Below are 72,089 nucleotides of genomic sequence, written 5' to 3'. Positions count from 1 at the left end.
CTCTCCAGAGATGCTGCCTGCCCTGCTGAGTTACTCCAGCATTTTGTGTGTGTGTGTGTGTCTACCTTCGATTTAAACCATCTTCTGCAATTCTTTCCTACACATAAACAGCTTGGCGATGGACAAAGTTTACTGTCCTGTTCAAGGCGGGGACTCTTTGCTGAAGTGTTACAATGCTGGTCAGAGACTAAAATGATTGATTAAAAAATACAGCATGCAAACAGACCCTTCGGCCCACCGAGTCCACGCGGGTGCCGATGACCTATTCCCACTAGTTGATGTTCATAAACTCTAGGTGCAGAATAAGGCCATTTGGCCCATCAAGTCTACTCGTCCATTCGATCATTTATCTTTTTCTCTCTCAACCCAATTCTATGTTACCCCATTTTCTCGTCCACTCCCTGCACTCCTGGCCAAATTTTACAGAAGCCAATTCACCTACAAACCTTGCACGTCTTTGGGATGTTTGAGGAAACCCACGCAGTGACAGGGAGTACGTGGGTGGCGGCACGGTGGAGCAGTGGTAGTGTTGCTGCCTTACAGCGCCAGAGACCCGGGTTCCATCCTGCCTACGGGGCTGTCTGTACCAGTTTCTACATTCACCCTCTGACTGCATTGGTTTCCGCCCACACTCCAAAGACGTACAGGTTTGTAGGGTAATTGGCTTTGTTAAGGGATTGGACAGGCTAGATGCAGGAAAAATATTCCCCATGTCGGGGGAATCCAGAACCTGGGGTCACAGTTTAATAATAAGAGGTAGGCCATTTAGGACTGAGATGAGGAAAATCGTTTTCACCCAGAAGAAACATAGAAACATAGGAAATAGGTGCAGGAGGAGGCCATGCGGCCCTTCGAGCCTGCACCGCCATTCATTGTGATCATGGCTGATCATCCCCAATCAATAACCCATGCCTGCCTTCTTCCCATATCCCTTGATTCCACTAGCCCCTAGAGCTCCATCTAACTCTCTCTTAAATTCATCCAGTGATTTGGCCTCCACTGCCCTCTGTGGCAGGGAATTCCACAAATTCACAACTCTCTGGGTGAAAAAGTTTGTTCTCACCTCAGTCTTAAATGGCCTCCTCTTTATTCTAAGACGGTGGCCCCTGGTTTCTGGACTCGCCCAACATTGGGAGCATTTTTCCTGCATCTAGCTTGTCGAATCCTTTTATAATTTGTAAGAGTTGTGAATCTGTGGAATTCTCTGTCACAGAAGGCAGTGGAGGCCAATTCACTGGATGTATTCAAGGGAGAGTTAAATATTGCTCTTAGGGCTAACAGAATCGAGGGATATGGGGAGAAAGCAGGAACGGGGTACCAATTTAGGATGATCAGCTATGATCATATTGAATGGTGCTGGCTCGAATGGCCTACCTATTTTCTATGTTTCCAAGATGCCGACCACGAAACGTTGCCCATCCATGTCCTTCAGTGACGCTCGCACAAGGAACTACACATAATGACACAGAGTGCTGGTTTAGTGTAGGTCAGCTGAGGCCTGACCTGCTGACTTAGTCCAGCATTTTGTGGTTCAGCATCTGCTGTTCCTTGTGTCTCTCTGAAATCAAAGCTGCGTTTCAAGGACATGTTTCTTGTTCTTGCATGGAACTCTGGAATTTAAACCGAAAAATAAAAAAAATCCTGCTGTTACAGCACCACGAGGATGCGTTGAGTTATTTTGTTTTAAACTATATTCACATCTTTGATTTTACCCTTGATGCCCCCGAGGAGAACACAGAGTCCTAATGCAGGTTCCCCTCTAAGCTTTACAGCATGAGGACTTGGAACTGTCTCACCAGCCCTTCATCACTGTTTTTGTTGTTGTGTGCTAACCAGTGCATGATTACAATCGATCCATTTACAGTGTATAGATACTTGATAAGGGAAGAACGTTCAGTGCAAGGTAAAGCCAGCAAAGCCCAATCAAGGATAGTCCGAGGGTCATCAATGGGGTAGATAGTAGTTCAGCACTGCTCTCTGGTTATAATAGGATGATTCAGTTGCCTGATAACAGCTGGGATGAAACTGTGCCCAGATCTCATCCCTGTATCTACCCAAATGTCTGTTAAATGTTTTGACAATACCTGCCTCAACTACCTCCTATTCTATTTGTAAAGAACCTTGCTCTGTCTTCCTTCCAGGAAAACCATCGATCCCAATGGGAAAGAATCATGGATGAGCAATGGAACTTATTGGGAGTTGAGGAAAGACCCTGGATTCTCAAAACTGGACAACCCGGTGCTGTGGTGAGGCCCCAGTTACACGTTGGGCCACACGTGGAAAGTTTCCCCCCCCCCTCCCCCTTCAATCCCCCCCTCCTCATCCCTCCCCTGAATCTGCTTCTCAGGTATACCTCATGGTAGGTGCCTTAACTTTTCTACAAGAGAGCACACTGTTTCAGCAAGCTTCCATCCGAAGCAAGGTGTACATGCTGCTAATGGATCATTCTCTCTCACTCCCGCACACGGGGTGTGGGTCTCTGATTAACTCAAAAGTGCATTATTTAGAACTACACTATTACTAAACCTTTCCATGTCACCCGAATTAAATATAACGCACGGCACACCTTTTCTCCACGGACACCTTGACGTTTAAAAAAAAAAAATCACACATCATGGGAAAGAAAACGTCATCAAGCAGCTTGTTTCATGAAGTATTTTAGTTTATAAAAAAAAAAAATCTAAGCTTGTTTATTTTGAAAAAAAAGCAGATGAGTTATTTTCAGATGTGTATTATCTTGTCTTTTGATTTACTTCACTGCAGTTGAAGGTCTGACTGCTGATGCAATAGTTTGTTGCAATATAATTTATAGTTGGTACCCACATGTCTTTGGGTACGACCAAAGATCTTATAGCGGAGCTATAGGATCTTTGGGTACGACCTCCTTTGCTGCAGAGGGTGGTGCTGTCTGAGGCACATATTTCACCATCTGCGGGGTGTTGGGTCGTGGGAAGAAAGTCCCTGAAGCGAATTTTCTCTGTCTCTGCGATTTCTTGCACTTGATCGCCCAGCTGAATGTTTGGGATGTTGTAATTCAGCTAACCCCTTCTGCAGTAGAGGAATTATGCAGGCAGGATTGAAGCAAATAGTTAGCAAATGTTAAAAAAAAAGAAAAAAAGAAAAAGAAGCATCTCAATGAGACGTGTTTTGGCACTGGACCTGCCGGCGATCGTTTTTTCACATCAGAAGAATTGTTCTTTTGCACAGATAGACACAAAAAGCTGGAGTAGCTCAGCGGGACGGGCAGCATCTCTGGAGAGATGGAACGGGAGACCCTTCTTCAGGCTGGTTAGGGTAAAAGCCCTGTCCCACGGTACGAGTTCATTCCAAGAGTTCTCCCGAGTTTGCCGCGACTCGAACTCGGAGATTTTCGGTAATGGCCACTGGTCGGTACACTGGGCTCTCGTGGACATTTTTCATCATGTTGAAAAATCTTCACGAGTCTTCCCGTGCTTACCTGCCGTTGTTAGCGAGTCTTCCCGAGTACCTGCCCTTAGCGCTAAGAGACGTCCCCGAGCTCCACCACCCTCTGATGCAGAGAATTCCACAGTCTCCCAACTCTCTGTGTGAAAAGGTGTTTCCTCATCTCTGTTCTAAATGGCTTACCCCTTATTCTTAAACTGTGGCCCTTGGATCTGGACGCCCCCAACATCGGGAACATGTTTCCTGCCTCTAGCGTGTCCGAACCCTTAATAATCTTATATGTTTCAATAAGATACCCTCTCATCCTTCTAAACTCCAGAGTATACAAGCCCAGCCGCTCCATTCTCTCAGCATATGACAGTCCCGCCATCCCGGGAATTAACCTTGTAAACCTGTGCTGCACTCCCACAATAGCAAGAATGTCCTTCCTCAAATTAGGGGACCAAAACTGCACACAATACTCCAGGCCGCTCGAATTGTGGTCACCATTTTATTAGAGACAACATGCAGGGCAAATATCGTGCAATGACAGGCTGTAGATTCTCTTCTTGGTAAAACTACCCTCCTGATGGTGGGTGATGCAGCCTCCTGTGTAACAAACACAGTTCATTAACCCTTTCAATGCTTAGTGTCTTGAACCCTCTGTGCATAAGCACCAGAAAGTCTACACGGAGCTTGCTGATGGTGATGCTGACAAACCTCTTTCACCTTCAATTCACGAATTGCAGTGAATGAAGATAACTTTCTCCCAATTTGAAAAAAGGGCCCTGGAACGTGATCAGTAGGTGATTGTGGGTCAAACCAGCGTGTTGTAAAGATGAATCGAGAGAATAGATATAACTGCACATTTGCAGCACTTTTCAAGAGCAGCTGAATCTGGGCTACTCCTAGGCTGAGGTACTGAGCTGGTGATTGTGTGTCTGAGCTGGTGATCGTGTGTGTCTCCAAGCTGATGATCCAAGATGGCATAAAGGTACAGAGGAAGAAAAATGAAGGGAAAAATGAAATAAACATTGGGTGTGGGCTTGGGGCTTCCATCTGATTCTGGTGAAGCCCCCCTTTCCCTTGCACTGATTCAGGTACTACTTTTAACACCTTGGCCATTTGGAACTGCTACTGTGGATGCCAATGTAATTTGGTGGCTTCAATGCTACCTGATCTGCAGCCATTCATATTCTCTTCGCCACCCCATCTCATAGAAACATAGAAAATTTGTGCAAGGAGTAGGCCATTTGGCCCTTCGAGCCAGCACTGCCATTCAATATGATCATGGCTGATTATTCAAAATCAGTACCCTGTTCCTGCTTTCTCCCCATATCCCTTGATTCCGTTAGCCCGAAGAGCTAAATCTCAAGCCCCGTGGATGTGTAAAGCTGGTATTTATACCCCCATGAAGTGTTCTCTGCAGGCAGACAACAGACAGTGTCCGAATTCTGTGACCTTGAGCTCCTGTGTGCTATATCAAGGTACAGACCATTGACCCTTCTATCGCTGTTTATTGTTTGTTTCTGTGATATTTTGAGACACTGGCCATTTGACCTAGAGTAGGATTTATTTTGGGACCGTCAAAATCAAAACTGTGCTGAGTGGATCCTGAGAGATGACCAGATTGGAAAACGAAGTCTCCACGTTTGAGGTCGATTTAGAGAATTTTAGTGAAATACAGAATGTTCTGTTTTTAATGCAGTCTCTGGTTTTAGGACAGAATCCTCTGTGCTCGTTCTAATCTGAGAATATATACTAAACCAGATCTTTCAGATATAGATTTGTATCAATAAAATCCACTTGATTTCATCCTCCTTGGAGTACCAAGTTATTCTTGTATGTGTAGGGGTGTTGCCTTACAGCGCCAGAGACCCGGGTTCAATCCTGACTGTGGGTGCTGTCTGTACGGAGTTTGTATGTTCTCTCTGTGACTGTGTGGGTTTTCTCCGGGATCTCCGGTTTCGTCCGACACTCCAAAGACGTACAGTGTTCGTGGGACGACAGATGGCACAATGGGCTAAGTGTTCGGCTGGCAACCGGAAGGTAGCCGGTTCGAATCCCGCTTGGAGTGCATACTGTCGTTGTGTCCTTGGGCAAGACACTTCACCCACCTTTGCCTGTGTGTTAATGTGTGTGAATGTGTGTGAGTGATTGGTGGTGGTCGGAGGGGCCGTAGGCGCAGGTTGGCAGCCACGCTTCCGTCAGTCTGCCCCAGGGCAGCTGTGGCTACAGAAGTAGCTTACCACCACCGAGTGTGACTGAGGAGTGAATGAATAATGCGATGTAAAGCGCCTTGAGTATTAGAAAGGCGCTATATAAATCCCATCCATTAGTGTTCAAGAAGGAACTGCAGATGCTGGAAAATCGAAGGTAGACAAAATTGCTGGAGAAACTCAGCGGGTGCGGCAGCATCTATGGAGCGAAGGAAATAGGCAACGTTCGGGCCGAAACGTTGCCTATTTCCTTCGCTCCATAGATGCTGCCGCACCCGCTGAGTTTTCCAGCAATTTTGTCTACCAAAGACACGTACAGGTTTGGAGATTAATTAGTTTTGGTAAAATTGTGAAATTGCCCGGAGCGTGTGCAGGAGAGTGCTAGTGTCCAGGGATCGCTGGTCGGTGCAGACTCAGTGGGCCGAAGGGCCTGTATCCGTGCTGTATCTCTAAACTAAAGGTACGTCTGAGCTCCCCCCTTTCTAATGGTCTCAATCCAATCGTGAAAGCATCACTACCCATTGATTAAAAGTTAAGTTGTTCCTGGGAATTTTTAAGCGTTGACTTGGGCTAGTTTTCCTTTTCCCAATAAGTATCATTGACTGGGGATTCAATTGGGAAATAATGGAAAGTTTTTTTGTTTCAAGTCGACTTTTTTTTTTCTTTCTTTTCCATTGAGCCGATTTACAATCTCTATAGTTCTGTAATCTTGTCAACTGGCCTTGCCTTCCTTGGAGATAAAGATTACATTTGCTGCAATCTCCAAGTGACTATGACGATCTTGAGATATCCGAGTTTAATCTGTATCCCATCCATTGCACAGTTAATTGACTAGGGGGCGGTTCAAAGTGAAGGATGATGTTGCTACCATTTACTCTTGACTTCTTTTAAAATCACAGTCAAAAGAAAGTTTTGTTTTTCAACAAATTGGAGCTTTTAATTGGAGATTTCTGTTTTGACAAATCCTTCATGATTTTACCTGATATCCAGGTGAGTGATGTATCAGTGCCCACAACCACCATGTATCCTCTCTGAGTAAATCTTGTGTGTTGGTTAACAAGGGAATGGACATTGGGTTTGCAGTTCACATTTATTGTCACATGAACCAGTTGGTACAGTGATATTTGAGTTACCACACAGCTATACGAATAAAAAGAACACAATACCCGATAGAGTTTAACATAAACATCCACCCCACAACGGAATCAACGTTACTGTGATGGGAGGCAATACATTTCAGTCATCTTCCTCTTTAGAATGTAAAATTCCACATGGAGCAGATTTTACTTTGGAGGTTATTCGATGCTACTCTCTGAGGGAAGGCGAGAGGATTTGACCAGTGAAGGGGCGTTAGTCAACGACCATTGTTTCCGTGCCTTGCTCAATCCAGTTGCTCCAGTGTTGGTAATTTCTTCACTGTTAAACGTGGGGAGTGTGGAAGTTAATTTGCTGGTTGCTTCCCCCCCCCCCCCCTCCAGTAATCTGCGGAGTTGACACTGTCCCAAGATCACTCTGCCACTTCAGGAGAATAAGGACTAAGTAATTAGACGCCTCCATGGAATTCCATTAGGACTTCCTCATCCTACTCCCACCCCTCTAGGAGAGAAACGTCAAATCCTGCAATGTCTCTTGCAGCTTAAAACCTTCAGCACATTTTTACTATTAAAACTATTCACTATTCCAGCAGGACTGGAGTCTCAAGTGTATCATTGCATTCTTTCTGCAGTACGTGCAGTAAAACAGTCATTGTCCCATTGGGTTGGGAGTGAGGGAGTTGGTGGATATAAAGCAGCTTCTATCCAGGGCGGCACGGTAGAGTTGCTGCTTCACAGCGTCAGAGACCCGGGTCCGATCATGACCACGGGTGCTGTCTGTACCTTCCTACACACTCCATATCAATAGGTTCCCCACATCACTGTGTCAATGTGAGTTTACCGTTCGGGCACCCTATTCACACTGCAACACAGGTTGCCTGCATCTCCGTCCAAGTGACAATCCACTGCCCACTTTAGATGTGTGTGTGTGGTACCTGCGTTTTGTTTTGTTCAGGGATACAGCACGGAAGCAGGCCCTACGGCCCACCGAATCCGCACCGACCAGTGATCCCCGCACACTAACACTATCCTACACACGCGAGGGACAATTTACACTCATACCAAGCCAATTAACCTACAAACCTGTACGTCTTTCGAGTGTGGGAGGATACCCACGCGGTCACGGGGAGAACGTACAAACTCCGCACAGACAGCGCCCGTAGTTGGGTTCGAACCTGTCACTCTGGCGCTGCAAGCGCTGTAAGGCAGCAACTCTACCGTTGAGCCACTGTGCCGCCCGTAACCTTGGGTCTGGCACTGGTTCCTAATGTGTTGAGTTTGGACAAAACTGAATTGACTCCGGTACAAGCAACTCGTGGACATCACCTCCAATATTGCGGCAAGTCTGGAGCTGATGGTTTAAAAACATGTCAACCTGTCTCAATGACGAATTTTAGAAAGGTTTTGGTATTGTTTTAGGAACATGACTGTAGATCTTGTGTCATCAGGACCGCTCTGTCATGTCAACATCAAATCAAACCTCCATTCAAGCACTGAATGATAAGATGTTTAAAGATTTGTTCTTAAAGAATGTTTATTATTTTATTAAATATATAATTGTGTCAAACATCCGAGCCCTTGGAGTCTTCGTTTTTTCACTTCACCTTCTAGGTGAGAGGAGCTAGCTGTGTGTATGTAAATCTCTGATTTGGTGAATCTCTGGAACTCTCTGCCACAGAGGGTAGTCGAGGCCAGTTCATTGGCTATATTTAAGAGGGAGTTAGATGTGGCCCTTGTGGCTAAGGGGATCAGAGGGTATGGAGAGAAGGCAGGTACGGGATACTGAGTTGGATGATCAGCCATGATCATATTGAATGGCGGTGCAGGCTCGAAGGGCCGAATGGCCTACTCCTGCACCTAATTTCTATGTTTCTATGTTTCTATGTACAGAGAGTTTGAAACATGGAAAATAGGTGCAAGAGCTGGCTATTCGGCCCTTCGAGCCAGCACCGCCATTCAATATGATCATGGCTGATCATCCAGAATCAGTACCCCATTCCTGCTTTCCCCCCATATCCCTTGATTCCGTTAGCCCTTAGAGCAAGAGTTCCCAACCCGGGGTAAATTTACGCCCAGGGGGTAAACTTCATCTACCCAGGGGGTAAATTTGTTGATTCTGGATTTGTACATATTTGTTCTCATTGACTGACTGTGTTTGGTTCTGGTATATTCATTAGTTGTTCAGAAATAAATGAAAAGAACATTGTTGTGTGCTATTAAAGTTGCCTGGGGGTAAACGGGACGGAAAAGGTTGGGAACCCCCTGCATTAGAGCTAACTTCTCTTCCTCGTTCAATATCTGTATCTCATGAACATCACATCCCTGGAGCTTTGGTCTCTCTGCATTTTATACGCTGTTATGACAGAGGAAGACACCAATAACGTGTAGAAACAGGGAATTGCAGACGCTCCTTTACAACAAAAAAAAAGCACAAAGTGCTGGATGAGGTCGGGATCATCGCTGGAGATCATGGATATAGAAACATAGAAGATAGGTGCAGGAGGAGGCCATTCGGCCCTTCGAGCCAGAACCGCCATTCATTGCGATCATGGCTGATCGTCCCCAATCAATAACCCGTGCCTGCCTTCTCCCCATATCCCTTGATTCCACTAGCCCCTAGAGCTCTATCTAACTCTCTCTTAAATCCATCCAGTGATTTGGCCTCCACTGCCCTCTGTGGCAGAGAATTCCACAAATTCACAACTCTGGGTGGAAAAGTTCTTAAATGGCCTTCCCTTTATTCTAAGAGGGATATGTGACAGTTCCCAACCCGAAACGTCGCCTATCCATGTTTTCCAGAAATGCTGCCTGACCTGCTGAGTTACTCCAGCACTTTCTGTCTTTTTTTCCCTGTAAATCAGCATCTACAGTTCTTAGTGTCGATCAGATGAGGTAGATGGTCTATATGGTGCACCCGCTGAGTTTCCCCAGCTATTTTGTGTACCTTCTGAGGTAGATGGTCTACACTGCATCCTACCACTTTCTGCCTTACTTAGGTTAACCAGTAGATGGCACTGCATGCCAGGGCAGAGCTCATTGAGCCCAAAATTCAAGAGGTGTGACATGCAGAATTTGTGCTTGTGATATATTCTCAGTCAAACATTAACGGCTTGATTCTGTAATCGGCCACATTCCCCACATTATATTTGTTCATTCACACTTCATTAGCTGTAAAGTTTTTCAAGGCAATTTGAACTTGTGAAAGGAAAAATGGAAATGCTGGAGATAAAAGGATGGGCGATGTTTTGGTTCGGGAGCGTTCTTCAGCACTTTGCGTTTACCTTTGGTATAAATCAGCATCTGCAGCTCTTTAATTCTACCCCTTATTCTCAAGCCACACTTCCACGTTCTAGATGTCCCCTTTGAGGTCATGTAATACGAGCAGAATCAGGCCATTCGGCCCATCAGGTCTACTCCGCCATCCAATCATGTCTGATCTATCTCTTCCTCCTAACCCCATTCTCCTACCTTCTCCCCATAACCCCCGTCATCCATACTAATCGAGAATCTATCTATAGGTACACAAAGATGCTGGAGAAACTCAGCGGGTGCAGCAGCATCTATGGAGCGAAGGAGATAGGCAATGTTTCGGGCCGAAACCCTTCTTCAGTCTGAAGAAGGGTTTCAGCCCGAAACATTGCCTATCTCCTTCGCTCCATAGATGCTGCTGCACCCGCTGAGTTTCTCCAGCTTTTTTGTGTACCTTCGATTTTCCAGCATCTGAAGTTCCTTCTTAAACACGAGAATCTATCTATCTCTGCCTTAAAAAAAAAATATCCAGACGGCCTCCACAGCCTTCTGCGGCAAAGATTCGCCACCCTCTGACTAAAGAAATTCCTTCTCATCTCTTTCCTCAAGGAGCGTCCTTTAATTCTGAGGCTATGACCTCTGGTCCTAGACTCTCCCACTAGTGGAAACATTCTCTCCGCATCCACTCTATCCAAGCCTTTCACTTTCACAGCCCCGTGGCCACTGTTATTCCTGTTGGTGTCTGTGGCCTTCGCCCTGCTGCCCCAGCAAACGGCAGCGAAGAAGTTGGCACTGACTACTGATAGGTAGAACATCTGCATGAATTGAATCAATGTTGCGTATAATTTTATGGACTAGCACACATTAACGACCTTTAAAGACTCTACTTTTGTAAATATGGTGTGCACTGAACCACCAGACTGATTCCTGGGATGTCAGGACTTTCATATGAAGAAAGACTGGATAGACTCGGCTTGTACTCGCTAGAATTTAGAAGATTGAGGGGGGATCTTATAGAAACTTACAAAACTCTTAAGGGGTTGGACAGGCTAGATGCAGGAAGATTGTTCCCGATGTTGGGGAAGTCCTGAACAAGGGGTCACACAGTTTAAGGATAAGGGGGAAATCTTTTAGGACCAAAATGTTACCTATTTCCTTCGCTCCATAGATGCTGCCTCACCGGCTGAGTTTCTCCAGCATTTTTGTCTACCTTCGATTTTCCAGCATCTGCAGTTCTTTCTTGAACAATGTGTCAGGGGTTATGTGGAGAAGGCAGGAGAATGGAGTTGAGGGAAAAGATAGATCAGTCATGATTGAATGTCGGAATAGACTTGATGGGCCGAATGGCCTAATTCTGCTCCTATAACACATGAACTTGAATTGTCTACAAAGTACAAGCAAATTAGCCACAGAACTTGACAGTGTTACATTCGTGGCTACATAGAAACTAGGTGCAGGAGGCCATTCAGCCCTTCAAGCCAGCACCGCCATTCATTGTGATCATGGCTGATCGTCTCCTATCAATAACCCGTGCCTGCCTTCTCCCCATATCCCTCGACTCCACTAGCCCCTAGAGCTCTATCTAACTCTCTCTTAAATGCATCCAGTGACTTGGCCTCCACTGCCCTCTGTGGCAGGGAATTCTATAAATTCACAACTCTCTGGGTGATAAAGTTTCTTCTCACCTCAGTCTTAAATGACCTCCCCTTTATTCTAAGACTGTGGCCCCTGGTTCTGGACTCGCCCAACATTGGCAACATTTTTCCTGCATCTAGCTTGCCCAGTCCTTTTATAATTTTATATGTTTCTATAAGATCCCTCCTCATCCTTCTAAACTCCAGTGAATGCAAGCCTAGTCTTTTCAATCTTTCCTCATATGACAGTCCCGCCATCCCAGGGATCAATCTCGTGAACCTACGCTGCACTGCCTAAATCACAAAGGATGTCCTTCCTCAAATTAGGAGACCAAAACTGTACACAATACTCCAGATGTGGTCTCACCAGAGCCCTATACAACTGCATTTCAAAAGTGCTTCATAAATGTGCTTTGAGATGGCCTTAGATTAAGAAAAAGTGGAATATTAATGAGTCTTTTTGATTTAAAAACAACTTCCAGCAAAAGATTTATTTTTTCTTTTTTTTATTAAAAAATGAAATAGCTACAGCCATTGGGCATTTGAGGTACATTTATTCAATATATACTACAGTAACCTGTACAAAACCAGTAATGTACACCAAGGATTTTTGAATAAATTAATTAGTCGAATAAACCTACCAAATAATGGAAGAAAGATCTCATATTTAAACACTGACACAGGAGGAGCAATTTTTTTTTAATATAACTTATTGTGCACCTTAATATTTTTTAAGTCACATTTGTATTCAGTAACAAGGTTGGTAGGTCGCAAAGCCTTTACATTTTCCATCTTCGAAGCCATTTACAACTGGTCCCAAAATAATTACATAAAACATATTTACATGCAACCTCCACATACGATCTTTGTGCAGTTATAGAACAGCTGTCTCCTTCTCCAAATGGGACACAAAAATGCTGGGAATAACTCAGCAGGACAGGCAGCATCTCTGGAGAGAAGGAATGGGTGACGTTTCAGATCGAGACCCTTCTCCCTGTCTCAGTTGCTAATTATACCACTTGGAGCCATGCCGAATATCCTTGCGTTGATAGCTGGTAGCTAACTCATGGTTACAGCTTTAGAATTGCTCAGGGCACCTTCTAACTGGGGGTAGGAGGTCATTAAACATTGAAAGGTATAGTGGGTGTAGAGAGAATGTTTCCACTGGTGGGAGTGTCTAGGACCAGAGGTCACAGCCTCAGAATTAAAGGGTTCTCTTTTGGAAAGGAGGTGAGGAGGTACTTTTTTAGTCAGAGGATAGTTAATCTGTGGAACTCATTGCCACAGAGGGCTGTGGAGGCCAAGCCAGTGGATATTTTTAAGGCAGAGATAGACAAATTCTTGATTAGAACGGGTGGCATGGGAGAGACTGTGGGACTGAGTTTGGTGGACTGGGTCGAAGGGAACAAGGGGACAGAGAAAAAGTCCAGATGGATTTGGGTGGTATCCACTCTTATTCCTTACAGAGTTTAGAAGAATGAGGGGGGATCTCATTGAAACCTACCAAATGGTGGAAGGCCTGGATAGCGTGGATGTGGGAAGGATGTTTCCACCAGTGGGTGAGTCTAGGACTAGAGGGCACAACTCCAGAATCAAAGGACATACCTTTAGAATGGAGATGAGGAGGTTTTTCTTTAACCAGAGGGAGGTGAATCTGAGGAATTCTTTGCCACAGACGGCTGTAGAGGCCAAGTTACTGGGTATTTTCAAAGCAGAGATTGATAGGTTCTTGATATAGTACGGGCATCAAAGGTTATGGGGAGAATGCAGGAGAACGGGGTTGAGAGGGAAAAATAGACCAGCAATGATCGGATGGCAGAGCGGACTCGATGGGCTGAATGGCCTGATTCTCCTATGTCTCGTAGTATTACGGGGTCAGTATGTGGTAGGGATGCAGACTTCCAGCAAAGACAAATATTACCAGCACAGCTGTTTCTTTTTTTTTTCCGGAGTTTTTGATGAGAAATAAAAGAATCTTTTGTTGAAAAAAAAAAATCAAAAAAAATCAAAGCCTGTTCTACTTCCAGCCTCACTGACAACAGCATCACAGCCCCTGTTTTGTGCGTTCCTCTCTCACCAAGAGGGGAGGGGTCCCTGCTATTGTGATGAAGTTGCCAGCAATGGACTTGCCACTTTCCCTGGCAACCTGATAAAAAATAACACTGAATTAGAAAAACACATTCTTAAAGTAAAACGATACATCTTTAAACACAGTAAATATATACGCATATTAAAAGCATACTTCATCTCTGCACTCTGCAACCATCAGACTCCTCAAATGATCTACAAGTGTATCTTATTTCATGATCTTTTTCTCCTCTGTATTCTATTGCAGTTGTAAGATACATTGTCCAGTATCCTACATGACAGGGAGATATACCGGACATGAAGTTTCACCAGTGAATGGTAACATTGTGTCTGAATGTAATGTTTTAATTTCCTTGCAACACCCCTGTATATCACATTAACGAGAGAACCGCCTTCAATATAAACACTTCATGCAGCACAGCCTCAACATTCTGTAGTTAGATCTTTTTGTATCAGAGGGCAGTTTTAAAACCCATTCATTCCACAAAGCTTTCTCTCTCACACACGTTCATGCTCCCTCTCTCCTCTCTCTCTCCCTCTCACGCACTCTCACTCACATGCACTCTTCCCCTGGTCCCTCTCACTCACACACACACACTCTCACACCCACTCTCTCTCTCTCTCTCTCTCATGCACTCTCCCCTTCACTCTTTCTCTCTCACACACACACACTCACTCTCTCTCACACACACTCACTCTCTCACACACACACACACTCACTCTCTCTCACACACACTCACACTCACTCTCTCTCTCACACACACTCACACACACACACTCACTCTCTCTCACACACACACACACACACTCACACTCACACTCACTCTCTCACTCTCTCTCACACACTCACTCTCTCTCTCACACACACACACACACTCACTCTCTCACTCACACTCAATCTCACACACACACTCACCCACACTCATACCCTCTCCTCCCCCCCCCCCTCTCTCAGGACAACTTGAGTGTAAGGTGATGGATATTAAAGGGGCATTGCCCACTGCCTGCGCTGGTGTTGAGGGGCGTGAGACAGTGTTGGCCAGTCTCAGGAGTTGGTAGCAGAGTGAGTTTGCAGCACACACACACATATCACTGGTCAGGGTCTCGCCCGCCGCTGCCCGGGGAGTGACTCAGTTGGCGTAGAAACTGTAGTAGCCGGTATCGCTGCCGTTTTCCTTCTCGCTGCTCTGGTTGGGGGGCGAGTTCTCGGTGCTGGAGGTGTAGGGAGACACCTTCCTCCGTTTACACTCCACCTCGTACAGTCCCGAGTCGGAGGAGTCTGCGGACTTTACAGAGGGGGGCTCGAGCCAGGAGGAGTCCTCCGCTTCCTTGCTTTTGTCCTCCAGGCTGGGCAGCGCTGGCCTGGCATCGCCAACCGGTCTGTACCAGGTCAGAGCTGAACCAGGCTTGCCGTGGTGGTACTGGCCGGCTGTCCCCCTGGCACCCCAGGTGTTACCCGAACTGAATGGATGATCCTGGTAGTAACCAAGGGCATGGGGACTTGCTTGGAGAGGGAACCCCTTCATGCTGTAAGTCATAAACGCGTTCCCCGAGTAGTCGGGATCGTACGTGCTGAAATCTAGCCGGTTGGCGGTGGACTGCTGGACTGGGGACATGAACCAGCGGTGAGGGTTTGTGATGTCCTCCCTGTGCTTGGACGTGTGGGACATAGTCCGTTCTCCATTGTAGTACCTGCCCTGGGGCAGGGCATTCATATACTGGTCGTGAAGGAAAGGCTGGTAGCGAGGGCCAGGCACTAACTGCTGGCAGTTCTGCTGGTCGGGCGGAGAGGGAGTCAGGCGATCTCCTTCCGAAGTGGTGTACATTCTGGAAACAAACACACACCATTGCAGGGAGGGTTAAACTTCTGAGGCAGAAACGTCACTCCTGAGGCAGTCAATAGACAATAGACAAGTAAGTAAGTTTATTGGCCAAGTATTCACATACAAGGAATTTGCCCACAAGTAACAACATGACACACAGTGACAGTTACGAATGACTCAGAAAACACTAAACATTAATAATAATAAAACATTAATGATAAAACACCATTGATCAGGCATGTGTACCAACAAAATACCAGATCAAAGGGAGGCTACAGATTTTTGGCTGTTGAGTAGACAATAGACGATAGGTGCAGCAGTAGGCCATTTGGCCCTTCGAGCCAGCACCGACCGCCATTCAATGTGATCATGGCTGATCATCCCCAATCAGTACCCCGTTCCTGCCTTCTCCCCATATCCCCTGACTCCGCTATTTTTAAGAGCCCTATCTAGCTCTCTCTTGAAAGCATCCAGAGAACCTGCCTCCACCGCCCTCTGAGGCAGAGAATTCCACAGACTGAGCGGGAAGGAACTGCCAAAGATACAGTGGCTTGCAAAAGTATTCATACCCCTTGAACTTTTCCACATTTTGTCACGTTACAACCACAAACGTAAATGTATTTTATTGGGATTTTATGTGATAGACCAACACAAAGTGGCGCATAATTGTGAAGTGGAAGGAAAATGATACATGGTTTTCATTTTTTTTTACAAATAAAAAACTGAAAAGTGTGGCGTGCAAAAGTATTCAGCCCCCTTTACTCCGACACCCCTAAATACAATCCAGTGCAACCAATTGCCTTCAGAAGTCACCTAATTAATAAATAGAGTCCACTTGTGTGTAATCTAATCTCAGTATAAATACAGCTGTTCTGTGAAGGCCTCAGAGGTTTGTTAGAGAACATTAGTGAACAAACAGCATCATGAAGCCCAAGGAACACACCAGACAGGTCAGGGATCAATTTGTGGAGAAGTTTAAAGCAGGGTTAGGTTATAAAAATATATCCCAAGCTTTGAACATCTCACGGAGCACTGTTCAATCCATCATCCGAAAATGGAAAGAGTATGGCACAACTGCAATCCTACCAAGACATGGCCGTCCACCTAAACTGACAGGCCGGGCAAGGAGAGCATTGATCAGAGAAGCAGCCAAGAGGCCCATGGTAACTCTGGAGGAGCTGCAGAGATCCACAGCTCAGGTGGGAGAATCTGTCCACAGGACAACTATTAGTCGTGCACTCCACAAATCGGGCCTTTATGGAAGAGTGGCAAGAAGAAAGCCATTGTTGAAAAAAAGCCATAAGAAGTCCCGTTTGCAGTTTGCCACAAGCCATGTGGGGGACACAGCAAACATGTGGAGGAAGGTGCTCTGGTCAGATGAGACCAAAATTGAAGTTTTTGGCCTAAATGCAAAACGCTATGTGTGGCGGAAAACTAACACTGCACATCACCCTGAACACACCATCCCCACTGTGAAACATGGTGGTGGCAGCATCATGCTGTGGGGATGCTTTTCTTCAGCAGGGACAGGGAAGCTGGTCAGAGTTGATGGGAAGATGAATGGAGCCAAATACAGGGCAATCTTGGAAGAAAATCTGTTAGAGTCTGCAAAAGACTTGAGACTGGGGCGGAGGTTCACCTTCCAGCAGGACAACGACCCTAAACATACAGCCAGAGCTACAATGGAATGGTTTAGATCAAAGCATATTCATGTGTTAGAATGGCCCAGTCAAAGTCCAGACCTAAATGCAATTGAGAAGCTCTGGCAAGACTTGAAAATTGTTGTTCACAGACGCTCTCCATCCAATCTGACTGAGTTTGAGCTATTTTGCAAAGAAGAATGGGCAATAATTTCAGTCTCTAGATGTGCAAAGCTGGTAGAGACATACCCCAAAAGACTTACAGCTGTAATTGCAGCAAAAGGTGGTTCTACAAAGTATTGACTCAGGGGGGCTGAATACTTTTGCACGCCACACTTTTCAGTTTTTTATTTGTAAAAAAATTTGAAAACCATGTATCGTTTTCCTTCCACTTCACAATTATGCGCCACTTTGTGTTGGTCTATCACATAAAATCCCAATAAAATACATTTACGTTTGTGGTTGTAACGTGACAAAATGTGGAAAAGTTCAAGGGGTATGAAAACCTTTGCAAGCCACTGTAGATTGAAAAGTGCTGGAGTAATCTGGCGGGTCAGGCGACATCTCTGGAGGAGAAGGCTGGCTGACATTTCGGATCGAGACCTTTCTCCAGACTGAAAGAAGTGTTCTGACACAAAACGTCACCCATCCTTTTTCTCCAGAGATGTTGCCTGACCCGCTGAGTTACTCCAGCATTTTGTGTCTATCTCATGCTTTACAGTTAATATTCCTTGCTGCAGTTTAGAGATTCAGCATGGAAGCTGGCCCTTCAGCCCACCGAGTCTATGCCAGCCCTCCATTACCCTATATTTTCCCATTTTCACATCCACTTCCTACACACTAGGGACAATTTTACAGAGGCCCAATCAACAACAAACATCTTTGGGATCTTGTAGGAAAACAGAGCACCTGGAGGAAACCCACGCGGTCACAGGGAGAACGTACAAACTCCACAAGTACAGCACCCGTAGTCAGGATCGAACCTGGATCTCTGGCCCACCGAGTCCGCACCGAACACCCCCCGCATATTAACACAAGCCTACCCACACTAGGGACAATTCACACTTATAGCAAGTATAAAAACACAAGCCAATCAACCTAGAAACATAGAAAATAAGTACAGGAGTAGGCCATTTAAGCCAGCACCACTATTCAATATGATCATGGCTGATTATCCAAAATCAGTACCCCGTTCCTGCTTTCTCCCCGTATCCCTCGATTCCATTAGCCCCAAGAGCTAAATCTAAATCTCTCTTGAAAACATCCAGTGAATCTGCCTCCACTGCCTTCTGTGAAGATTTCACTCCTTTTATAATAAACTTTAGGGAGTAAAAGCCGAGTTGATCCAATTCCTCTCACGTATTCCCACTATCCCGGGGATCAGGCTGGGTGTCTGGAACCCCAAGCTGGCCATGTTGGAAGCAGATAAATTGGGGTTAAGAAAAAGTCACAATAACGTGCGTGGAAAATAATTTAAATAATCCACGGCCTGTGTAGGCTTTCTGTCCTGGGCCTCCTCCAGTGTCAGAGTGAGGCCCAGCGCAAATTGGAGGAACAGCACCTCATATTTAGCTTGGGTAGTTTTCACCCCAGCGGTATGAACATTGACTTCTCTAACTTCAAAGAGCCCATGCTTTCTCTCTCCCTCCCGGAGGTTGCAGGTGGTTGCCGGAGGTTGCAGGTAGTGGAAGCAGGTAGGGAGACTGACAAAAATCTCCGGGAACCGCACGGAAACCTTGGGTGGGGCGCAAAGTCTCCAGAGGTTTCCGTTCAGGTTTCCTAAGTGGGACAGGGGCATAACTGTCTCTGACTACATTCTATCTTTGTCCCGTCCCCCTCCCCTGACACCAGTCTGAAAGAGGGTCTGGACCCGAAACGTCGCCCATTCCTTCTCTCCAGAGATGCTGCCTCACCCGCTGAGTTACTCCACCATTTTGTGTCTATCTTGCATCATTAAATATACTTACGAGTCAAAATTGTCTCTGAAGCCCTTTGCAAAAGGGTTGTGGTCTATTTTAAGTTGGGTGATCTGAAAAAGAAAGCATTCCAACATGGTTAACCAGAGGTAGAAATCCCCCCCAAAACTACTCACAAATTGGTATAACATGTAAAAGGAACTGCAGGTGCAGGTTTATACCAAAGATAGACACAAAATGCTGGAGCAACTCTGGATGCTGCAGCATCTCTGGAGAAAATAAATAGGTCAGTCTGAAGAAGACTGGCCCCTGGTTCTGGACTCCCCCAACATCGGGAACAAAGAATTAAAAAAAATCCAGAACCAGGGGCCACAGTCTTAGAATAAAGGGGAGGTCATTTAAGACTGAGGTGAGAAAAAAGCATTTTCACCCAGAGAGTTGTGAATTTATGGAATTCCCTGCCACAGAGGGCTGGGGAGGCCAAGTCACTGGGTGAATTTAAGAGAGTTCTAGGGGCTAGTGGAATCAAGGGATATGGGGAAAAGGCAGGCACGGGTTATTGATAGGGGACGATCAGCCATGATCACAATGAATGGCGGTGCTGGCTCGAAGGGCCGAATGGCCTCCTCCTGTACCTATTTTCTCTGTTTCTATGTTTCTAAGGGTCCAGACCTGGAACGTCACCTATCCAATTTTTCTCCAGAGATGCTGCCTGACCCGCTGAGTTACTCCAGTTATGCTTAAATGGCCTACTCCTGCACTTACCCAGTGTAAAGCAGAATCTGCTTTTCCTTTCCACTCAAGAGCTCGCCACCCCGGTAAACCCTATCTGCTCTGTTTAGGTCTAATTCTCAGTTTGGGTCGGCGAGGATAAACCAACTCCTCATGCATCACTAAAATCAAGGAATGTCCTGCAGTGTAGGGAAGGATTCCTCTCCAGACATGGCTGCAGGGACAATCGCAAGCATAGTCGTGCCTACTGTGTTCTGTTGTGCTGAAGCAAAGCAAGAATTTCATTGTCGTATCAGGAACACATGACAATAAACTCTCTTGAATCTTGAATCTTCCATCAGGGTGGAAATGTCAAAGACTAGAGGGCATAGTGGTGAGGCGAGAGGAGCGACGTTTAAAGGAGATGTGCGGGCCAAGTCTATTTACAAAGAGAGCGGTGGGCGCCTGGAACGCTGGTGGAGACAGATATGGTAGTGGCATTTAAGAAGCTTCTGGATAGGCACATGGATGTGCAGGGAGTGGAGGGAGACGGATTATGCAAGGGTCGAGGTTAGTTTAGCACGGCATCATATTTAGCACGGGGCACTCTCACCCCAGGTCACCCACACACCCTGTGTTCCTTCCCCACTCCCACCAGTCCACATAGGTTCTCTCTCCCTTTGATCACCTTTTCCTTTCTTGGGTGATCAAAGGGGTGTGGGAGCAGCTCGATTCTCCATCAGAAACAAACACAGTCATCCATTCAGTGTAGCAAGGAACTGCAGATGCTGGTTTAACTTGAAGATAGACACAAAATGCTGGAGTAACTCAGCGGGACAGGGTTTCATAGAAACATTGAAAAATAGGTGCAGGAGTAGGCCATTCGGCCCTTCGAGCCAGCACCGCCATGCAATGTGATCATTTAAAATCATTTCCCATTCTGGCTTTTTCCCCATATCCCTTGATTCCTTTAGCCCCAAGAGCTACATCTAACTCTCTTGAAAACTCTAAAGGGCCTGTCCCACTGTACAAGCTAATTCAAGAGCTCTCCCGAGTTTAAAAAAAAATCAAACTCGTGGTAAGCACGTAGAATGTACGTCGGAGCTCGGGACGTCTCTTAGCGGCTCGTAACTCTAACGGCAGGTACTCGGGAATAGCGGTAAGCCCGGGAAGACTCGTGAAGATTTTTTCAGCACTGTGAAAAATGTCCACGAGAGCCCCGAGTACCTACGAGCGGCTATTACCGTAATTCTCCGAGTTCGAATCAGGGGAAACTCTGGAGAGCTCTTGAATTAGCTCGTACAGTGGAACAGGCCCTTTGCTCTCTCAGAGATGCTGCCTGTTCCGTTGAGTTACTCCAGCAATCCATTCAGCGTGTCGCCCGACCAACAGAAACGTATCATCGGCTGAAACATTGACGGACTCTAACTCACATCAGCGTTCTGGTAGGCGGTGACAGCGATGAATTGCGTTTCGGGGAACGTGAACGCCTGCATCTTTGACGTGAGGAACGGCTCTTCGGTTCCGTCCTCCTTGACTTGCACCACGTGAAGTCGCGGCTGGTACTTGTGCAGCGACTGCAGCACGATCATCTGTAACACAATCCCACACGTCAATGAGAGGCGAGGAGACGCCAACGCCAACGCCAATGATTGCAACGCTGCCCAGTTTAAACGACACACGGTGTAGCATTAGCATGGGCGCCGGCCAAGGCTCAAATGTCATCCTACGGGGATCTCCTGCTGATTTCCACCCTCTGCACTCTTGTGCCAAAGACTGAGCACGTTGCCAAGGTACCAGAGGGTAACTGGTGCCAGGGGAACCTCAGAACACACACAAGTTCAAGACCAAATAGGCAAAGTCATGGTCTGCCTTCCAGAGTCGAGGCCCAGAGGGCACAGGCTCAGACTAAAAGGACTAACCTTTAGAAAGGAGACAAGGAGGAATTTCTTGACCTTTGCTGGACAACACTTAGTACTTAGAGGGTGGTGATCAGAAATTCATTGCCACAGACAGCAGCAGAGGCCAAATCGTCAAGTATTTTTAATGTGGACATTGACAAATTCTTGATTAGGAAGGTTATGGGGAGAAGAAAGGGAAGTGGTGTTGAGTGGGGGAGATAGATCAGCCATGATTGAATGGCAGTGTAAACACAATGGGCCAAAAGTCTTAATTCGGCTCCTATAACTGATGGTCTTATAAAATGGAATGCTTATCCAAGTAATCAAATATAGCTTTAAAGTGAAAGGGGTAAAGTTTAGTTTAGAGATAGTGTGGAAACAGGCCCTTCGGCCCACTGGGTCCGCGCCGACCACCAATCCTTGCATATTAACACTACCCTACACCGACTGCGGACAATATTTACATTTACCAAAGCCAATTAACCTACAAACCTGTACGTCTTTGGAAACCGAAGATCTCGGAGAAAACCCACGCAGGTCACGGGGAGAACGTACAAACTCCGTACAGACAGCGCCCGTGGTCGGGATCAGACCCTGGTCTCTGGCGCTGCATTCGCTGTAAGGCAGCAACTCTACCGCTGCGCCACTAAAAGGAGGTGGGCCGGGCAATTTTTCAACACAGAAATACACAGAGAGTGGAGGGAGCCTGGAACACACTTGCTGTGGGCGGTGGTGGAGGCAGATATGATAGTGTTATTTTAAGAGGCTTTGAGAAGGGCACGTGGATGTGGAGGGATTGAGGATCACGTGCAGGCAGGAAATTAGTTTACTTGGCATCATGTCCTGCACGGGCATCGTGGGCCGAAGGGCCTGTTGTTGCGCTGTGCTTTTTTAATGTTCTATTTTCTTACCAGATATGACTGGAGGCCGGTTCTCTAGATACCTTCAAGAGAGAGCTAGATAGGGCTCTTAAAGATAGAGGAGTCGCGGGATTATGGGGAGAAGGCAGGAATTGATTGTGGATGATCAGCCATGATCAAATTGAATGGCGGCGCTGGCTCGAAGGGCCGAATGGCCTGCTCCTGCACCTATTGTGTACTGTCTATGACAACAATGAATACAATGTTGAGTAGTTAGGGGCGGGAAGCAGGGGGCAGTGGAGGGCAGGAGCATGATGCAACATTGGGGAGCTCTGGCAATGTAAACACTGCATTTAAGCATGGTCCATGTTGGCACATATTGTAGGCATGTGCCCTGCCCGCCCAACAGTTGCCCGCCTCTACTCTGCTCCACCTCTGTGGTGATCTGCGGAAGATCCTTTCTCAGTGTTGGTCTCATTGACGGTCATTGCACACCCCAAAACATCAGGAGATGCATTGCTCAATATTCATGCTGCACTTTTCAGCCAAACTTCTTATTTAATAACCAATCCTTTCTTAGAAACTCTCGGGAGAATATTACATTTCCTTGATCCCTGAGGTAGATCCTCGCGACCTCCAGCAATGGGGTCAATGTTCATCGCCAACTTAGAGCGCAATTGACAGTCAAGACCCAGCTGAGATTGGGTCCACTCCAGGGTCATGTTCTGCCTCGTCTCATGGGCTTGAACTTCGAAGTACAGATGGGTGACAGTCAGAGCACTACTCGCGCTGAGAAGAAACATAGAAAAATAGGTGCAAGAGTGGGCCATTCGGTCCTTCTAGCCAGCACCGCCAATCATATGTGATCATGGCTGGCCATCTAAAATCAGTACCCCGTTCCTGCTTTGCCCCCATAATCCCTTGATTCTATGGAATTCTCTGCCACAGAAGGTCGTTGAGGCCAGCTCATTGGCTATATTTAAGAGGGAGTTACAGTAGATGTGGCCCTTGTGACTAAAGGGATCAGGGGGTATGGAGAGAAGGCAGGTACAGGATACTGAGTTGGATGATCAGCCATGATCATATTGAATGGCGGTGCAGGCTCGAAGGGCCGAATGGCCTACTCCTGCACCTATTTTTTATGTTTCTATGATTCCTTTAGCCCTAAGAGCTAAATCTAACTCTTGAAAACATCCAGTGAATTGGCCTCCACTGCCTTCTGTGGCAGAGAATTCCACAGATTCACAACTCTCTGGGTGAAAAGTTTTTTTTTTCTCATCTCAGTCCTAAATGGCCGACCTCTTATTTCTTTCTAAGAAAGGATTGGATATTAAATAAGGAAGGTTGGCTGAAAAGCGTAGTATGAATATTGAGCAATGCATCACCTGTTCCTTTGGGGGCCCACAATGATAGTCAACAAGACCAACGCTGGGTAAGGATCTTCTGCATATCTCCACAGATGTTGAGGGCCAGTGGTTTAGGAAGGGAGGTAGGTCCTGTCTTGTTAAAGTAGATGCCTCGCTGCAATAACGGGGAGGCCTGACTTACCTGGGTGACGTTGTTGGATGCTCCTTTGTTGTTGGTCAGCTTGAGTTTACCAAAGGAGATTTCCTGCCGCATCCAGTGGGCTCCTGTGTTTGGTGAGTCCGGGTGCATGTACATCCGGTTTCCTGCAATGGCATAAATGGGCCCAAAGCACAAAGTCAACCATCAGGCAGATAGATGCACTGCACTTCCAACCAGACCATGAGGAATGGCTTCAGATCCCAACAGAACTTTCCACACTTGCTGGATGTGGGAATTTATTGGTGACATAGAACATGTGCAGCACAGGAACGGGGCCCTTCGGCCCACAATGTTTGTGCTGTACATGACGCCAAGTTAAACTGATCTCATCTGCCTGCACATGATCCATATCCCATCTATTCCCTACACTTCCATGTGCCTGTCTAAAAGCGTCTTAGAACACCACTCTCGTACCTGCCTCCACCACCACCCCAGTTCCCCCATTACTCTCTGTGCAAGGGCGGCAGGGTGGTGCAGAATAGAGTTGCTGCCTTACAGCGCCAGAGATCCAAGTTTGATCCTGACTCGGTTCGGGTGCTGTCTGTACTTTGTTTGTATTCCTCCCCGTGACCTGCGTGGGTTTTCTCCGGGGTTGCTCCGGTTTCCTCCCACACTCCAAAGACATACAGGTTTGTAGGTTAATTGGCTTGGTAAAATTGTAAATTGTCCCTAGTGGTTAGATGAGTGTTAGTGTACGGGGATTGTTGGTCGGCATGGACTCGATGGGCCGAAGGGCCTGTTTCTGTGGTGTATTTCTAAATTAAAAAATATTACCCTGAGAATAACATTCAGAATGTCTACGTATCACATAGCCATGATCATAATGAATGGCGGTGGAGGGAATGGCCTCCTCCTGAACCTATTTTCTATGTTTTCTATGTATTGGTGCCTCTCACAATTCTATATACTTATATCAAGTCTCTCCTCAAACTCCAGCGTTCAAGAAAAAAACAATCCAAGGCTATCCAACCTCTCCCTGTTGCTGAAACCCTCTAATCTGGTCAGTGTTCTGGTAAAGGGCCTGTCCCACATGGCGTTTTTTTAGGCAACTGTCGGCATCATTGGCGTACCAAGCAGGTCGCCGAGAAAGTCGCGGCGTGACGACGTATAGACCCGCGGTGTTTCCTCAAGTGTTGAACATTTTATTTTTGTCGCCGTTGGATTTAAAAATGTTCAAAATCTTTCGGCGACCCAGATACGTCAGTCAATGACCCCGGCAGTCGCCCAAAAAAAAAAATCACCAAAGTGGGACAGACCCTTAGACCTCCTCCACACCCTATCCAAAACCTCCACATCTTTCCTGTAATGGGACGACCAGAACTGCAAGCAGGTGGCCAAATTCAATTCAATTCAATTCAATTCAAATTCAATTCAATTCAACTTTAATGTCATTGCACAAATACTGAGTATGGGTACAACGAAATGCAGTTTTGCGTCAGTCCGTAGTAGTGCAATATAGAAAAAAAAAAAAAAAGAGGATACAGAATAATAAAAATGGCTCCTCTCCTGTTACAACAACGCCGTGTGAATAGTGGTGCTGGCTTGAAGGGCCGAATGGCCTACTCCGACACCTATTTTATGTTTCTATATTTCTATGTTTCTAGTCCCAGTTTACTAGAGTTTACAAGAATGAAAGGGGATTTAATTAAAACCTACAAAATCCTAACTGAAAAAACCAACTGTGGCTTATTCGTGTGATGGAGTTTCTCTTAATGTATGGTGAGTGTCAGGCTTAGTGCTAAAATGAAGAGTAATGAATTCACAGAGAAACTGGAGAGCCATGGTATTCCCTACAACAAAAGGCCACAGTGACTAAACTGTTGGATGTTTTTAAGAACGAGTCAGAAAACTTTATAGAAACACAAGGACCTCTTGAGCAAAACACAAACTGCTGGAAGACTAATGTTGCAAGAAGGAACTGCAGATGTTGGTTTAAATCGAAGATAAGACACAAAATGCTGGAGTAACTCGTCGGGACAGGCAGCATCTCTGGAGAGAAGGAATGGGTGACGTTTCGGGACTAGGCCCTTCAAGGGTGGTCACCCGAAACGTCACCCATTCCTTCTATCCATGAATGCTGCTAGTCCCGACGAGTTACTCCAGCATTTTGTGTCTATCTGCTGGAAGACCAACATGGGTCATGGAAGCATCTATGGAGAAAATGGACAGATGCCATTATGGCTCAGGGCCCTTCTTCAAACTGATGTTTGATCCCAACCCGAAACATTGCCTGTACATTTCTTCCACAGTGCTGCCTCACCTGCAGAGTTCCTCCAGCACTTTGTGCTTTGGCCAAGAATGCAGCATCTGTGGTTCCTTTCGTCTCCTTGTGTCTTGAAGCAATAGGTTTGGCAGAATCTACCGTCACAGTTGAGTTTGGAGATACAGCGTGGAAACGGGCCCTTCGGCCCACTGAGTTCACCCCGACCAGCAATCACCCGTACACTAGCTCTATCCTACACTCCAGGGACAATTTGCAGAAGCCAATTAACCTACAAACCGACACGTCTTTGGAGTGTGGGTGGAAACCGGAGCACCCAGAGAAAACCCACCAGGTCACAGAGAGACCGTACAAACTCCGCACAGACAGCATTTGTAGACAGGATTGAAACCGGGTCTCAGGCGCTGTGAGGCAGCAACTCTACCGCTGCGCTACAAAGCCGCTCCACACGGTCTATTGTCTTCCAGCAAACACACAGAGGACTATGCACAGATCGGTGGGTGGATGTTTGTAGTTTGTCTGGTTGTTTGTTTGTTAGTTAGTTTTTTTGCACAAAAGTCCGCGAGCATTGCCACTTTTCATTCCACATCTGCACATCTCGTATGTGTATGTGACGAATAAACTTGACTTGACTTGGATAATCATTGATGCATTGATCGTGCATTGCCAGCCCCGAAACTAAAAGGTACTTAAAGACAGCAAAACACACAGAGTGCTGGAGTAACTCAGCGGGTCCAGCAGCATCTGTGGAGGGAGTGGGCAGACAAAGTTGTTCAGGTTGGAATCATCCTGCAGACTGATGGCTTGCGTGGGGGCTCAGAGAGATTTGTTGTAATGATATCGGAAACCAGTGGAGGGCGCGATCACTCAACTCTGTGGGCAGCAAACGTTGCAGGAACAGTGAGTTTATCCAACTCAACACTTTGGAAATCCCTTTGGACAGTTGAAGGGGGGGTTCGGGGAGATAGGTAGCTGAGGGCAACACTGTTCCTGCTAGAGGAAGGCAGAAAATTGTTCCTTCCCTCTGCGAACCTTCTATTAAACTCTTTCCTAAAGCCTGTGCTAGAAGACAGGACATAGAACAGCACAGGAACAGGCCCTTCGGCCCACAGTGTCCATGCTGAACACCATGCCAAATTAAACGAGTCTCCTCTACCAGCACGTGGTCCATATCCCTCCATTCCTGGCATCTTAATGGCAGCGCCCGTATGTGTAATAAATGCAAAATGAATTTCACTCTGCAGTTGCATATGTGACACCTAACGCACTCTTGATTGTCGACTATCCACGTGCTGCTCCGACATTCTCTTCAATGCCAACATCTTATCCATCCCTGCCACCCACCGCTGGCATCGCATTCAATTCACCCACCCCTCTCTTGTGTAAAAAACTTGCCCGCTCTCATCTCCTTTCAAATTTTGCTCCGCTCACCTTAAAGCTACGCCCTTTAGTCTTTGACATTTCCACCCGAGGAACATGGGTCTACCCTATCTATGGTCTGAAGAAGGGTCTCGACCCGAAACGTCACCCATTCCTTCCCTCCAGAGATGTTGCCTGCCCTGCTGTGTCTATCCTCCCATATTATATATTTCTATCAGCTCTCAGCCTCTGAAACTCCTGAGCAAATAAGGGAATAGAGTTTGTTTTTAAATATCCACATCCTAGTTTGAGCCTGAAAAATAAAGGGGTTGAAAGCAGGAATGTTAGCTGACAAGGGGTCTAGTGGATAATGTGCAGAGGACCAGATGGTGTAGTATTAGATTATTATAAAGTAAAACTGGTTGGAAAATATTACAGTGCATTCAGCACCAGGACACCTGATCGCTGCTGGAAAAGTCATGACATGAGCCATGGAAAGTGTTTGTTTAAAGGTCTGTGGACAGTGAAACCCAGTAACTGCACTATTTCCAGGAGTGGGCATGTGGAATAAGTGCTGTGGGGGTGAATTTCATACTAAACCCTTTTATAGATGGGCCGTTCTGCCTTGTGCATGAAACAGCTTTAAGATGAGAGCCATGTTTCCCTGTGTGTAGAGACCCCCGACTCTGCCAATTCTGCAGCTCCAGAATCTTTACAACGGAAATCTTACTCATAGTCCTCCCTTGTTTACTTTAGTTTGGTTTAGTTTAGAGATACAGCGCGGAAACAGGCCCTTCGGCCCATCGGGTCCGCACCGAACAGTGATCCCCGCACATAAACACTCCCCTACACCCACTAGGGACAATGTTTGCATTTATACCAAGCCAATTAATCTACAAACCTGTACGTCTTATGGAATGTGGGAGGAAACCGAAGATCTCGGAAAAAACCCATGCAGGTCACGGGCAGAATGAACAAACTCCGTACAGGCAGCACCCGTAGTCGGGATCGAATCTGGGTCTCCGGCGCTGCATTCGCTGTAAGGCAGCAACTCTACCGCTGCTCCACCCTTATAAGAAGGAACTGTGGATGCTGCTTTATACCATAGATGGAAACAAAGCGCTGGAGTAACTCAGCGTGGGGTCAGGCAGCATCTCTGACCCAAAACGCTGTTGATCATTTTCCTTCAGGGATGCTGCCTGACCTGCTGAGTTATTCCAGCACTTCGCGTCTATCTTCCTAACATGTTAGTTTAAATTGCCGGAATTGAATTGTTAGGAATCGTACCAACGTTAGACCAGGTTAATTCCCGGGATGGTGGGACAGACACATGATAGAAACATAGAAACATAGAAATTAGGTGCAGGAGTAGGCCATTCGGCCCTTTGAGCCTGCACCGCCATTCAATATGATCATGGCTGATCATCCAACTCAGTATCCCGTACCTGCCTTCTCTCCATACCCTCTGATCCCCTTAGCCACAAGGGCCACATCTAACTCCCTCTTAAATATAGCCAATGAACTGGCCTCGACTACCCTCTGTGGCAGGGAGTTCCAGAGATTCACCACTCTCTGTGTGAAAAAAGTTATTCTCATCTCGGTTTTAAAGGATTTCCCCCTTATCCTTAAGCTGTGACCCCTTGTCCTGGACTTCCCCAACATCGGGAGCAATCTTCCTGCATCTAGCCTGTCCAACCCCTTAAGAATTTTGTACGTTTCTATAAGATCCCCTCTCAATCTCCTAAATTCTAGAGAGTATAAACCAAGTCTATCCAGTCTTTCTTCATAAGACAGTCCTGACATCCCAGGAATCAGTCTGGTGAACCTTCTCTGCACTCCCTCTATGGCAATAATGATGAAAGAATGGGTCGACTGGGCTTGTATTCACTGGACTTTAGACGGATGAGAGTGGATCTTATAGAAACATATAACATTCTTAGAGGATTGGACAGGGTAGATGCAGGAAAGATATTCCCCGATGTTGGGGGAGTCCAGAACCAGGGGTCACAGTTTAAGAATAAGGGGTGGGCCATTTAGGACTGAGATGAGGAAAATAGTTTTCACCCAGAGATTTGTGAATCTGTGGAATTCTCTGCCACAGAAGACAGTGGACGGCAATTCGCTGAATGTTTTCAAGAGAGTTGGATTTAGCTCATAGGGCTAAAGGAATCAAGGGATATGGGGGAAAATCAGGAATGGGGTACTGATTTTAGATAATCAGCCGTGATCATATTGAATGGAGGTGCTGGCTCGAAGGGCCGAATGGCCTACCCCTGCACCTATTTTCTCTGTTTCTTTCACTGCTCCTTCGGTTGGTTTGAGATTGATTATGTTTGAGATGCTGAGGGTGCTTGACTGTTCACTTCATCAGGTGTTGGTGATAGGTGGTACAAAGCACCATCGCAAAGAAGAGCTCGCTATCTCCAAATACAGGTCAATATTCACCCTCCACCAAACTTCACCGACACAGGTCGTCCGGCCATTGCACCTAACCGTGCCTGAGAACTTGCTGTGTGCAACTCAGCTGTTGTGCTTCACACATTCGAACAGCAGATACATTGCAAAAATGTTGCACTGTGGTAAACCAGAATAGAATTCACACAGATGGTGGTGGGTGTACGGAACAAGCTGCCAGAGGAGGTAGTTGAGGCTGGGGCTATCCCATTGTTTAAGAGACAGTTGGACAGGTACGTAGATAGGACAGGTTTGGAGGAGTTATTTATTTTAAAAAAATTAGAAAATAGGTGCAGGAGTGGGCCATTCGGCCCTTCGAGCCAGCACCTCCATTCAATATGATCATGGCTGATCATCCAACTCAGTACCCCATTCCTGCAATTCCCCCATATCCCTTGATCCCTTTTAGCCACAAGGGCCACATCAAACCCTCTTAAATATAGCCAATGAACTGGCCTCAACTACCTTCTGTGGCAGAGAGTTCTTGGTTATGGACCAAGCGCAGGCAAGTGGGACTAGGGTAGCTGGGACATTGTTGGCCGGCGTGGGCGAGTTGGGCCAAAGGGCCTGTTTCCACACTGTATCACTCTATGACTCTGATGGCCTAGGCTTGCAATTAAGTGCTGTACCAAGGCAAGCCGTTTAATACTCTCACTAGAGGCATCACAGGTGCAGCAATAAACTGTGCGTGAATTTGACGCAAGAACAAACAAAGTTTTTTGCCATCTTGAAAGGGGGACCAACCGTTACAAAAATCAATCTCTGATTTAACCCACAAACTTAACCAACACCAGATGTGCAGCTCATTTGTTAATGATCTGAAGAATGGGATATCTGGCTGGCTGTTAATGGGACCATTAACAAGTCGTTAACATCCAGGAATGTGATTTAATGCACCGGTTTTATGATCCTGCTGTAAAGAATGAATGCAGTTCACCTCAGAACAACAAACAGCCAACCACGTCATCTCTGGTTTGCCCGCTCTACCACCCACCAAAATTAGCTGTGCCAGGGCCTGGCAGACATTGACGCCAACAGAGACAACAACCTGACTGCCCAACACCCGGCTTGAGATCTAACTATTCCTTTGGTTTATGGTTCATTCGCAAGAAGAAGGAGACTTGAGCTGTGATATAGCAGCTCGACTAGCTCTGTTATTGTAGGTCGACAAAAACGCTGGAGAAACTCAGCGGGTGCGGCAGCATCTATGGGGCGAAGGATGAGGTGACGTTTCGGGTCGAGACCCTTCTTCAGTCTGAAGAAGAATCTCAACCCGAAACGTCACCTATTTCCTTCCCTCCATAGATGCTGCCTCACCCGCTGAGTTTCTCCAGCATTTTTGTCTGCCTTCAATTTTTCCAGCATCTGCAGTCATTTCTTTAACAGCTCTGTTATAGTTGTCAGCGGCCACTTTGGTGTTTGATATGAATGTGATGGCCCCATTTACAAACAGGTGTATGACCTATGGGAGTGTGTAAAATATATTGCTACAAATATATCCAAGAATAGGGTATTTTAGATGGGAGATTATACAAGAGTCGTCTTTTTTAGAGCAGTGAAAGTTTAAGAGATTCGACAGCAGGGTATAAAGACAAAGATGGGTTTAAATAAGGGTAATTTTCACCAGATTGCTGCGAGACCCAACAGAAGTATATAAAATTATGAGAGGCATAGATATGTGGTAGACAGCCAGAACCTGTTTACTACACGGTGGATATACTAGAAGGCATGGCTATAAGTTGAGAGGAAGTTTCATGGAGCTGTGCAGGGCAAGGTTTTTTGCACAGAGGGTGGTGGGTGCCTGGACTGGACTGCTAGGGATGGTAGTGGAGGCAGGAGATTTTACGAGGCTTTTAGATAGGCACATGGACATGCATGAATCATGTGGCATTGTGGGCTGATGGTCCTGCTTCTCTAAACTAAACTAAACCAAACCACACGACAATCATCAAAGTTCACTCTGGATGAACAGCCTCCTTTAGTTTAGTTTAGTTTAGTTTAGTTTAGAGATGCGGGGTGGGAACAGGCCCTTCAGCCCATCGAGTCCGCACCGACCAGCATCCCTGTACACTAGCACTATCTTACACGCTAGGGACAATTTACAATTCTTACTGAAGCCAAACCTGTGCATCTTTCAAGTGTGGGAGGAAATCAGAGCTCCCGGAGAAGACCCACGCAGTCACAGTGAGAAGGTATAAACTCTGTACAGACAGCACCCGTAGTCAGGATCAAAACCTGCTGTGATGCCACCATGCTGCAACATTTCAGTTCAGTATGGGTTATTGTCATGTGTACAGTGACAAGTTTTTGTTGCGCGCTATCAAGTCAGCGGAAAGACAAAGTTGCCATGATTCCACCTGCCCCTTAGAACCAACCCGTTGGGCAACAGAATCAGCCGAGCGACATATTCAGCCTCAGTAATTTCTAGGATTCTCACCACATCACTTGACAATGCCGAATGCTGACTCAGGCCATCTGCAAACCTTTGCTCCTCCGATACATGTTTGCTCAGCAGGTTATGTGTTAACCATACCTCATGTGCGTGCTGTTGTCACCTCAGAAGGGGGTGGTTTCAGGTTGCAGAGATGCAAGCATAAAAAAAACCTCTTTAATACCTTGCTTGGTATTCCATCGCTGTACTGTTAGAGGCATCGCTTTGTGATGTGAAACTGAACCAACTTAAATAAAAACATCACCCCCGATTTCCAGAATAATATTTCTCTCTCGCCCAACAAAATTGAGAGCAAAATATTTTGCCGAATAAAGTTTCCTTTTGTGGTAACACACTGGTTTAAACTGGCTGTGTATTTTCTACATTACAACAGTTGCCCAGACTGCAGAAATATTCTGCTGGTGTTGAATATATAACGGGGTAAAGTTTGCAATTTGTGTAAGTTACTCGATAAGAAGGGCGTCACGGTGGAGCAGTGGCAGAGTTGCTACCTTACAGCGCCTACAGGGCCAGAGACCCGGGTTCGATCCTGACTACGGGTGCTGTATGTACGGAGTTTGTACGTTCGCCCTATGACCTGCGCGGGGTTTTCTCCGAGACCTTGGGATTCCTCCCACACTCCGAAGGCAGGTTTGGAGGCTAATTGGCTGGGTCAAATTGTAAATTATCCCCAGTGTGTATGGGATAATGTTGGTGTGCGGGGATCGCTGGTCAGCGCGGACTCGGTGGGCCGAAGGGCCTGTTATCGCACTGTTTCTCTAAATTAAGTTAATTGCAGTTATTTTCATACAATCAGGGGGGGTCGCGTTTATTTATATCTAATCTCAATCAATACAGATCGAGAACGAGATACCAAGATCGAGATTTAGTTTTGTTTAGAGATACAGCATGGAAACAGGCCCTTCGGCCCATCAAGTCCACGTCCACCAGCAACCCCGTACACCACCACTATCCTACACAGGAGGGCCAATTTACAATCTTTGCCGAAGCCAATTAACCTACAAACCTGTACGTCTTTGGAGTGTGGGAGGAAACCGGAGCACCCGGGGAAACCCCACAGGAAGAAGGTACAAACTCCATACAGACAGCACCCGTAGTTGGGATTGAACTGGGTCTCTGGCGCTGTAAGGCAGCAACCCTACCGCTGTGCCACCGTGCCGCCCATGTGATCTCTGGTCACATGAACAGGCACGGAAATCGCTGTCAAAACATGCGGGGGGACACGTTTTCTTGGCACCGCGCGCCTGCGCACGCACGCGAGGCTTCGGCCATGGGCCCTGTGGACGGTAACATCGGGAGCTGACCTGGTTGGTGACCGACTCCGAACACCAGCAACAGCAGCTTCGTCCGCCCCGAATCGTGGGGCTTGAATCGGCCCGTTCACGGGGTCTTTCATCGGCCGGCGGGGGCTTCAACATTGGGAGCCTCGATCGCCTCGATCGCCTCGATGTAGCAGTTTGATTTTAAGCCGCGCCAGGCGCTGAAAGGCCCCGCGAATGGGCCGATTCAGCCCTTAGAAAGCGGCTGATTATGTCCGGATCACAAAACATGGGGGGGGGGGGGGGGAGAATCGTGCAAGAGAATCAGACTTGAAGAAGGGTCTCGACCCAAAACGTCACCCATTCCTTATCTCCAGGGATGCTGAGTTACTACAGTATTTTGTGTCTATCTTGGGTAGAACTAGATAGATTATTGGTTACAATAAAATATATAGTGGAATTGCTGAGAAAAATGTGATTGTATCCTGCATAGTAGGGACTACAGAATGATGAATGTATCTTGACCCATGCACTCGCATCTACTGCCTCCTATAAACTCCAGACACGGCAGTAGATACGTGTGCATGGACCAGAGGTCGGTAGGTACTTCTCCTCCCATGCAAGCCCATTCCCTCAGTAACCATTCAATGAATGCACATTGCTTCCGTCTGCAGTACACTGACCTTGCATGTTGCCTTCTGCCTTGCCGCACTGCACCCACTTTCCTCCCTGGTATCGCCAGTGATGTTGGTCTGCCAGGATAACATCCACATAAATGTTATAGTGAGCAGAAGGATCCAGGCCCGTGATGTTAAAACTCAGGAAAGGAAACATCCGCCTGGAAGAAGAAGGGGAGAAAAATATTAGCACTTAGTATCTTGGGAAAACATAGAAACATAGAAATTAGGTGCAGGAGTAGGCCATTCGGCCCTTCGAGCCTGCACCGCCATTCAATATGATCATGGCTGATCATCCAACTCACTATCCTGTACCTGCCTTCTCTCCATACCCCCTGATCCCTTTAGCCACAAGGGCCACATCTAACTCCCTCTTAAATATAGCCAATGAACTGGCCTCAACTACCTTCTGTGGCAGAGAATTCCAGAGATTCAACACTCTCTGTGTGAAAAATGTTTTTCTTATCTCGGTCCTAAAAGATTTCCCCCTTATCCTTAAACTGTGACCCCTTGTTCTGGACTTCCCCAATATCGGGACCATCTTCCTGCATCTAGCCTGTCCAACCACTTAAGAATTTTGTATGTTTCTATAAGATCCCCCCTCAGTCTTCTAAATTCTAGCGAGTACAAGCCGAGTCTATCCAGTCTTTCTTCATATGAAAGTCCTGGCATCCCAGGAATCAGTCTGGTGAACCTTCTCTGTACTCCCTCTATGGCAAGAATGTATTTTCTCAGATTAGGAGACCAAAACTGTACGCAATACTCCAGGTGTGGTCTCACCAAGACCCTGTACAACTGCAGTAGAACCTCCCTGCTTCTATACTCAAATCCTTTTGCTATGAATGCTGACATACCATTTGCTTTCTTCACTGCCTGCTGCACCTGCATGCCTAATTTCAATGACTGGCGTACCATGACACCCAGGTCTCGTTGCATCTCCCCTTTTCCTAATCGGCCACCATTCAGATAATGAACTGTTTGACAATAGACTTTCCAGTGCATTCACGAGAATTGGTCAGAGTTTAGACTTAGTTTCAGGCTGTAATACTCCATCAATTCTGATGAAAGGTCATGGATTTAATCCAGTTGAGATAAGTGAGTTGAGTTTAGCGTGGAAACAGGCCCTCCAGCCAAACGAGTCCACACTGACCAGCAATTACCCATGTACTGGAGAAGGATCGACCCGAAACGTCACCCATTCCTTCTCTCCAGAGACTCCAGCTTTTTGTGTCTACCCATGTACTATATATGAACTACAATAGTTCATATACTAGTGCTATCCTATACACTAGAGACAATTTACAGAAGCCAATTAATCTGCACACCTGCAGGTCTTTCGAATGTGGGTGGAAACAGCCCCTTCAGCCACCGAATCCACACCGACCAGCAATAAGCCGGTAGACTAACACTATCCTACACACTTGGGACAGTTTACAATTTTTACCGAAGCCAATTAACCTAGCAACCTGTACATCTATGGAGTGTGGGAGGAAACAGGGCATACGTGAACACTCCCTGTGTAATCTGAATATTGTAACATCACCATCTGAAGTGGTGACCAAATTGCTTTGCCTCGCTTTTTACACCAAATCATTTGACTACGTGCTACAAGCACTTAACGGCTGGCCAAGATGTGGACAGTCTCTCCAGAATGGCATTTACTTTTTTAATTAGAGATGGCCCAGTGATAAATAAAGATTTCTCCTGCTATGATATCTCGGGTAGTGACTCACCTCTCCTTCCACACATGAAAAATAATATCTTTTTAAGAGTTGGATTGTTGGTCAGGCAACACTTGGTTAAAATCTTGATCTCGGTTTAGACAAACGTGAGGCACTTTCACTGTTGCAAAAGAGTCATATTGGTAGAGCATGGAAACAAGCCCTTCAGCCCAACTTGCCCACACCGACCAACATGACCCATCTACACTAGTCCCACCTGCTTGCGTTTAACCCATATCCCTATAAACCTATCCTATCCATGTAATTGCCAGCGTTTAATTCTGAAATGTAGGTTGTTGCCTGGAGTAACTCAGCGGGTCAGGCAGCATCTCTGGAGAGAAAGAATAGGTGACCCTTCGGATTGGAACCCTTCTTCAGACCAATCCTGACCCGCTGAGTTACTCCAGCATATTGTGTCTTATCTTATCTGACCTAATGGGTTACACACACATTACCAATGTAAGACTCATTGCACTTTACAAAACAGCACAACAAGTTAAAGATTAACTGGCTGAATTTGTTTTCAGAATTGTCTACACTTTTGAGTCAACTTACTTCAAATCAAACAATGATACAGCCGGATGCTGAAGTTTTGAAAGAAACACATACACCATTCTCTTTGAACATGCAATGGTATATTTCTATATAAAAACGTTTGTCAAAACTGGGATCAAAATTGTAAGCAAGTCTTGCCTGAGTAACAATCTAACTCTTAAGATTTCCCTTCTAATGTGTAGGAGAGGTGAGTCATTACCTGAGATATCATAGCAGGAGAATTCTTAATAACTGGGCCATCTCTTCTAAAGAAAGAAATACAATGTCGGACGGAGAGCCTGTCCATACCTTAGCGAGCTCTCAAATGCTTGTAGCGTGCAGTCAAATGTTTGTAATAAAACAAGGCCAGCAATTTGATTTCCATATATCTCAAAACCATGACACAGCCAATGATGTCAATGGAAAATACCTTGCAAGGAGTTGTGGATCCAAGCGTCAATGAAATCAAGACACTTGTTTAACCATGGATGTTGTAGAACTATTTATTATGAAACGATACAAGGTGTTAAAGATTTAGACCATCTGATTTTATGCTGCTCTTAGGGAATCGAGGTGAGAAGCTGCTGAAGCAATGGTGGGGAAGCTGATAATTTCCCCCATTGTGATGCGGAGGAGTTACTCATTCGATTTAAATATGCGAGCAGTCCACAAATACTGGAGTCAGTCCTAAAGGGACGACAGATGGCACAATGGGCTAAGTGTTCGGCTGGCAACCGGAAGGTAGCCGGTTCGAATCCCGCTTGGAGTGCAGACTGTCGTTGTGTCCTTGGGCAAGACACTTCACCCACCTTTGCCTGTGTGTGAATGTGTGTGAGTGAGTGATTGGTGGTGGTCGGAGGGGTCGTAGGCGCAGATTGGCAGCCACGCTTCCGTCAGTCTGCCCCAGGGCAGCTGTGGCTACAGAAGTAGCTTACCACCACCGAGTGTGACTGAGGAGTGAATGAATAATGCGATGTAAAGCGCCTTGAGTATTAGAAAGGCGCTATATAAATCCCATCCATTATTATTATTACTAAACACCCAACTCTCTGCGAAAACAGGAACCACTGAAGTTGACAGTATTCCAAACTATTCATGGACTCAAGCACCTTCGTAGCTTATTTTGCACAGATATTATGTATTGTAAAATTCACCGGGGTAAAGGGCCTGTCCCACTTTCGCGACTTTTTCGGTGACTGCCGGCACCCATCATAGGTCGTTGCAGGTCGCCGAAAATTTTCAGCGTGTTGAAAATCCAGCGGCGACCAGAACAAGGTACGACTCTTTGGGTGACTACTCACGATTGTACAGGCGTCACCCTGAGACATGTCGCTATGGTGTCGCCTGTATGGTCGCGAGTAGCCTCCTCAGTAGCCCAAAGAGTCGTAGCGTCTTTCTGGGCGCCGCTGAAGTTTCAACATGTTGTAAATTTCCGGCGACCTGCGACGACCTACGACGGCGCCGGCAGTGGCCGAAAAAGTCGCGTAAGTGGGACAGACCCAGTAGGAATTCATCTTTGTCAGTACTAAACATTGACATAATTTAAACGTAGAAACAAGGAACAGCGGATGCTTTTGATGTTTAGTTAGTTGTGCAATTGACTTCCCTGCATTCTGGGCCTGTCCCACTTGGCGATTTTTTGGGCAACTGTCGGTGACTGTCGTAGTCGTAGCAGGTCGCAGAAAAACCGGTGACAACCCACGTCATCCTGGCAACAACCTACGACAGCACCCACGTCAGGAGAAGTCAAGCTACGCTCATTGGCGTCAAACCCACTGCCTCCGAACATTTTTCAACATGTTGAAAATTTAGCGCCGACCAGAGGGCGCTACGATTTTTTGCGCGAATGCGGAGACCGCCGGCGAACACGTGGCGACAAACTAGTCGCCTGTAGTTGCCTAAAAAAAATCACCTAAGTGGGACAGGCTCATTAGGATGTTTAAATGGGAGATCATAGACGGGAGATTATAGGGGTGGTGCGGTGGCACAGCGGTAGAGTCGCTGCCTTGCAGTGCTCTCAGCGCCAGAGACCCGGGTTCAATCCCGCCTACGGGTGCTGTTGGTACGCTCTCCCCGTGACTGCGTGGGTTTTCCCCGGGATCTTCGGTGTCCTCCCACACTCTAAACACGTACAGGTTTGTAGGTTAATTGGTTGGGTGTAAATGTAAAATTGTCCCTAGTGTGTGTGGGATAGTGTTAATGTGCGGGGATTGCTGGTTGGTGCAGACATGGGGTGGGTCGAAGGGCCTGTTTCCGCGCTGTAGTTCTAAACTAAACCAATAAAGTCACACAGCAAGGAAACAGGCCCTTCGGCCCACTGAGGCTGCCATCTTTCTATACTAATCTTGTGCTACTACCGTTTTTAATTTCTCCCCGCATTGACCCGTATCAACCCACCCTCACCTCCACAATCTACTGATCACCTGCACACCAGGGAAATGAGCATTTCCCAATTCAAAGCTTCCAGCGACTAAAAGGACAAGGCCACACGGAACTGTAACTATCTTCAAATCACGGAGTGCCCGGACTCATGACTATGTTTGTTTCCTTATCATCACAGGATCTAATTCATCGAACTCTATGTCTCTGCGATGTGACGGTGGTCACAGAGTGGCGATAGATGTTTCTAGAAGCTAATCCACCATTTCCGTCTCAATTGGAAATTGGGCATGAAGGTCTTGCTGGAGAGACCCACATCTTTAACAATCACATCCGAAAATCACCCAATCTACGTTCCCCCCAGATGCTGAGATGCTCGAGCACTTTGCGTCTTTTTTGAAAGTAATAGTTTAGTTAGTTTAGATTATTGTCACATAAATGAATGTAAAAAATCATAAAAGGTTCAGGTTTAGTTTAGAGTGCATTTCGTTGTCTCTGTACTGTACACTGACAATGACAATGAAAATTGAATCTGAATCTGAGATACAGCGCAGAAACAGGCCCTTCGGCTCATCGACTAACGATCCCTGCATATTAACACTATCCTATACACACTAGGAACAATTTTTACATTTTTTTTTACCGAGCCAGTTTACCTACAAACCTGTATGTTTTCAGAGCGTGGGAGGAAACTAGAGATCTTGGAGAAAACCCACGCGGGTAACGGGGAGAACGTAAAACTACGTACAGACAGCGCCTGTAGTCGGGATCGAACCCGGGTCTCCAGCGCTGCAAGTGCTGTAAAAGGCAGCGACTCTACTACTGCGCCCCTATATCAATTTACAGTAGGTGTTATATTTATTGTATTGACCCAGTTTCCAGTTTTCCTAGTGCAGTCTGACAAAATAATATTTCTCAGGCTTGTGCAGACATCGGCAGAACCAACCTCCCTTTCATTGACTCCATTTATACATCACGCTGCCTCGGCAAGGCCACCAGCATAATCAAGGACGTGTCGCACCCTGGCCACTCCCTCTTCTCCCCTCTCCCATCAGGCAAAAGGTATACAAGTGTGAAAACGCACACCTCCAGATTCAGGGACAGTTTCTTCTCAGCTGTTATAAGGCAACGGAATCATCCAATCACAACCAGAGAGCTGTGCTGAACGACTATCTACCTGTTTGATGACCCTCGGACTATCCGTGATCGGACTCTGCTGGCTTTACCTTGCACTAAAACGTTATTCCCCTATCATGTATCTATACACTGATACACGGCTCGATTCTAATCGTGTATTGTCTTTCTGTTGACTGGAAAAGCAAAAGCTTTTCACAGCAGAATTTGTGGCCACATCCTCTTTTGTAGGCTTTGCATTTAAAAGGAATGAGAAAGCGATGTCACTTGCTGAAGAGATATTAATGATTAATGAGTCCACCCCAATCATGCCCGCACATTAACGCTACCCCACACACACAAGGGACAATTCACACTTAGACAAGTATACAAACCCCAAGCCAATTATCCTACAAACATAGGTGCAGGAGTAGGCCATTTGGCAGAGCCAGCACCGCCATTCACTGTGATCATGGCTGATCATCCAAAATCAGTTCACTGTTCCTGCCTTCTCCCCATATCCCTTGATTCCGTTAGCCTTAAGAGCTATATCTAACTCTCTCTTGAAAACATCCAGTGAATTCGCCTCCACTATCTTCTGTGGCAGAGAATTTCACAGATTCGCAACTCCCTGGCTGATTTTCTTTTCCTCATCCAAGCCTGTACGTCTTTGGAGTGTGGGGAGAAACTGAAGATCTCGGGGGAACCGCACACGGTCACGGAGGAGAACAAACAAGCTCCGTGCAGACAGCACCCGTAGTCGGGATTGGTCTCCCGGGTCTCTGGAGCTGCAAGCGCTGTAAGGCAGCAACTCTACCGCTGCGCCACCGTGCTGCTTTAGTGTTTTTGTCTAAAAGTAGACAAAAACAGAGGGAAGGAAATTCCAGAGACTCAGACTGTTTTAATTGAAGGCACACAGGAGTTGGAAGGGCAGAAAGCACAAGGGGGTTTCTGTACTTGAGGTTTCAGCACCAAGACTGCGGTGGATCACGTGCGTTGCAGGTGAATCATTTGTCTGGTCAGCGCAGTGGAATCCTGGCACTTCTTTTTGTTTATTATCCTCGTAGATGATCAGGAGATATTAAGTCACAAGTGCAAGGGCTTCATTGATGGGCGACTCAAAAGTTAATGCAAGTGCTTGGCAGAGGCAAAAAAGGCCAAGAACAGCAACAGGTGGATTTGAATCAACATGAGACTTCTGCCAAGAGTTGGCAATTGCAGCTCGACGTGGAAAATTACAAGTGGTTCAGAAGGAAAGAAAAATATAGTCAGGAAGGGAGTTTACTTAAGGGGGGGGGGGGGAGCCTGCAATTATGGAAAATACAGTTACCTTGATACAAAGGGGTATGGCAACACACACAAGTTGTGTTACTGAATGTGTAGTGCAGAGGTTAGGACTAATAGAGTCACAGGGTCATAGAGCCATACAGCGCGGAAACAGGCCCTTTGGCCCACCGTGTCCGCGCCGACCAGCGATCCCCACACATTAACACCATCCTACACCCACTAGGGACAATTTTTACATTTACCAAGCCAATTAACCTGCAAACCTGAACGTCCAAATTTGGAGTGTGGGAGGAAACCGAAGATCTTGGAGAAAAACTCACGCAGGTAACGGAGAGAACGTACAAACTCCGTACAGACAGCACCCGTAGTCGGGATCGAACCTGGGTCTCTGGCGCTGCATTCGCTGTAAGGCAGTAACTCTACCGCTGCGCCACCATGACCACCCTAACCCGGCCCTCATCCGCTCCCCACATACTTGGGGCAATTTACAAGAGGCCAATTAACCTGCAAACCCACGCGGTCACAGGGAGAACAGGCAAACTCCACACTGACAGCAGCAGAGGTCAGGATCGAACCTGGATTCCTGGCGCCGTGAGGCAACAGCTGTGCCAGCCGTCACTGTCATTGCTGCCTGACTTGCGGAGTATTGCCAGAAACCTCTGCTTTTATTCCACATTTCCAGCATCTGCAGTATTTTTGTGCTGCAAAATTCTCACCGTCCCACCGTGGGAAGCTCACCGCCATCTCATTGGGTTTGTGAAAGATTGCAGTGCCACCATCCTGACCAAAGTAAGTGCAAAAAAACATGACCCTGGAGGAAAAACTCAGCGGGTCGGGCAGCGTCCGTGGAGGGAAACGGATAGGCGACGATATGGGTTCGGATTGAAAAAGAGTCCCGGCTCTAAAAATCGTCTATCCATTTCCCTCCACGAATGCTACCTGAGCCGCTGGGTTCTTCCAGCGCCTGCGGTCACAGGGGGAGGGTGCAGACGGCGCCCAAAGTCAGGATTGGACTTGGGTCTCTGGTTTTGTCAGGCAGCAATCCAGCCAACTGAGAATCCCTCAAGCATCTCTACAAACACTGTCAAATGTCCCGTTTATGGAAGTGAATGTTCTGGGTTTCAACCAAATCCTAACGATATTGTTGCCAATATCATCAACAATTCATGTTACACAAAGTATGACAATAGACAATAGGTGCAGGAGCAGGCCATTCGGCCCTTCGAGCCAGCACCGCCACTCAATGTGATCATGGCAGATCATCCCCAATCAGTACCCCGTTCCTGCCTTCTCCCCATATCCCATGACTCCGCTATTTTTAAGAACCCTATCTAGCTCTCTTTTGAAAGCATCCAGAGAACCTGCCTCCACCGCCCTCTGAGGCAGAGAATTCCACAGACTCACCACTCTCTGTGAGAAAAAGTGTTTCCTCGTCTCCGTTCTAAATGGCTTACTCCTTATTCTTAAACTGTGGCCCCTGGTTCTGGACTCCCCCAACATCAGGAACATGTTTCCTGCCTCTAGCGTGTCCAAACCCTTAACAATCTATGGTTTTCTGATATTAGCTTCTGACCAATTAGGCATAGAGTCAAACAGCACAAAAACAGCCCCTCTGACCCAACTAGTCCATTCCATCCAAAATGCCCCATCTAAGCTAATCTTATTTCTCTGCATTTGGCCCCTGGTCCTCTAAACCGTTCCTATTAATGTACCTGCCTCCACCATCTCCTCTGGCAGCTCGTTCCATACATCCACCACTCTGAATGAAAAGTTTCCCTCAGGTTCCGATTAAATCTTTCCCCTCTCACCTTAAACCTATGCCCTCTAGTTCTTGCCATCATCAACAGTTCTCTGGCCACTGGAGCTGTTCCTACCTGCTTCAAGCACGCGATGGTCCAGCCCCTCCTGAAAAAAACCCAACCTCGACCCCACCTTGCCAAGCAACTACAGACCTATTTCCAAACTGCCTTTCCTCTCAAACGTCCTTGAAAAGGTAATTTTAAGTCAACGTATGCCATACCTTCACCAAAATACCATCCTGGAAACTTTCCAATCAGGTTTCAGGGCCCACCACAGCACAGAGTCTGCCTTGTTGAAGGTACATAACGACCTACTTGACTCCGGCGACTGTGTAATCCTGCTCCTTCTTGACCTCAGCGCAGCATTTGATACAGTCGACCACACCATCCTAATTGACTGTCCCGGTACGGGGTTGGTATTGATGGCACTGCCCTGAGCTGGTTCGTCTCCTACCTCAAAGATAGGAGTTTCTCTACTAACATAGGCAACTCTTTCTCCTCCCCAGCTAGCCTCTGCTGCGGGGTTCCACAAGGTTCCATCCTTGGCCCCATTCTCTTCTCCCTGTATATGCTTCCCTTAGGCCAAGTCATTCAAAGGCACAGCATTTCCTTCCATTGCTGTGCAGACGATACACAGCTCTATCTCCCCCTGAACCCCAACAACCGATCAAATCTACTTAACCTTTTCCACTGCCTTGAGCATATAAAGTGTTGGATGGCCCAGAACCTCCTCCAACTAAATCAACCTACTCGGCCCCTCAGACTCATTCAAAACGATAGCAGGCCGCCTTGGAAGCCTTACCCCCTTACTCAAACCTCACGTCAAAAACCTTGGCGTGATATTTGACTCCATGTTGAAATTTGACAAACAAGTCAATGCCGTGGTAAAAGCGAGCTTCTTTCAGCTTCAGACGATAACTAAAATAAAACAATTCCTCCAGTTTGACGACCTCGAAAAGATCATCCCACACATTTATCTCCTCCCGCCTCGATTACTGCAACTCCCTTTACACCGGCATCAGCCAATCTTCCTTGTCCTGCCTGCAACTGATCCAAAACGCCGCAGCGAGACTGCTGACGGGCACCCGAGAAAGGGGCCACATCACCCCGATTCTGGCCACTCTCCACTGGCTCCCTGTGTGGTTCAGAATCAATTTCAAGCTCCTCCTTTATGTTTACAAAGGGGCTTGCCCCCACCTGCATCAAAAATCTGCTAACCCACCATACCACCTCCAGGTCCCTCAGGTCGGCCGACTTGGGGTTACTGACCATCTAGGCATAAGCTCAGGGGCGACCGTGCCTTTGCGGTTGCGGTTGCAGCTCCTAGACGATGGAACAGCATCCCTCTTCCCATCAGAACTGCCCCCTCCATCGCCTCTTTTAAGTCTAGACTTGAAACTTATTTCTACTCACAAGCGTTTCTTGAGGTCCTCTGAGGGAGCGTTGTACGTATGTATTGTTAGATCTATGTACCACTGTATGTAGCATGTTAGTACCTCCACCAATGTAATGCACTTTGGTCAATGAGAGTTGTTTTTAAATGTGCTATAGAAATAAAATTGACTCGACTTGACTTCTCTGGTGACTGCATTTGTGGTATTATTTTGAATTGAATTGAATTAATTTAATTAGCCAAGTATGTATACATACAAGTAATTAGCCTCGGTGCTTTGCTCGCAAGTAACAGCACGATATACAGTAGACAATTAAAAATAAAACATTATAATTTAAACATGTGAAGAATGAAATAAAATACTAGAGCACACGGAGGCTACAGACTTTTGGTTGTTGAGTAGAGCTACTGCTCGTGAAAAAAAAGCTATTTTTATGTCTGGCTGTGGCAGCTTTGACAGTCCGGAGTCGCCTTCCAGAGGGAAGTGCTTCAAAGAGTTTGTGGCCAGGGTGAGAGGGGTCAGAGATGATCTTACCCGCTCTCTTCCTGGCCCTTGCAGTGTACAGTTTGTCGATAGGGGGGGAAGGTTGCAGCCAACAACCTTCTTGGCTGATCGAACGATTCGCTGCAGTCTCCGGATGTCGTGCTTGGTGGCTGAGCCAAACCAGACCATGATGGAGAAGGTGAGGACAAACTCTATGATGGCCGTATAAAACTGGACCATCATTGCCTGTGGCAGATTTTCTACCCTATTAGAACCATTGAGGTAACCAGATTCATCAAGCAGCTTGTGTAGGAAAGAACTGTAGATGCTGGTTTAGACAATAGACAATAGGTGCAGGAGCAGGCCCTTCGAGCCAGCACCGCCATTCAATGTGATCATGGCTGAACATCCCCAATCAGTACCCCGTTCCTGCCTTCTCCCCATACCCCCTGAATCCACTATTTTGAAGGGCCCTATCTAGCTCTCTCTTGAAAGCATTCAGAGAACCTGCTTCCACCACCCTCTGAGGCAGAGAATTCCACAGACTCACAACTCTCTGTGAGAAAAGGTGTTTCCTCGTCTCCGTTCTAAATGGCGGCTTACTCCTTGTCCTTAAACCGTGGCCCCTGGTTCTGGTCTCCCCCAACATCGGGAACATGTTTCCTGCCTCTTGCGTGTCCAAGCCCTTAACAATCTTATATGTTTCAATGAGATTCCCTCTCATCCTTCTAAACTCCAGAGTGTACAAGCCCAGCTGCTCCATTCTCTCAGCATATGACAGTCCCGCCATCCCGGGAATTAACCTTGCAAACCTACGCTGCACTCCCGTTTAAGTCGAAGGTAGACACAAAATGCTGGGGTAACTCTGCGGGGACACAGGCAGCATCTCTGGAGGGAAGGAAGCAAGAGTCAAGGAGAGATAGAATCAAGCAACTTGTCCCACTACAAGAATGTCCCATCTTTTCTCCCATTCGGCACGGAAACAGGCCCTTTGGCCCACCAAGCCCCTGCCAACCTCTGAGGTGCCCATTTACACTAATTGAGGGGGGATCTTATAGAAACTTACAAAATTCTTAAGGGGTTGGCCAGGCTAGATGCAGGAAGATTGTTCCCGGTGTTGGGGAAGTCCAGAAAAAGGGGTCACAGTTTAAGGATAAGGGGGAAATCTTTTAGGACCGAGATGAGAAAAACATTTTTCACACAGAGAGTGGTGAATCTCTGGAATTCTCTGCCACAGAAGGTAGTTGAGGCCAGTTCATTGGCTATATTTAAGAGGGAGTTAGATGTGGCCCTTGTGGCTAAAGGGATCAGGGGGTAGGGAGAGAAGGCAGGTACAGGATAATGTTAGATGATCAGCCATGATCATATTGAATGGCGGTGCTGGCTCGAAGGGCCGAATGGCCTACTCCTGCACCTATTTTCTATGTTTCTATGTTTCTAAAACTGTTCATCTCTTATTGGTGTTATAATCTAAGCATTTTGATAATTCTGACTGTTCTGCTTTCCTTGTTACCCTTAATACCAGAAGAAAATGATCCCAGATTGAACAGCATTGAACTCAACACTCTCTCTCCGAAGAAGGGTCCCCACCCGAAACATCACCTAGTCCTCCAGAGACGCTGCCTGACCCTCTGACTTACTCCAGCGCTTCGCGTTTTACTCAAGATTCCAGCAACAGCCTTTCACTGTTCAGTGTTTCAATGAGGTGTCCCCTCATATCTTCTAAACTCCAGCGAGTACAAGCCCAGTGCCAGCCATGATCATATTGATTGGCTCGAAGGGTTGGCTCGAAGGGCCGAATGGCCTACTCCTGCACCTATTTTCTATGTTTCTATGTTTCTAATACGTTTTATTTTCCCCACACCTCCCAACTTCCTTTCCCCAGATTCTACCACAGCGACACACTAATGCCGATTTACTGTGGTCTGTCAACCTTCCAACTTTCATGTTTAAGAAAGAACTGCAGATGCTGGAACAAATCGAAGGTAGACAAAAAATGCTGGAGAAACTCAGCGGCTGAGGCAGCATCTATGGAGAGAAGGAATAGGCGACGTTTCGTCGCCTATTCCTTCTCTCCATAGATGCTGCCTCAGCCGCTGAGTTTCTCCAGCATTTTTTTTGTCTACCTTCCACCTTTCATGTCTTGTGGATGTGGGATGAAACCGGAGCGCCTGGGAGAATCCCACCTGGTCACAGGGAGAACGTGCAACCCCCACACAGACCATTCTCAGGCTCTGGACTGCTAGAACAGTATCGGGACTCCGTGAAGTTAAACGAGACGTTGTTAAGATTTACGTAAGACTGTTGAATGCTTTGGTTACATTTTTCACAAGATGAATTATTGGTCTGCAACCCCTTCTTCTTTTAAAAACGTATTTTTGCAGTGTTAACAGATTATTATTTAGCCTTCTATCAGCACTAAACACTTTCTCTGATGTGGTCACGTTGCCGATAGCTGCAGTCTTGATGATTAAAATGTGTAAATACATATGTGGGGGGGATAAGAGGTATTGAGGTCGGATGACCTGAATATGATCAGTACAGTAGTACAACACTATCTCCCACGACTCCCTTCTGTCTAAGTCTTGTCTTCCCACCCCATCTCATCCCACTCATTATTTATACTTAAGCCCAGTTAATAACAGCTCCTATCCCAAACCAAGCCAAGATTCATAGTGTCAAAAAATAATTTTAGGTAGACACAAAATGCTGGAGAAACTCAGCGGGACAGGCAGCATCTATGCAGAAAAGGAATAGGCAAGACATTTCGGGTCGAGACCCTTCTTCAGACTCTGCAGTTCTTTCTCACACAAACAAATCATTATCGTTGTCTACATGTACAAACAGTGTTACCAATTTACAGGTAGACACAAAATGCTGGAGAAACTCAGCGGGTGAGGCAGCGTCTATGGAGCGAAGGAAATAGGCAACGTTTCGGGCCGAAACCCTCCTTCATCACTGTCCTATAAATCTGATGTCTGCAAGGAACATCTTGCCAATCCCACATTTCTTTCTTATCTTCTTGTTTATTATAATGTTTTACAGTGTTCTATGTTTACATATTCTGCTGTGCCGCTGCAAGTAAGAATTTCATTGTTCTACCTGAGAAATTATGAAAGGACTGGACAAGCTAGATGCAGGAAAAATGGTCCCAATGTTGGGCGAGTCCAGAACCAGGGGCCACAGTCTTAGAATAAAGGGGAGGTCATTTAAGACTGAGGTGAGAAAAAACTATTTCACCCAGAGAGTGGTGAATTTATGGAATTCCCTGCCACAGAGGACAGTGGAGGCCAAGTCACTGGATGGATTTAAGAGAGAGTTAGATAGAGCACTAGGGGCTAGTGGAGTCAAGGGATATGGGGAGAAGGCAGGCACGGGTTATTGATAGGGGACGATCAGCCATGATCACAATGAATGGCTCGAAGAGCCGAATGGCCTCCTCCTGCACTTATTTTCTATGTTTCTATGTTTAAATATGACAATGAAACACTCTTGACTCTTTTCTGTGCCCCCCCCACCCACCCACACCCATTACTCCCACCCTCCCAGTCCCCCCCCCCCCCCCCCCCTGCCTTCCCCCCCCCCCCCCCCCTTACATCACTCTCATCCCGGAACCCCTCAGTTCCCTTTTATCAGCCACCGCAATTTTACGCACAGTCACAACCGTCCAACGAAGCGCTGTCCCAGTCTGTGCACCCTTATCCCCAACCAGTCTGAACCCAAAACGTCACCAATTCCTTCTCTCCAGAGATGCTGCCTGTCCCGTTGAGTTACTCCAGCATTTTGTGTCTACCTTCCCTTTTATCCCCTCCTTTCCTACCCATTGCAGCGTAACAGTTCAAAAGAAAGTCCAATGTCCGCAATGAGGTTGGTTGGAGGATCGGGACTGTACCCTTGTTTACGGAGGAACCGTTCCGAAGCCCAATGACAGTGTGAGGAGAAGTGTGTGTTTGTGTTGGCTCCCATGTGTTTGTAATTGCGAAAGTGTGTAGGTCCAATAACCTGCCAATTTGGTCTTTTAAGACAGAGATCTAACTTTGATCAGTAAAACATCTTGATACTGGACAGGGAATTTCATCCAAAGTTTACATGCTGGACGATTCTTTAATACTCTCACCACTGCTGCAGCTGTAGAACATTAACTTTCTCAGCAGCTTAGCTGAAAGTATATAGATCTTCAAACAGCGCCAGAGACCCGGGTTCGATCCTGCCTACGGGTGCTTGCCTGTGCGGAGTTTGTACATTCTCACCGTGACCTGCGTGGGTTTTCTCCGAGAACTTCGGTCTCCTCCCACACTCCACAGACGTGCAGGTTTGTAGTCAATGTAAAAATGTCCCTAGTGTGGGATAGTGTTAATGTGCGGGGATCGCCGCGGACTTGGTGGGCTCAAGGGCTTGTTTCCGCGCTGTATCTCTAAACTAAACTGAACAGGGGGCGCTGCTCTGGCAGCAGCCATGTCATGCAGCTCGTCAGTTTTTCAACCTTTTTTTATTTTTTTAGTATGTTTTAAAGTCTGTATTTGATGTTTCTTTGTGTGTTTTATGTGGGGGGTGGTGTGGGGGGGTGAGGGGGAAACCGCTTCGGTCGCCTCCTCCATGGAGAGGCCAGTTTTTCCAGGTCGCCTCCCCCGTGGCCTAACATCAAGGATCGACGCGGCCTTTCCCGGAGACGCGCCCGGGGCTTCAGCGGCGGGCGCAGCGTGGACTCTCGGCGTGGAGCGGGTGAGCCCTCGCTGGAGAGGAGCGCTCCGTTTCGCTGGCCCGGGGCAGCCGGCAGCCTGAAGTCGCAGCCTGAAGCCGCGGTCTGCAGAGCTCCAGCTGGTGCGGCGTCTACAGCCCGGGATCTCACGTTGGGGACCCGGGGGAAGAAGAAGCCATCACTGCCGGCCCGCGGCCGACTTCTACCGCGGGTCCGGCATGGACTTACCATCACCCCTGGAGGGGAGCTTCGACCGCCGGCCCTGCAGTCTACGGTGCTTCTGGCTGCGGCGGGGACTTTAAATCTTGACCGCCGGCCTGCGGCCTACAACAACTTGAAGCCACGGTCTCCGGTGAGGAAGAGCCGATCCTGGACTGACTCTGGACTCTGGTCCTGACCACGGGGGGGAAATGGAGGACTGGCCAAATTTTGTGCCAGTGATGAATGCTGTGGTGGATGTTTGTGTTACAGTTTTATTGTGGTTGTGTGTTCTTTATTATTGTATCGCTGCAGACAACCCAAATTTCCACCAGCCTGGCTGTGTGGCAATAAATTATATCTAATCTAATCTAACAGATAAGTCTTTCCATCTGAGCCCAAAAAGATGAAGTAAAAGAAGTACTACAGAACTTGGTGATTTTCTCAGATGAGTAATACGATTCTCTGCTGTTTACACCAGAGGCTTTGTCCTCTCACCTCCTCTCACCGTCTGATGAAGTCATCAATCTCCCACGGTTTGCAGGTCAAACGTATCGTGCACAGTCCCATTTGTACTTCACTAGAGTCAGTGCAGACTCCATAACTTCCTCCTGCACTGAATTGCCACCGAGGCAATGATGGTCCAGTCACGTCCGCTTAGTTTAGAGATACAGCGCGGAAACAGGCCCTCCGGCCCACAGAGTCGGCACCGACCAGCGATCCCCGCACACCGACACCATCCTACACACACTAGGGACAATCTACACATACACCAAGCCAATTGACCTACAAACCTGTACGTCTTTGTGGAGTGTGGGAGGAAACGGGGAGAACGTACAAGCCTATAGTCGGGATCGGACCCGTGTCACCGCCGCTGCCTGTGACACTGATTTACTCCACCATTTTGTGTCTATCTATGGTGTATAACCAGGATCTGCGGTTCCTTCCTTCACTGCACTTTTTGTAACTTTGTCAGCGCTTCTGCGGTGACTTTTTATGCAAAAACAAAGAATGTCTCTGCACCTAGCTCAGTACAAGTGACAATAAAATATCATCATCATCACACATGTACGTCGGAAGGAACCGTAGATGCTGGTTTACATCAAAGATAGACACAAAATGCTGGAGTAACTCAGTGAGTCAGGCAGCATCTTAGTTTACTTTAGCTTTGTTTAGAGATACAGCGCGGAAACAGGCCCTTTGGCCCACCAAGTCCACAACGACCAGCGATCCCCGCACATTAACACTATCCCACGCACACTAAAGACAATTTTACATTTTCATGCCAAGCCAATTAAAATAACAAGCCTATTGGTCTTTGGAGTGTGGGAGGAAACACATGCAGCTCATGGGGAGAATGAACAAACTCCGTACAGACAAGGAGGCGTAGTCAGGATCAAACCCAGCTCTCTGGCAGTAGCTCTACCACTACACCACAGTGCCAGCCTATTTTTTCTGGGATTCCTTTTCTCCAGGAGATGATGCTGCCTGACCCGTTGTGTTACTCTGGCATTTTTTGTGTGTCTATTTCCTGTTTTTAAAACATGTATGGACCACAATATTTTAGCATGCAGGGTTAACAACACTTAAGGTTTGTCTTCAAGCATCTCTTCACATTTAGATATTACAATTCCAAGTCAGCTGTTATGTCCTGGGCAATTCACTTCCCCGTACGTACTCCATCATCCATCCTAAACATGACATGCAGTTTCATGCCCCACGTAAAACACTTTAAAAAAAAATTTTGAGCCGCTTATTGAAATGATCAGATATAAGATCGCCGATAATCCTTGTGACTCGTTAGCAGGTCACTGGAAACAAATGTTGAACGTCGATTTCTATTAAAGAATGTGGATGCAAAATTAGAATTCAAGCATGTTTCAAAACTGTAGAAGAATTCACAAACTGACTCATGTGGTATTCCCCAGCCCACCAACATTTTAGAAATTTTCTTGGGCAAGAAATAATAGTGAAATGAGCACGTTTCAATTTATTTTGTGTGTGCGCGTGTGTGTGATCTAGTCTACACTTTCCAAACTGCTGTGTAATGTGCGGCTTTTAAAACACACCACTATCAAATGTCGTTGGAGTTTGTCGTTTGAGATCTTGCCCAGCTAAAGTGGGATTTATTTCATATTTAATGTAGCTCGGGGAAATGTTGCTTCTAAGAAGCTAGACGTCTAGCTCGAGGGCCGACTGTACCGTGGCTCATTGAACAGGTTTATAAACATGTCTCCTGACAGCGTTCGGGGTAACTTAGAGTTCAGCTGCTTCCAGTACAACACCGACACGTGCTACTACTGAGCATCTGAGTGAGGTCAAGGGGAAGGGCATGGCCTGAACGCTTGGCATTTGAATCATAAGCACTGAGGTCACCAGCAATACACCACGGCGCATCATCTCTCTCTCCCTCTCGCTCGCGCTTTCATTCACAAGCAACGCTCGTATGATTAACGAGAGATAAAAGGGGGAAGCTGAGCGGAGCTGAAGGGTGAGGTGGGACATCCTAGGAACCTGAAATCAGCAGAAACCACTGCGACTAGATAGCGGCAGGTACGTATCTTACAAGGCAGCGTAAACATTTGAGGATCAAAGGACATCCAAAATGTTCGGCAAGTTAATTGTGCATTTCCTGTTGAGTGATGAAATGTGAAAACTATCGCGTTTTGGCGTAAAAACCCGCGTTCCACATCTGCCTTTCTTCAAGAAGTATAAATCTAAGTGTGTGAATTGTACCAACAATTTAAAGTGTGCATGGATCTGGAACTTATGGTGGAGAAGCAACATGAATGATTCAGATTTAGCAAGTTATATTAGATTCCATAAATAAAAAAGCCTTTCACTGTACCTCAGTATACCTGGCAGTAAACTAAACTGAACTGATAACATGGAGGATGGTTTCAGAGCCAGATATTGCAGAAACAATTAAATGCAAAGTGTTCCAAGATATGAAAGGGGATAATTAAAATGGTGCCTTGCCTACAACATACACCAACATTGCACAGACTAATAGGTCAAAATGATAAGCTGACTGGAGGCTTTCAGCACATGAAAACCTTTCATGACATTAATTAAAATTTAGGCAAGCTGGCCAAACAGGTGCTTCTTCCGACAAAAAATGTCAAGTGTGCTGAGTTGACCAAAAATCCAAAGGCCTCCTCGTTGAACCTAAATCTGTTGCAACTTCGGGTTTTCAAATGAAAGTGACATCGGTCGCCAGTCATAAGTTAATACTTACAATTGCAAAGACTTTGTTAGTTAGGCCTCTTACTTTACTTACAATAACAAAACAAAAAATTACTTTATTTTCAAAAGCAGAAGGAGAATTACTTTGAATAAAACTCCAAATATATACGGGCAAACCTCATTTTTTCCCCCCCCACTGGACACAGGCAAGATGCGAAAGCATTAAGGACACCCATTGAAAATTGGCACAGAAATAGGATTGTAAATTGCAATAAGCTCCAGGAACTAATATGTAGAAGGTGCAGTTTTCCTAAAAGACCATTGTACCATCTGAGTTTGGGGTAATTCCATCATTAGTAATAATCGGTCAAAATATCATATCATTGAGAGGATGTGTTTAAGAAGGAACTGCAGATGCTGGAAAATCGAAGGTAGACAAAAGTGCTGGAGAAACTCAGCGGGTGCAGCAGCATCTATGGAGCGAAGGAAATAGGCAACGTTTCGGGCCGAAACCCTTCCGGGTTTCGGCCCGAAACGTTGCCTATTTCCTATAGTGGAGATTGTTCAACTCTTTGCATGGAGCGAAGGAAATAGGCAACGTTGCCTGTTTCCTTCGCTCCACAGATGCTGCTGCACCCTCTGAGTTTCTCCAGCACTTTTGTCTACCTTCGATACCATAAACTCCAACGACATTTGATAGTGGTGTGTTTTAAAAGCCGCACATTACACAGCAGCTTGGAAAGTGTAGACTAGATCACACACACGCGCACACACAAAATAACTTGAAACGTGCTCTTTTCACTATTATTTCTTGCCCAAGAAAATTTCTAAAATGTTGGTGGGCTGGGGAATACCACATGAGTCAGTTTGTGAACCAAGGGTTTCGGCCCGAAACGTTGCCTATTTCCTTCGCTCCATAGATGCTGCTGCACCCGCTGAGTTTCTCCAGCACTTATGTCTACCTCCTATATCATTGAGAGGACTTAGGAATCAGCGGAAGGCTGAATTCCTGGCTGGTGCTCCACTAGGCCATGGCTGTCAGAGCCATGGGTGCTGAATTTGCCCTCACCTTCTCCAACTACACTGCTCTGGATTTCCCACCCACTAATCCTGGTCAGAAGTCGCTTATGTGTGAACGTTGATGCTCGTACCCACTGATGCTTCAGTCCAGACTTGATCGTTGTGGCACAGCTGGTAGGGAAGCTGCCTCTCAGCGCCAGAGACACGGGTTCAATCCTGACTCTCCCATCAGGCAAGAGGCACAGAAGTGTGAAAACGCACACCGCTCCACATCTAGGGAGTTTCTTCCCAGCTGTTGTCAGGCAAGGCAACCATCCTATCTCCAGCTAGGCAGCCATCTACCTCAAATGACACCCTCTGACGACATTTAATCTGACTTTACTGTACTTAATAATAATAATAATAATAATAATAATATATTTTATTGTCATTGCACAGAAGTGCAACGAGATTTGGTATGCAGCTTCCATCCGATGTCATAACTTAAATAACTAATCTTGCAGTAAACGTTATTCCCTTTATCCTGTATCTGTGCACTGTGGACAGATCAATTGCCATCATGTATAGTCTTTTCGCTGAATGGTTAGCACGCAACAAAAATCTTTTTACTGTTCCTCAGTACACGTGTCAATAAACTAAACTAAACTGAATAAAACATTGGTGATCTCAAAATGATGCGGCCATTAGGGCACAATAATATGCTGCAATCCCACTGTAAACTATAAAGAAATGGATTATTTAAAATACATTTGTTGAATGGACAAATGTCGTCATGCTGGCAGTTAAAGAACTCCTCTTGCAAGTGACAGAAATAACCGAGTCATATCACACTATCCAGCACCTGGGTAACACTGACCCCCAAAGGTGGGAACTGCTGATAGATGACGATGTGAGAAAAAAAAACACAGCACAAACAATTAGAATCAGCTTTAAATAAGGACCTCTTGGTGGACCAAAGCCAGTTGCCATGTTGTAAACTCAACGTGATTCATTGAAGCATAGAAAATAGGTGCAAGAGTAGGCCATTCGAGCCAGCACCACCATTCAATATGATCATGGCTGATCATTCAAAATCAGTACCCCTTTTCCTGCTTTTTCCCCAAATCCCTTGATTCCTTTAGCACTAAGGCTAAATCTAACTCGCTCTTGAAAACATCCAGTGAATTGGCCTCCAGTGCCTTCTGTGGCAGAGAATTCCACAGTTTCACAACTCTTTGAGTGAAAAAGTTTCTCCTCATCTCAGTCCTAAATGGCCTACCCCTTATTCTTAAACTGTGTGTGACCCCTGGCCCTGGACTCCGCCAACATCGGGAACAATTTTCCTGCATTAATTGAATAAGAGGCAATATTTCTTGATGTTATTGGAAAGTATTTCCATTTGATTAATGCTCTACCATGCCTAGCAGAAATGTCAAGGTTTCAAGTCCAACTCATTACATTTGTTGCTGTGGGTGGGTTTGGCCACCATTTTGTGCAGAGCAAGGTGCAAGCCACCATAATGATAACTAGTTTTTCTGTTTCCCCTATTGGCCAGGACCTCAGACACCCAAAGTCTCTTATCCTGTGCACTCAGCGAGACCCCGATGTGCCAATGGATTCAAGAGCAAGAACATGAAGGTCAGATATAACCCAGGAGACTGTTGGCATTCTAGCTACGGAAGCAGCTCTATAATCACATATCACAATCGCTCCACACTCTTCAATCTCTACTCCTACGGCAACATTTCTTAATTACACTGTAAATGACTCGATTGTAATCATGTACCGTCTTTCCGCTGACTGGATAGCACGCAACAAAAGCTTTTCTCTGCACCTCAGTACACAAGACACTAAACAAAACTGTTTTTAGGATAGGACATTTTAAAAATAATTTAAACGCTTCAAACAAACTTAGACTGTGCTATAAAGAGTTGGAAAAACATAGAAACATAGAAAATAGGTGCAGGAGTAGGCCATTCGGCCCTTCGAGCCTGCACCGCCATTCAATATGATCATGGCTGATCATCCAACTCAGTATCCTGTACCTGCCTTCTCTCCATACCCCCTAATCCCTTTAGCCACAAGGGCCACATCTAACTCCCTCTTAAATATAGCCAATGAACTGGCCTCAACTACCTTCTGTGGCAGAGAATTCCAGAGATTCACCACTCTCTGTGTGAAAAATGTTTTTCTCATCTCGGTCCTAAAAGATTTCCCCCATATCCTTAAACTGTGACCCCTTGTTCTGGACTTCCCCAACATCGGGAACAATCTTCCTGCATCTAGCCTGTCCAACCCCTTAAGAATTTTGTAAGTTTCTATAAGATCCCCCCTCAATCTTCTAAATTGCGAAATGCTTGAAATACTGCCACCATATATTGAAGTATGAACTCGACAAGCAATGCATAAAGGATGCTTCTCCTTGGTAGGAATGAAGCTTCTTCAAGCGATCACTGCTAATGACTGACTATTTGCATAGCTGTGGTTAGTTACAGAAAGAAAATTGGATTGGGATTGTACGTAAAATCGAACACAAATTGGCGTTTGATACTTGAATACAATCAATGGGTCAAGTTCTGTTTTTTATCGACAAACTCCTGAAGATCCGAGTAGGAAGAAACTGCAGATGCTGGGTTACACCGAAGAAAGACACAAAATGCTGGAGTAACACAGTGGGACAGGCAACATCTCTGGAGAGAAGGAATGGGTGACATTTCGGGTCAGCCCTTCTCTCCAGAGATGCTGCCTGTCCCGCTGAGTTACTCCAGATTTTTTGTGTCTATCTCGGCTGTATAAACCAGCACCTGCAGTTCCTTCCGACAAGTCTGAAGAAGGCTCTCGAGCAAAAACGTCACCCATTCCTTCTCTCCAGAGTTGCTGCCTGACCCGCAGAGTTACTCCAGTGTTTTGTGTCTTTCTCCTGAAGATCGATGTGTGCAACTCATAAGTTCAACATCAAATTATCATTTTGCCACGATCAAAGAGAGTGATATTTTCTGCCTCTTTTCAGTTGAAGATGTTTGGTTATGATAGCGCTGTGGATTTTAATCAGCCTCATTTGTTTTCAAGGTAGACAAAAATGCTGGAGAAACTCAGCGGGTGAGGCAGCATCTATGGAGCGAAGGAAATAGGCGACGTTTCGGGTCGAAACCCTTCTTCATATTTGTTTTCAAGTAGGTTTTAACATCATGGACCCCCGCGAGGCGAAACAGGCGGCTTGCGATGTGTCAAATCACCCAAAATTGTTCAATAATTTTGGGAAAAGCGCAGCCAATTTGAAAGGATATACTGTCTAATTTTAAAAAGTTATTAAAGCCGAACTAGGAGACTCCAATGTGTAGAAGGAACTGCAGATGTTGGTTTCAACTGAAAATAGACAGAAAATGCTGGAGTAACTCAGCATCTCTGGAGAGAAGGAATGGGTGACGTTTTCGGTCGAGACCATTCTCCAGACACTATTGCACTCAATTCTTTGAAAACTGCCAGATAATTTTACTGAATGAATTTTCCTTGAACACAAGAAACCAAATTTATATATGTGTGTGTGTGTGTGTGTGTATATATATACATATATATACACATATATATATATATGTATATATATATATATTTTCTAAATTCCAACAGAGAATGCTGGGGAAGCAAAATGTAATTCTAAGAAATGCCGCCAAATTCTTTTAAATTCTTTTAAATTCTTTTAAAACACCTATTTATTTTTACTAATAAGTGTACATATGTGTCAATGGTTGTCGTGTTTGTATTGTTTTTAACCGGAGATGAAATGGAATTTCGTTGCACAGTATTGTGCAATGACAATAAACGTATTCATATATATATATATATATATATATATATATATATATATATATATGTGTGTGTACATGTGTGTGCGTGCATGTGTATATATATATGTGCATGTGCATGTGTGTGTGTGTGTGCGCATGTGTGTGTGTGTGATATATATATATATATATATATATATAAATGATGGGTCTTTAGTTTCTGCATTGGATTCTGACAAATGGCACTTTTTCAGAAAACAGAGAGGAAATTTCCTCTCAGAAGGGAGTTGTTTTTGAAAAGAGTTTTCTACAGAGCATTATTTTAAAACTTTTAGGCGGCTCTGTAGGAATCGGATGACGGGCGGTTTCTTTGAAGAGGAGAGGATTAAAATAAACTCCTACGTTTTAAAGAAAATATGATCTCAGTTCAGTGAATCACCTCCTAGTTACTCATTTCAACTTGATCTGCACCGATCTCTTTCCCCGGCCCCCGGGGATTTGCTTTTCAGAAACAATTCCTCACCAGTTTACCGATGCACTGTCAGAAGAAACTCGTTCTCTGCCCCTCGCCCCCCCCCCCCCCCCCACACCCCCTTACTCGCTGGGAGGCGCGGTTGTCAGCGGTTCCTGCATTCTGCTGCAGCAGAGAGACAAGTTTGGAGACAGAGCAACACTCTGCTGAAGAGGCTGCAAGAAATTATTTTTTTAAACTTGCGGTTTTAATATTCATTTCCGTAATATGAAGATGAAAGAACAAGAGTTAGTTTTTAAACACGTTTTTATGTCGAGACTACAACAGAATAGCAAGGAATTCTAGTGGAGTAAATTGATGCACCCATCTCTCTCTTTCTCTCACTCATGCACAAGGAATCAGCCAAGCAGGCTCGGGAATAATACGTGAGATGGTAAAGTGGGTAGATAGAGCGAGATGGAGGGAAAGAGAGAGAGGGGGGGGGGGGGGGGGGTGGAGAGAAATAAAAGAGAGAGAGAGAAAGAGAGGAAACTTTAAGCAGAGTAAGAAAACAGTATCTCGGACAGAGGGGTTGGAAAGTACAGCAGAATGGCCCTGAGTTAGAGAAAGAAAATATCAGTGGTACACACAACACAAAAACGCGGGTGCAAAGAGGAGACAAAAGGCGGAGACTGACACAGAAGAGAGAGTGTGGTGGGGAAAATGTATATAAATACCCACGCAGAGAGCAAAACACAGGCAGGAAGAGAAATACATTCTTAGAGGAAATAGTGTAAAGCGAGAGAGAGAAAGGAAGCGGCAGGCGAGAGCAATGTCAAGATGTTGAATGTTTCTCCCAAATGTTTTGCTGGGGATAACCTATAAGCAGGTGTGTTGTCTAAACGGGGAGCTGGTCACGTTGCCTGCAGCCTTTATCTCAGCCCCTTGTCTTGTATATATTTTTTATTTGAATGGATGACGAATCCACTGCCATAAACAATTTTATAAGAAACCAAGTGTGCGGCTTGTCACAAAGACCTGTCGCTGTTAGTCATCATAGATACCTATAATTAACTTTCCCCAAAACTGAGATTCTTGAGTTGATTGAATTAAAAAAAAAAAAAACGCAATGATTAAACTTTCAAAAAAAAATCTTAGAATTCTTAAGGGGTTGGACAGGCTAGATGCAGGAAGATTGTTCCCGATGTTGGGGAAGTCCAGAACAAGGGGTCACAGTTTAAGGATAAGGGCGAAATCTTTTAGGACCGAGATGAGAAAAACATTTTTTTCACACAGAGAGTGGTGAATCTCTGGAATTATCTGCCACAGAATGTAGTTGAGGCCAGTTCATTGGCTATATTTAAGAGGGAGTTAGATGTGACCCTTGTGGCTAAAGGGATCAGGGGGTATGGAGAGAAGGCAGGTACGGGATACTGAGTTGGATGATCAGCCATGATCATATTGAATGGCGGTGCAGGCTTGAAGGGCCGAATGGCCTACTCCTGCACCTATTTTCTATGTTTCTATGTAACCAAGCATCAATAATTTCACTAAAATTGAAATTGAAAATCTAAGCAATCTAGGCTGATAATCTTTATTACTGATAATAACTTCATCAGCCTAGGAAGAAATGTATTATATTTGTTATGCACTCTGCTCATTATCTAGAATATATCTCCCAATAAATAACTTAATGCTGCTTTTCGTTTTTGCCAGCATTTTATTTCCTTGCAAATGAATCGCCTTTGCTACATCTCTATGAAGGAACTGCAGATGCTGGTTTAAATCGAAGATGGACACAAAATGCTGGAGTAACTCAGCGGGACAAGCAGCATCTCTGGAGAGAAGGAATGGGCGATGTTTCGGAGTCGAGACCCTTCTTCACACTGAACAGTCTTGACCCAAAACGACACCCTTTCCATCTCTCTAGAGATGCTGCCTGTCCCGCTGAGTTACTCTAGCATTTTGTGTCTATCTTTGCCTTTGCTATATGACAACTTGTATTTCCATGGTACCACCTATGACTCTACTTCCTGGGTTACAAAGTCCTAAATTCAAATTCCATTATAAATTCACCTTGGATTATTTTGAAAAGTGTTGAAAAGAAATATGCACAAGAATAAATGAGTGAAACGAGGAACTGCAGATGCTGGGATCTTGAGCAAAACACAAAAGTGAAGGAGTAACAATACATTGATTAGTACGGGGATCTAGAGTTATAGGAAAAAGGCAGATTAGGCTTTGGAGGGAAAGATAGATCTGCCGTGATAGGTATGATGGGCCGAATGGCTTAATTCTGCTTCTCGAACCTATGGACTTTATTGTTGCATGTACCTATGTACAGCGAAATTCATTGCTTTGCAAGCAACCTGGTAAAATCCAACAGTAACTCAGAGAGCCAGGCAGCATCTCTGGAGAACATGGATAGGCAACGTTGAAGGTCGGGACCCTTCTTCAGACTAATTCAATAAATTAGTATTTAAGTAGGAACTGCAGATGCTGGAAAATCGAAGGTAGACAAAAATGCTGGAGAAACTCAGCGGATGAGGCAGCATCTATGGAGCGACAATAAATGAGTATTGGTGTTATTGGTAACTTCAAATCCCAGTTTATATCCAGATCTTTGCTGAGTTGGCACAAATAACCCCTTCTTCTAAACAACTCCATGTAGAATCGCTCTCCCTTCCATCTCAGGATGGGGGAGGGGGGGGGGGAGATAGATCAAGACTCCTTAGGGACTGGACTAACATGCCCAGTTATACTTGTGATGTCTAATGAGGGGGTGGATTGAAGTTGGGAAAGGAAAAAGAAGGGCCTCGACCCTGAATGTCATCGGCCCATGTTTTTCCACAAATGCTGCCTGGCCCGCTGAGTTAGTCCAGCACTCTGTTTCCCTTTTGTCTATAACAACCTTTATAACAAGAGGAGCCGAGTATAGGAGCAAAGAGGTCCTTCTGCAGTTGTACAGAGCCCTAGTGAGACCACACCTGGAGTATTGTGCGCAGTTTTGGTCCCCTAATTTGAGGAAGGGCATTCTTGCTATTGAGGGAGTGCAGCGTATGTTCACGGGGTTAATTCCCGGGGTGACGGGACTGTCAACGATAGAACCTGCCTCAACTACCTGAAAAAAGGGGCTCGACCCGAGACGTCACCCACCCTTCTCCCCAGAGATGCTGCCTGTCCAGCTGAATTACTCCAGCATTTTGTGTCTATCTTCGGTGTAAACCAGCTTCTGCAGTTCCTTCCTACACATGCCTCAACCACCTCCTCTGGCAGCTTGCCCCATATACCCACCAGTCTTCGTATATAAAAAAGTTACCCCTCAGGTACCGATCGGGGATGATCAGCCATGATCACATTGAATGGCGGTGCTGGCTCGAAGGGCCGAATGGCCTACTCCTGCACCTATTGTCTATTGTCTACTGTCTATTATTAACCAGCATCTGCAGTTCCTTCTTACTAAACTCTCTCCCCTATTCTGCGTTTAAAGTCTTGGAACTTTACATGTCACGTTACAGGTCAGCATATCTGTGGAAAGAGAAGAGTTTTAACAGTTCAGATCGGAAACTCTTGGTCTGGGAACTGTTATCATTAATCTTGCTTCTCTCTCCACAGACGCTGCCTTGTCTGCTGGGCGTTTCCAAAATTTCCCCTTTTTTCCCCCTCGAATTTCAGCTTTCCAGCGCCTGTAATTTATCTTTTCCACACAATGTCGCTGATCTGAGATATCTAAATGATGCCCAAGACTATAAACGGAATGAAGAAGGGTCTTAAAATATATAGAGTCAAAGAGTGATACAGCGCGGAAACAGGCCCTTCGACCCAACTTGCCCACACCGGCCAATGTCCCAGTTACACTAGTCCCACCTGCCCACATTTGGTTCATATCGCTCCAAACCTGCCCTATCCGTGTACCTGTCTATATGGTATTCATATAGTGAATTGAGAATTGTTTATCAGTTATCCAAATAACTACAGTATGAGTGATAAAAGTATTGGTGAACAATCTCTGGTTCCCCAAACTCTTTGGGGGCTGTTGTGTCCGAGATGTTTCAAACCCATTGGCAGAAACTAGATAGAAACTTATTGCTATGGTTAGCCGTAATCTGTACCATTGTCTGATCACCAGACTTGGAGCAGGTGAACAAGACAGGGTGTGATTCAGCAGGTAGACCAAAAATGCTGGAGAAACTCAGCGGGTCAGGCAACATCTCTGGAGAGAAGGAATGGGTGACGTTTAGGGTGGAGACCCTTCTACAGACTGAGAGTCAGGCGAGAGGGAGACATATAGAGATATGGAAGTGCAAGGTGTGAAAACACAGATCAAAGGGGACATGAAACCAACAAACCTGCAGGTGTTGGAAATTCCTGTACGTTCAACGTGTTTATTTTCTTCAAGAAACCCCTATGTTCCTAGCCCGGTTTAAAAGAAGGGCCTCGACCTCGCACCCAGATGCTGCTTGAGCCGCTGGGTTAGTCCAGCACTTTGTGTCTACCCCCTTTGTCATTTCCTGACTCCCCTGGACCTGTAGATAGAAAGAACTGCAGATGCTGGGTTTTTGAGTAAAACACAAAGTGCTGGAGTAACTTTTTTTTTTTTTTTGCAGCGGTCCAGGCAACATTTCTGGCGGCGTTTCGGGTCAGGACCCTTCTTCAGTCTGACTCAAAGTCTGAAGACCCGAAACGCCGTCTATCCTCCAGAGATGCTGCCGGACTCACTGCATTACTTCAGCGCTCTCTCGTTTACTCCCCCCGAATCTAGTACCAGTCCATTCATGACAAGACACTCAATCTTAAACCCACGTGTAGACCGTATATATGTACAAACTGGCTGTGACAATAGAACACTTACGAACAATGAAACACTTAAGATAGACACAGAAATGCTGGAGTAACTCAGCGGGGGACAGGCAGCTTCTCTGGGGAGAAGGAATGGGTGACCCTTTCGGGTCGAGACCCTTCGTCAGAACACTTACTCCGGCTAATAGAGCGACTGATTACATTTTACAAACTTCCAAGTTCATGCAGACTTTGACCCCGACTCCGTCAATGGCGGAACCGGGTGAACGTTGAATTACCGAGTACAGATGTCCCACTTACAGTAGCTAGGTGTGTCTGTCCCATTGCCAGGCAGAGCGATTTGCTGAAAGATCATCGAACTAACACGTTGACCGTTTCTCCCCATACATGCTGACTGACCCGCTGAATATCGCCAGTATTCTCTGCTTTGTGTTTCAGAATTCCAGCAACATGTGTATATATATATACACATGTTGCTGGAATATATATATACATAAAAAATATAGAAAACAAACTGGAGTAACTCAGCGGGACAGGCAGCATCTCTGGAGAGAAGAAATGGGTGACGTTTCGGGTCGAGACCGGTCTTTTGAATATTATATATATAAATATAAGCTTTTATTTTACGTGGTATGAACGAATATGGATATATATATTTATATATAACATTCGTTTATAAACGGTTTTGGAACTAACGGCCCTTACTTTAAAATTATCCTCGATCACAAGATATTCGCTGCCTCTGTAATCCCGGCACAGGTGTCAATATCATGTCTTTCTCCCCCCCGTCTATAAACACATTTTCAGACTGATTTCTCGAGAAGATGACGTGAGAAACTAGAACAGGAATAAGCCACCACCTGCTGTGAGAACGGTTTTGTAAACAAGACTGGCGGGTGGGGTGGGGGCGGTTTGGAAGCCGTGCTGTGGGGGAAGAGTCGCTGCAACTTCTGAAACCATCCTTCGACGTTCAAACAAAACTGCTCGACATTTCAACTGGGTGGAACTGTCGCCGGCTCGCTACCATTAACCCCATGTTGTCGCTGCCCGTTCTGCTTCTGGGAAGTCACTGCGCGCTGTATTGGAATCAGTGCGAATTTCAAAGCCAAAATGTCCACAAGGACCGTTTTCAATTACGGGTTGTTAATGATCCCTACCCCCACCCCCCCACCCCCCCCCCCCCCCCCCCCCCCCCGCCCCCCATTGGAAGGTGTGGAAACCCCCCTTTCTTGGCATTACTTGAAAGTGTGGGGTAGTTATTCCCAGTCCCTAATTTCACTAAAACTAATTATTTTATCAGCTGACTTTACATCGGTAACACCTGGGAATAAATAAGTGGAAGATATAGGATTCTATGGAAATGTTTCTCAAGCTTCCATTCAGATATTGGATCATATTCTTGCTAGTTTGACGTGCTCTTCATCATGTTCCCAGTTAATGAAAGGCGAAGGCACGCAAAGGGCAGCAGATGCTGGAATCAATGCCAGAGAAACTCGGCGGATCAGTCAGCATCTGTGGGGGGAATCACCTCCAGTGCTTTGTATTTAACTGAAGTGAATTGTGACTCCCACGCTAACCAAGGGGCAACTTGCAGGGTCAAAGACGTTATGGTCTTGGAGTAAAGGGTGGGAACGTTGGACTTAGGGTCAGAGTCACAGGCGCGGAAAGAGGCCCAACTAGCCGACGCCAGGCAACATGCCCCATCTACACCAGTCCCACCTGCCGGCGCTTTAACCCATACATGTCCACATGTCTCTTGAACACAACGATAGAACCTGCCTCAATTACCTGAAGAAACGGTCTCGACCAGAAACGTTACCCATCCCTTCTCTCCAGTGACGCTGCCTGTCCAGCTGAGTTACTCCAGCATATTGTGTCTATCTTCGGTCTAAACCAGCTTCTGCAGTTCCTTCCCTCACATGCCTCAACCACCTCCTCTGGCAGCTCGTCCCATGTACCCACCAGCCTTTGTATGCAAAAAAAGTTACTTAATCCCTCCCTTCACCACCTCCAGTTTAAATTCCATTTGGAATATTTTGGAGGACCAAGAAACCAAGAACCAAGAAGAACCCCTCAGGTTCCCAATAAACCTTTCCCCCCCTCACCTTAAACCTATGTATTCTGGATTTGTCGACATGGGTTTAACCTTCCTGCTACCCATGATACACACGTTAATAGAAACAGTGGTGTCAATATTCTTGTGGGGAGAGAGAGAGATAGAATTGTTATATATATAGATCTCAATTCTATCTCTCTCACTATATATATATATATATATATATATATATAAAAATGTAAATATATATATATATATATATATATATATATAACAATTCTATCTCTCTCTCCCCCACAAGAACATTATCACTATTTATAATATATATATAGATACACTGTATAGGGAAGGGTGTGCGTTTAACACTCGGTAAAAATATCACCCGGAAACGAGTAAGTGGTAGCTCCAAATGTTCTGACGGGTGCGGTATCAGATCAAACTTTACATGACTGCTTTTTCTTTTCGTTGCCCCAAATGTTCTTATCCACAAGATAATTCAGAAAGAAACAAAAAAAGATCTCTATAATGTTTAAAAAAAAAAAAAAAAAAGCGGAAGAGATTTTCAAGTTTGAAAACCGCACGAACACAGTGTAATTCTGAAACCTTTGGGGTTGGTTTATAATCAGTCCCCGTTTAACCTCAGCCGTTTTCAAAAGTAATTGGAAACAGTACAGTTAAATAAACGCGGGGACAAGGCAGGAATCAGTTAGCGTTCGCCCTGAAATCCAATGTCTTGAAACCCCCGTCTCTTGCAAATGCGCTTCCTCACGTTGCAAAAGCCAGTTGGCGTTTCTAGTTTATATCAGTAATATTTTGCATTTTACCTACTGTTTATATCCGAACGTTCTGCAATAATTTGGGCATTTAATACATTATTTCTCTGAAACCGTTGCAATTCAAGCCAAAACGAGATGGGAGAGATGAAAATGGGTTTCGACCCGAAACCAGTCACCCATCCCTTCTCTCCAGAGATGCTGCCCGAGTTACTCCAGCGTTTTTGTGTCTATCTTGGGGGAAATGGGAGAAACCAGTCACTCACCTGCCCTGTTTGGTGATTATCATCTCCGTTTGATGCTTGTGAAATTTAGACCAGAGTTGGTAGTTGCATAGCATAATCTGCACCTTCCCCGATGCTTGCAACCCCGGCACCGCGCAGAGTGAAGTCCGTTGGTAGGTGTGAGGGTAGGGGGCAGAGAAGGAGTCGGTGCCTGCCGCGTAGACTTCAGTTCCTGGGCTCGGGTAGCTGGGCACTCCGGCGACTTGCGGTCTATTGCCGGGGTAGGGGCAATTAGACAAGGCCGGTGTCAAATACCTGCTGGCGTTGCCCACGGTGATCCCGGCGGCCGAGATGTGCTGGCTTGGGTAAGGGAGAGGGACAGAGTCCGGGGAACCCTGGCACTGGTCTCCCATTAAGTAGAACCTATCCTGCATCCCATATCTCAGGTCCTGGTAGTCTTGCATCGACTTATTCCTCTCGGCGTCTTTGTTGAAATTCTCGCTGCTCTCTGGCTGGTTCAACATAGCTATGGGAAAGTTGGGGCCGGAGTCTGGACTCGTTCCTCCCATGGACTGTCCAGAGAGGGAGGGGGTAAAAAATGTAAACTTTTTAAAAAAAATTCACCCACCCCCACACACACACAATGGGAAACGATCAAAGCTTGTTGGAGCGACCACAAGGTGTGATAATGTCCATCAGGGTACTCAAAGACTCGTTGTCTCAATCTCCCAGGTACCAGCTCCTATTAAAGATCACACTCCTCCTGCCTCGGGGTCTTTTCTACACGATTGGACGCTGTGCTCTGGTGTAGTCATAGCAGTATTTGTCTCATTGGTTTAGGCTCACGCCGTATGTACAGACGCGGCAGATTTACACAAACCACGCCCAGGGCGAAGCAGAGAGGAAACCTCGAATGAATTTCGATTAAAAAAAAAAAACAGGTCTGAACAAGGGTCTCGACCCGAAACGTCACCCATTCCCTCTCTCCGGAGATACTGCCGGACCCGCTGAGTTACTCCAGCTTTTTGTGTCTACTGGAATTTTTTTTTTTAAACGTTTGGACATGAATTTAAGGCTAATCCTATTTTTATTTCTGTAAAACGTTACCCTGCAAATGGCTTCATGAAAAAGGAAAAATAGGTTCTGATTATTGCGAGGAAGAGTGTATGAAGGAACTGGTTTACACCGAAGATAGACACAAAAAAGCTGGAGTAACTCAGCGGGCCAGGCAGCATCTCTGGGGAGAAGGGATAGATGTTGGTTTGGGGTCGAGACCCTTCTTCAGACTTCAGAAGTGTCTCGACCCGAAACGTCACCCATTCCTTCTCTCCAGAGGTGCTGCCTGTCCCGCTGAGTTACTCCAGCATGTTTGTGTCTATGGCCGACTCGTGTATCAAAACTGGAATTGACTCTGAATATCTCAAGTCAGATCACCCCCATGATGGCAATCCCAACCCAGGATGTTCGTGTTATCGGTTTTACTTCAACCGAGCATGAATTATGTAGACTCTGAAGGGTCCTTTCTTGAAACGTCGTCTATCTAGAAATGCTGCTTGACTCGCCGAATTACTCCAGCACTTTGTGTCTTTTTTGTTGTTGTAAACCAGTGTCCGCAGTTCCTCGTGTTTAATTAACATTCCCCAGTCGTCCTGACAGTCCTTTAGTTCTGACTGTACACAAAAATGCTGGAGAAACTCAGCGGGTGCAGCAGCATCTATGGAGCGAAGGAGATAGGCAACGAAACGTTGCCTATCTCCTTCGCTCCATAGATGCTGCTGCACCCGCTGAGTTTCTCCAGCATTTTTGTGTACCTTCGATTTTCCAGCATCTGCAGTTCCTTCTTAAACACTTTAGTTCTGACTGTTCTTAGACGTTGAAATGCTTAAATTCTACTTGCAATTGTAAATGCCACAATAACTTCCATACAATGGAAATATCAATTCTGGATTTTAATTGACACCAACAACAACAAAAAATCAGAAGTGAATTTGGAAAATATCAACTTCCACCTGTGTGTGACCCGGTCGGGTGGGATAATGTTAAGAAGCAACATACAGAACATCACCGGCTGGGTTTGCAGAAATACAGATGAATTTACAAGCAGAGAGCCATCGTTAACAAGAGACAGAACGGTCGCCATAATGTTGGAAATAAATCATCGACTAAAAAGTGGATGAATATTTTTTTTTTTAAAGAGCAGATACTGAACATGTGAATTAAAACAAGAAATGCTGGAAACACACAGCATCTACGGAAAGACAAACTGTTACTCTGCTTAAGGTGGAAAAAGTGATTCAGGTTATACTAATTAACAATGTAGATCAGCTACTAGTTATGAGGTGGAGACGCAAGGAACTGCAGATGCTGGAGTCTTGAGCAGAACGCAAAGTGCCGGAGGAACTCAGCAGGTCAGGCAGCATCTGCGGAGGGAGTTGACAGGCGATGTTTTGGGTCAGGGCCCCTTCTCCCGACCCCAGGAGTGTCTGTCCATTCCCTCCACAGATGCTGCCTGACCTGCTGAGTTCCTCCAGCTCTCTTGAACTTGGAGATGTTTTGGATCAACGAATTGCTCATTTAAACCCCCATTCACATTTGTCACCGAAATGTCGATTGGCAATCTGTATGTTGTAAGGAACATATTTGTAGATAGTAGTACTAAACCTCATTAATGATTAAGATGAAGGAAATGAGCAATATTGGTATATAGTACAGCACCCCACATCAAATACGTCTTAACCATTGGGCAAAAATGTGTTCGAATTCGAAATGAAGACTTTTCTAAAAAATCGACGACATCTTATAGTTTGAGTCTGAAGAAGGGTCTCGACCCGAAACATCACCCATTCCTTCTCTCTCGGGATGCTGCCTGTCCCGCTGAGTTACCCCAGCATTTTGTGTCTATCTGCGGCGTTAGTGCCGGACATTTTTCGTTATACTTTGTATCATGAGTGTAGGGAGAATTTGTTTTCTTCTCCTCCCCACCGCTGAAATAAAGGTGAAGGCGGTATCTGTAATGAAATTTGCAGGAAGATTGTTGTCCCCCCCCCCCCCCCACATCCTTGTGCGTGTTACAGGCAGCCTTGAGTTCCAGGCGATCGCTGGGATTGTGTACTCAGATCTAGACAGTGTGGCCTCATCGCTCACGTTAAACCATTAGCCTCTTGATTAAGTGCGAATCGCGAATAATCAAGCTGAGACCTGTTCCCATTGTGGCAGACCTTTCCCAACCTGCACTCCACAAAGCAGGCAACTAGCGACACGTTAACTTCTCGCCCGAGACCGCCATAGCAATCACACGATGTCCACCACACTTTACATACACGGCAGCATCTTCAAAGAGCCACTGAGATTTAGTTGCCTTTTACACTGATTACATTTTACGATTAAACTGAACGGTTGCGGTCAAGAACGATTACATATTTATGTCGCAGGTTGGTCGTTTTTTTGACGTTTATTCCGACAGCAAAATAATAAAATATATTGCGGAGGAATTCTGAAAGTAAATTAAATCAACAAACAATAAATAAAAAGTTTCTATATGAGCTGGGCACACTGAGTGTGGTGTTTGGGTCAGAATTATATACAACGATATATATATATATATATATATATTGCACATATATATATGTGTGTGTGTAAATATATATATTATATATATACACATACACGCATATATATATATATATATATATATATAAACAAACACACATATATATATAAATGCATACACACACATATACATGTCTATTTGTGTGTATATATAAATACATGTATATATTTATATTGTAAATATATGTATATATGTAAATATATATAAGGTACACAAAAATGCTGGAGAAAATCAGCGGGTGCAGCAGCATCTATGGAGCGAAGTGTGTATATATATTGTAAATATAAATATAGATTATATATATATATTTACATATATACATATACACACGCACACACACACATATTTATTTATTTTTGAGTGCGTGTTTATATCTGTATAAGCATATTAATTTATTAAATGTACACTGTTGCACATTAATGAAATCCTTTCTTGTTCCCTCCAGTAGCTTTATTTTTCGTATGTAGGTGATCTAATTTGTTGATTTGAATATCTGTGGGGGTGATCAAAGAGAGGCATTTTAACGAGAAAAGCGGTCTTCTGTAAAGTCTGAAGAAGGGTCTCGACCCGAAACGTCACCTATTTCCTTCGCTCCATAGATTCTGCCTCACCCGCCGAGTTTCTCCAGCATTTTTTATCTACCTTCTGTAAACCCTGATAACATTCCAGGTTTCCAATCAAATACTCTCAGCAATGTCAGATCATCATCGTTAATGATAGTTTATCTTGCAACAATCTCCACCTCTTTACTTGCACAAAACTCCGCACTCATTCACAGATTGAATGTTTTGGAAGATTCTGTAAGATTTCTCCAGCGCTCTCCCACACGTAATAACCACCCGATCAGTGTCGGTCTCTGTCGAGAAAATGTCTCAGTCTAGTTAATCCCCACACCTAGGTTTATTTAATGCCGCGGGTTGGTTTATTTAATCTAAACGAACTGTTGCATTCATACATTTAGTTGTCCGAAGCAGAACAAAAATCAAACCGCAAAATAAGAAAATAAAGGATAACTTGGCATAATTGGGCGTTTGTGGGGGATTCTGGTAGTGGGTAAAACTAGAGAGATGAGATGAAACAACCGCGTTATTTTATTTTTAAACCTCACCCCATCCAGATTCTTTCCCGGTGGGAAATAAATGTCATGAAGTGTCATGGGTTAAATGTGTAGGAGGGAACTGTAGATGCTGGTTTACACTGAAGAGAGACACAAAATGCTGGAGTAACTTCTTCAGAGGGTCTGAAGAAAGGTCCCGACCTGAAACGTCACCCATTCCTTCTCTCCAGGGATACTGTCTGAACCGCTGAGTTACTCCATCATTTTGTGTCTATCATGGGCTAAATGTAGCTCTCTTCTTAAATGCGTCGATCTGCCGTCGCGGTAGAGACATGTCTGAACGTCAGACTGTTTAGAAAATACAAATTGTTGACTGAATATTGCTGTTATTCTTCACACAAGTGACCATATATATCAGGCTCCAATTCGCCTTAATCATCGTTACTTTTTTTTGCATTTGTTCATTTGTTCTGTATCTCTTTCTATATCTCGTTATCCTTTCCCCTGACTCTCCTTCTGAAACATTGAAACATAGAGACAGAGAAAAATAGGTGCAGGAGTGGGCCATTCGGCCCTTCGAGCCAGCACCTCCATTCAATATGATCATGGCTGATCATCTAAAATCAGTGCCCCATTCCTGCTTTCTCCCCATATCTCTTGATTACCTTAGCCCTAAGAGCTAAATCTAACTCTCTCTTGCAAACAAATCCAGTGAATTGGCCTCCACCGCCTTCTGTGGCAGGGAATTCCACAGATTCACAACTCTCTGGGTGAAGATGTTTTTTCTCATCTCAGTTCTAATTGGCCTACCCCTTATTCTTAAACTGTGACCCTGGTTCTGGCCTCCCCCAACATCGGGAACATTTTTCCTGCATCTAGCCTGTCCAATCCTTTAAGAATTTTATATGTTTCTATATAAGATATCCTCTCATCCTTCTAAGTTCCAGTGAATACAAGCCCAGTCAACACATTCTTTCATCGTATGTTACTCCCGCCATCCGAGGAATTAACCTGGTGAA

General features: G+C 45.7%; 2 protein-coding genes across 4 annotated transcripts in view; one reads left to right on the top strand and one right to left on the bottom strand.

Moving 5' to 3' along the window:
• The window catches only part of osbpl7 (oxysterol binding protein like 7), a 71,232-nt gene extending 68,566 nt beyond the window's left edge, over positions 1-2,666 (top strand). For all 3 annotated transcript variants that reach the window (XM_033035027.1, XM_033035025.1, XM_033035026.1), the window contains exon 23: positions 2,142-2,666. In XM_033035027.1, the coding sequence (XP_032890918.1) occupies positions 2,142-2,250 (109 nt within the window). In that variant the 3' untranslated portion in view covers positions 2,251-2,666. The remainder of the gene's footprint in view (positions 1-2,141) is intronic.
• An 11,995-nt stretch (positions 2,667-14,661) lies between these two features.
• Positions 14,662-66,976, bottom strand: tbx21 (T-box transcription factor 21). The gene is made up of 6 exons (XM_033035024.1): positions 66,446-66,976; positions 34,532-34,686; positions 24,086-24,207; positions 21,210-21,368; positions 19,117-19,178; positions 14,662-15,513 (listed from the first exon to the last, which is right to left on the bottom strand). Exons 1-6 carry the CDS (start codon positions 66,970-66,972, stop codon positions 14,817-14,819), a joined length of 1,722 nt encoding a protein of 573 aa, XP_032890915.1. The 5' UTR covers positions 66,973-66,976; the 3' UTR covers positions 14,662-14,816.
• Positions 66,977-72,089: the final 5,113 nt, after the last annotated feature.

The sequence above is a fragment of the Amblyraja radiata genome, chromosome 16 (genome assembly GCF_010909765.2).
Source record: "Amblyraja radiata isolate CabotCenter1 chromosome 16, sAmbRad1.1.pri, whole genome shotgun sequence".
In the NCBI taxonomy this organism is placed as follows: Eukaryota; Metazoa; Chordata; class Chondrichthyes; order Rajiformes; family Rajidae; genus Amblyraja; species Amblyraja radiata.
The sequence above is the reverse complement of the archived record's forward strand: the minus strand, read 5'-3'. Positions and strand labels throughout refer to the sequence as shown.

Excerpts from the sequence above, each read along its gene's own strand:
- tbx21 (XM_033035024.1), bottom strand. The coding sequence starts at position 66,972 with ATGGGAGGAACGAGTCCAGACTCCGGCCCCAACTTTCCCATAGCTATG. Across the intron at positions 34,687-66,445 it reads ATAATCACCAAACAGGGCAG|GCGGATGTTTCCTTTCCTGA; the intron begins GTGAGTGACTGG and ends TTCTTCTTCCAG. Across the intron at positions 19,179-21,209 it reads CCGCCTACCAGAACGCTGAT|ATCACCCAACTTAAAATAGA; the intron begins GTGAGTTAGAGT and ends TTTCTTTTTCAG.